This window comes from Nicotiana sylvestris, chromosome 5 (genome assembly GCF_000393655.2).
Source record: "Nicotiana sylvestris chromosome 5, ASM39365v2, whole genome shotgun sequence".
NCBI classification, from domain to species: domain Eukaryota; kingdom Viridiplantae; phylum Streptophyta; class Magnoliopsida; order Solanales; family Solanaceae; genus Nicotiana; species Nicotiana sylvestris.
This window is the reverse complement of record NC_091061.1, coordinates 133,213,081-133,285,169: the sequence shown is the minus strand read 5'-3', so window position 1 is coordinate 133,285,169 and position 72,089 is coordinate 133,213,081.

Here is a 72,089-nt window from a genome sequence, read left to right as displayed (position 1 = left end):
AAGCCAATACAACTGAAAAATCATGGTACAACTTTTGGGCTCGGATACCAATACACTTGGCAAGAGTACAGGGAGTGGTCGCCTCCATGGCGTGGACCATATTACCCTCTTGAGCAGTCAGTGCCCCGTTTGGAACAAGCTTTCCACCAGGCTGACACAATATAGGGGACTGCGGAAGAAGAAGCACTAGCTGGGTTGAAGAATTTATTCTTGGAAGATGAGGACATGGATTGCGATGCCAAAATTGAGGAGGGAGAGGAAGAAGGCCTCACTATTCAGACTGTGGCGAATGGAGCTGTTCTCAGAAACTGGACCGCCACACCATCCGGTGCCCGCCGAGTCCCTGGGTAGCTTGGCAGGATTTACCTCTATAGTTGTTTTAGGCATTTAAAATTTCCTATAGTTTGATTTTAATCTTTACTTGTTTCAAAATAAATGCTCGATGAATCGAGTCGTGCTTTGTCTGAACAATTACTCAAGTTTTAATCAAAGATATTTGCTCTTTATTATTCACTACTATCTTTAGATTTTTCTTTCCACAACGCTATTATTACTTATCCTGATAAACCAGTGACTGTGACATGTAATGAGGCAACACAACATGAGAATAGTGATTTAGAGGAAGAAGACGATATACTTGAGGAAATTGTTAGGGAGGTTGAAAATTTTGAGAATAAGCCTAAGTCCAACCTAGACGAAACAGAAGCATTAGATTTGGGAGACGCCGAGACCGTCAAAGAGACCCGCATCAGCATTCACTTGTCGCCAATACAAAAAGAAGAGTACATTCGTTTCCTAAAAAATATGAGGACATCTTCCCATGGTCATATAATGACATGACTGGTTTGAGCACTTCCATAGTAGCTTATAAGTTGCCTACTAATCCCATGTGTCCGCTAGTCAAGCAGAAACTCAGAAAATTCAAACCAGACATGAGTCAGAAAATCAAGGAGGAAGTTACCAAACAGATCAAAGCCAAGGTTCTCAGGGTGGTTGAATATCCAACCTGGTTAGCTAACATCGTGCCAGTTCCAAAGAAAGACGGGAAGCTCAGGGTATGTGTTGACTATCGGGATTTAAATATAGCAAGTCCCAAGGACGACTTCCCACTGCCAAATATACATATTTTAATTGACAACTGCGCCAAGCATGAACTCCAATCCTTTGTGGATTGCTTCACGGGCTATCACCAGATTTGGATGGATGAAGAAGATGCAGAGAAGATAGATTTTATTATACCTTGGGGTGTATACTGTTACAAGATGATGTCATTCGGTTTGAAGAATGCTGGGGCCACTTACATGAGAGCTATGACAACTATCTTCCATGACATGATCCATAAAGAAATAGAGGTGTATGTGGACGACGTCATTATCAAATCCAAAAGGGCCGCAAATCACATAGCGGACCCGAGAAAGTTCTTTTACAGGCTAAGAAGGTATAATTTGAAATTGAAACCCGCAAAGTGCGCATTCGGGGTTACCACAGGAAAGTTATCGGGATTCACGTTAGTCGTCAAGGGATCGAGCTGGATCCATCTAAAGTCAAGGATATTCAGGAGTTACCACCATCTAAGAGAAAAAAGGACGTGATGAGCTTCCTAGGACGTCTCAACTACATCACTCGCTTCATAGCACAATACACAGTCATATGTGAACACATCTTCAAGATGATGAGGAAAGATGTTGAAAGAAGCTAGACAGAGGATTGTCAGAAAGCTTTTGACAAGATCAAGGAATATATGTCCACACCACCAGTTCTGGTCCCGCCAGAACGAGGACGACCTTTGCTACTATATCTATCTGTGTTTGATAGAGCCTTCGGATGTGTTCTGGGACAACATGATGAGACATGAAGAAAGGAGAAAGCCATATATTACTTGAGTAAGAAGTTTACACCTTATGAAGCACGGTACTCTCTGCTTGAACGCACTTGTTGTGCTTTGACCTGGACAACCCAGAAATTGAGGCATTACTTCGGTGCCTACACTACATACCTCATATCCAGGATGGATCCTCTGAAGTACATATTTCAAAAACCCATGCCTACTGGGAAGTTGCCTCAGTGGCAAATACTGCTAAGTGAGTTCGATATCATCTATGTAACTCAAAAGGCGGTCAAAGGACAAGCATTGGCAGATCACCTCGCTAAAAATTCGGTGGGAGGAGAATAGGAACCCTTGAAAACGTATTTTCCTGATGAAGAAATATCATTTGTAGGAGAAGACATTACCGAAACATATGATGGTTGGAGGATGTTCTTTGACGGGGCCGTAAATTTCAAAGAAATAGGTATTGGAGCAGTTTTGGTATCAGAAATGGGTCATTATTATCCGGTATCTGCTAAACTCAGATTTCCCTGCACCAACAATATGGCAGAATATGAAGTCTGCATACTAGGGCTCAACATGGCAGTCGACATGAACATTCAGGAGTTGTTGGTAGTCGGTGATTCAGATTTTCTTGTGCACCAGGTACAAGGAGAGTGGGCCACCAAGAATTCCAAGATATTGCCATATCTGTACCACATGCAGGAATTGAGAAAGAGGTTTGCAAAGGTAGAATTCTGACATGTGCCCAGAGTCAGAATGAGTTTGTCGACGCATTGGCCACTTTGTCATCGATGATAAAACATCCAGACAAGAACTACACTGATCCCATTCTGGTAAGGATCCATAATCAGTCGGCATATTGTGCCCATGTCGAGGAAGAAGCTGATGGAAAGCCTTGGTTCCATGACATCAAGTAGTACTTATCAAAAGGAGAATACCCAGAGCATGCAAATCATGCTCAGAAACGCACACTTCGGAGATTGTCCAATCACTTCTTCTACAGTGGAGAAAACCTGTATAGAAGAACCCCCGATCTGGGATTGCTAAGATGTGTCAACTCGAAAGAAGCTTCTAAGCTACTTGAGGATGTGCATGCTGGGACCTGTGGTCCACACATGAATGGTTTCGTCTTGGCCAAGAACTCAGGGCAGGTTACTTTTTAATGACCATGAAGACGGATTGCATTTAGTATGTCCGCAAATGCTTTCAATGTCAAGTACATGCCGATATGATAAAAGTGTCGCCAAACGAGCTCAATACAGCAAGCTCACCTTGGCCATTCGCTTCTTAGAGTATGGATGTTATTGGTCCGATTGAGCCCACTGCCTCAAACGGACATAGGTTCATTCTGGTAGCCATTGATTACTTCACAAAATGGTAAAGGCTACATCTTACAAAATTGTAACCAGGAAAGTCGTCGCTGATTTTGTCAAGGATCGTATTATTTACCGATTTGGAGTTTCCGAGTCCATTATTGTTGATAATTCCGCCAATCTCAACAGTGATATGATGAAAGCTATGTGTGAAACTTTCAAAATCAAGCACAAGAATTCTACAACTTACACACCTCAGATGAATGGAGCTGTAGAAGCCTCCAACAAAAACATTAAAAAGATATTAAGGAAAATGGTAGAAAACCACAAGTAATGGCATGAGAAGTTACCCTTTGCTCTGTTAGGATACCGCACTACGGTTCGTACATAAACCGGGGCAACTCCCTATATGTTGGTCTATTGTACTGAGGCTGTCATCCCAAACGAGGTGGAAATTCCTTCTTTAAGAGTCATACAGAAAGCTGAACTCAGTGATGTGGAGTGGAAAAGGAGTCACTATGAACAATTGGCCCTTATCGATGGAAAGAGAATGAACACAATGTGTCACGACCAACTTTATCAGAACAGAATGTCCAGAGCTTTCAACAAAAGGGTCAAACCAAGATAGTTCGCACCAGGGCAGCTGGTATTGAAGAAAATCTTTTCACATCAAGATGAAGCCAAAGGGAAATTCTCTCCCAACTGGCAAGGTCTGTACATGGTTCACAAAGTACTAACAGGAGGAGCACTCACACTTGCAAACATGGACGGAGAAATCTGGCCAAAACCGATCAATTCAGACGCAGTCAAGATATATTGTGCTTAGATACTTTACATTTCCTCATTTGATGTAATTGAACTACGCTTGACCTGATTCCCGTTTAAGAGGGGATACGTAGGTAGCCTTATGGGTTCGGTCATATTATAATAAAATTTTCATTTCCCCCAAAATCAGAAACTGGGGAAAAATTCTGAGAAGGGTCCTCAAAATTCCGGAGCATGTCCAGCCAGCACCATCGCATGCCAGGAAGTCAGTAATCAGTTAAAAACTGGGGCAAAATTTTGAGAAAGATTCTCAAAATTCTGAAGAATGTTCAGCAGGGTCCATCATCCGCAAACATTCAAAGATCATCTACCAAACTAGGGCAGAATTTGAGGAGAACCCTCAAAATTCCATAAGAGAGTTGCAATGTCTTTGAGATGTGTCACAGTCGCTAGTTCATCAAAATTACTTGATATATCAATACGTTTCTAAAACAACTCTATTTTTCAAATATTGCATATTTTCGAAAACTCTATTTCCATAATAGTCAGGTGTCACCCAGGGGAACTCGAAAGGCTTTCAGAACGAAGCACAACAAGGCCGGTAGATGAAGCAAGAACCAACATCCCCTCACAAAACTCACAATTTTTCTTTGAACATCAGCACATTTGACATAACGATAGCACTCGCAAAACGTGTACACAAAGATAATTCACTATCTATCAGGCCATCAGATATCGAATACATCTCCAGCTAAGAAATACACTACTCTTACCTACTATTCGCTCTTTGCGTGGGACTAATCCCTGTCCCCCATATTTGCATGAGGCTAATCCCTGACTCCCTACTTGCATGAGTCTAATCCTTGACTCCATGACTGCATGAGGCTAATCCTTGCCTCCCTATTTGCATGTGGCTAATTTGTGCATCCCTATTTGCATGAGGCTAATCCCTGCCTCCCTACTTTCATGAGGCTAATCCTTTCCTCCCTATTTGCATGAGTCTAATCCCTGACTCCATATTTGCATAAGGATAATCCTTGCCTCCCTACATGCATGAGGCTAATCCCTGCCTCCCAACTTGCATGAGTCTAATCCTTGACTCCATGACTGCATGAGGCTAATCCTTGCCTCCCTATTTGCATGAGCCTAATCTCTGACTCCACATTTGCATGAGGCAAATCCTTTCTCCCTACTTGCATGAGTCTAGTCCTTGACTCCCCACTTGCATGAGGCTAACCTTTGCCTCCCTATTTGCATGAGTCTAATCCTTGATGTTGATACCCAATTTTCCCTGTATATTTTTATATACAAAGTACTTTCAAAATAGCATAAATATGCATGTATAAGTATGTCCAAATGTTTTATAATTTTTTCCTTTTTTTTAAAGATTTTAAAACCAATTTATTCCCCTATTTTACTCATAAAAACCAATAATAATTCCCAAAATTATCATTTTTGGTGATTCATTTATTGGATCCTCATATTTTTACTAAAATATAGCAAACATAATTTTTTTATATTTTTACAAATTTATTTAGTATTTTCAAAACTAAATTACATGTAATTGCAATGTTAGCCTCTTTTAGATTTAATTACGTTTATATCTATTAAATATTAAGTCCAGTATTTTTAATTTGATAATTATGTAATATAAACCATTTTAGTACCTTTAATTTATTTATATAATTATTTTACTTTTTTTTATAAATCAAATAGGAAAAATAAGCTATTTAAATGTTAGCCCCATTTTATTTCAATTATAACCCGATTTTGAACCCTAATTGAATCTAATTTGAAGCCCAATTACCCTAACCCAATTCCCATTCAAACCGACCCACAACCCATTTAAATGACCCACCCGGACCCCCATCTAATCCCAGCCGTTGATTGTTTAGATCAACGGCTCCCGTTAATCCATTCCTAATTAAACCCAAAGACCACCCAAACCCTTTTCATTCTTCATAATCTGCCGCCTCTGAAGCACCTCCTCTCCCAAATCCTCTCTACAACCACATCAAACCCTAGCCGCCACCACCCTAATCCACTATAATCCATGGCCTTCCAAGGTCATCGGAGACCTGTATCAACCTCCCATGGCCCCCTACGTGTTCGTTCCTGTGGTCTCATGACTAGATCCTAATAGGGTTTTGTCCAGTCTTTGCTCGATGATTGTTCTCCGGTTGTCTCTGACCTTTCTCCGGCCAGCCATGGCTATTCGAGTCAGACTTTTGACTCTCCTGCTTAAATCAATGGTTTTCAAAGCCTTTCTCATCACTTGGGGTTCTTCTGAAACACTAACCTCTAAGGTTATTTTGATTTCTCTTAGATCTGCTTCAGATCTATGTTTGCTTTGGACTTCTAAGCATTTTCTCGAAGTTTCTTTTTAAAACTCTGCTTTCAAAACCCCTTATCTTTTCCGATTAGGGTTCTTGTTAAGTTATTTCAAAACTTTTCTCTGATTTTTGACATGTTTTGCTATGTTTGCTCATATCGTTCTTTTACCTGAGTTTACATGTTAAAAGCCCTAATTTCTTTTGACTGTTATTAGACGAATGCTTGTTTGCTTGAGTTTTATCCGATTTGTTTGTTTATCCTCTTTTAAAACTCTATTGTTGTTGAAAATCCTATGGCTTTGAGTCTGAGACTGTTCGTTTAAGTGCATGACTCGATTTGAAGTTCTTTATTTCAAAACCTTTTATTCCTTTGTGTGATTCTTCTGACTCTGGTTTTCTAGCATCTCTAAAACTCGATTATGCTCGAAACCCTAATTTTTAAAAAGGGGTTTTCCTCACCAGCTACTGTGAGATCTTCGCACGCCTTTGATATTCTATATTTTCTTCACTACTGATTCAATGTGACATGATCTACTAGACTATTATGCTTCGAATGTTGTTATCTACTGAATTTTGTGCTACTATTGTATGCTATTTCCTTTTGCCAACAGGCTTGGCCTCGCATGTATAGTGTTTATGCACTTTATTTATATGCTGAGATTCTTTCTTTGACTGATCTTCAAACTTGTGACTGATTTCAAACTTTTCCTTTGTGAAATTCTGATTTCACTCACCTGTTAAGGTTAACAGATTTCTTTTCCTGTTTTGCCTTACTAAATCCTTTCCAAAATTAGAGTATTTCTGTACCTAGACTCGATTGCTTACATAATGTTTTACTATTTCTTTTATGGAAACTGTCAGCCTGCTGACAAATTGATTTCCTTCCTTATTTTGAACCTGTCACTGCCTGTTAAGCAAGTGATCCCTTAATTAAAGGAAATCATTGTATAATTGATTTTGAATCATGATTGTTTCCATGTTTGTAGCTTACTACCTTTCTCTTATTCGTTTTCAAAAACTGTAAATACCTTGTACTTCTTTTCTTTCAAGGACACGAACACAAGGCATAAAACACTTAAGTTCAAACACATACTCCACTAAATCTCTCTCTTTTTTCTGTTACTACTATATTATTGTCTTACCTAGCCAGCTGAAAGCCAAGGCTAGGCTGTGGGAAACTTGCTTATTTTTCTCTGCATTTGCATTTCTTATTGGTATGTTCTAATTAAGCTTCTGCACCAACAACAACATGCTTATTTACTATTTCTTGCATCCTTGCTTGTCTACTGTTTGTATTTAACCCAGTACTATTATTAAAGCATGCTGTAACTTCCCCTTTTCCTATTCTGAATTAATGTATCATGACTTGTGAATCCTAAATCCCTACCCCAATGTGCTTAATACTTGTGGTTGGTTTGGGGCATGACAGCATTGGACATTGCTTTGCATGATCCAAACCGGATTCCCTTGGGATCATAACCTTCATGTTTATCTCATATGTTGTTATTGGGTTATGGGCATGTTAGCACTTCCCATTGATATGCATGCCCAATGATAACCCATACCTAAGTGTATAGGTTTATTGCAATGGACTCCCAATCTTCTGACCCCTTTGTATGAAATTGTTAACTTTGTAAAATGCTAACGGTTGTCTCCCTATCATCCTTTCCCCTCCTCTATTCCCTCAGTTCTTGAAACTCTGTTTTTGAACTTTAACCATCTTCTTAGACTTAAGTTCTACCCCCCTTATGTGAGCCCTGCCTTGGGACCCATGAGCTCCCTCTGAACTTGGACATATAAGGGCTGGCATTTCCACACTGCACTCATCTCTATTCTGGTTATGTAACTTGGGTGCGAGCATTGCCCGGGGTCCTATTGAGACCCTTAGGGAACTCTGACACACTCAAGTCCAAGAAAGGCTTTGGATCAATGGCATTTTTTTTGAGGTGGTTTATTCCATAACTCAGAGAGGAAGTCAAGAATCAGGCTTCCTCTGGTTGTAACTTTTCTTTGTACTTTTCATATGTAATTCATTATTTTTGATTTGTAATAATTTGTAATAAATATTTGGGCTGGCTAGTAAAAAGGGTAACTATGTATGCTCAAGGGTAGAAAGTATGCCTATAGGACTATTTTAAATCCTGCGTGTTCAATTCTGCATTTTTTTAGACACCATGTCTGTAGGGCTTATCTCAATTTCTTCATGGTCAATGTCACACCTATATAACCTGCCTATAGGACTTATTAACATACTGCATGCCACTTAGACATCATGTTTTAGGTTCTAAACGGCTATAAATAAGTGTCATGTTCATAATATCTAAATCAGTAATATATAGAAATCATGCCTATAGGGATTCCCAAGTAAATCTGGTTCGTTTCCATTCACATTCAATATTAGATATCATGTCCATAGGTTTTAAAATCAGCAATAGTAGATACCATCGCCTGCAGAATTTGAAACTAGTTCAATTTATGATCACTCTACTCTGAATCTATTTTAAATAATCTAATTCCCTTCTTTAAGGAGGTTTAGCAAGCATGCCTATTGGATTTCAAACAATCATTTTGAGTTATTACTTTTTCGCCACATTCTGAATCAATTAGATATCATGCTATAGGATCCCATCGAAATACTTAGGTAAGCCTTAGAGTAATAACCATAAAAAACTAAATCCGACTTTGTTAATTGCTACAACTAGCAGGCAGGCCTGATTCAGACTTCTTATCTGAGTTATGTAATAAACAGATCTGCTTCAATAATAAAACTCCTCTCGTCTTTAGTATTTTTATCAGACCTAAAAAGTATGTGCAAGTCATGCTAGTTATGTGCTTTTGTTTAAGGTGGTGTATATGGGCCTTTATCTATTTATATGCTTTCCACCACATGCATATGTGTTTTGTATATCGCCTTAGATTTTACCCTTTGAAACCAATCAGCCTAATATCCCTCCCTTTTAGGAATAGTAGTCCTAAGCTTCTCCGGGACAGATAGGAATGGGACGGGTAATAGCATGCAATAGTAATTGAGACCAATCCGCACTTTAATACCTTAATAGGGTAGGAAGGGTAGATATGGATATGATGACCGGTGCGCTAATACCACGTGTATCCCCTCTTTTGAGTAGTGTCATACCGGGTATCGCATTGATATGATCCATATTAAATATAAACCTAGGACCCCCTTTCCCTTTATTTGCAAACTCCTTTTCAAAACTCTTCTTTTAATTGTTCTTTATTTTTATGCATTTAAATCCCCTAATATTGGAGCCCATACTTGTCTATTTGCTAAATTCACAATAAACTGTCTGGCCGGGAACCACTCTAGTGGATCCCGAGGGGTGCCTGACACCTTCCCCTTGGGATAATTTCAAGCCCTTACCCTATCTCTGGTTATTCAAACGAAACTTAGAATTGAACCTCATTGGTGTCCTAATGCACCTTAAATCATTAGGCGGCGACTCTTCAAAATTGCAAAACTCAGCTCCCAAAAGGAACGAGTTGTCCCATACCAAATGTCATAAACCCAATTTCGCGAGAAAAAGGGGGTGCGACAGTATGGCGACTCTGCTGGGGACTTTAGGCTTTTACCATTTCAAACTGTTATTGTGAATTTATACCTCTTTATGTGCCAGTTACTTGTTTAATTTCTTTAAGCATTCAATTCCCTTTTCAATTGCAAAAGCGATGTGTCTTCTTTGTTTCTTTCCTTTACTACTGCTTTAAATTATGAAACTACTGTATTTACTGTTTTCTTAACATGCAAATACGTGCCAACATGCTTTTAATTATTGCATAATCATGCTCAACATCATACTCCACTCGTGCCCAAACAAATACCATAGCAACGCTTATAATGAGTGGTTGCGCTCTTCCTATATTATTACTCCTAAATCTGAAAAAGACATATTTGGGGTAAAACCAGTCGATCAACGGTGTAGTCGACGGTTATGTGCCTCTCCCCCTTGAGTTGTCCGCTCAAGGGTACCAGTCTAAAACCCCATAGAAACCTCACTCTGTTTAAACTGTGCATGTATCATGGTCAAACCTAGCCGAGTCAGTTATATTGTCCGCATAATGACTCTGTAAGATAGCCTTGTCCAAAGTCCACTGGGTTCCCTAAACCCAAACGGACATCCCCACGTTATGTGCATTTATTTGGAGAACTAAATGCTTCATGCTAATTGCTAGTATTAAATAGTCAAGTCTGGTGGGTGTAAGGTCCTAACCTTATTTGTCTTGCAGAAATGAGGCACGAAGTCTCTAGATTCGACATGGTCACCAACATCCACCCAAGATTGCTAAGCTGGTGGAATGATCTTCACTCTATTGATCAAACTCTTGTTCGAAAATATTTGGGAAATCTGCCTTCTCTCCTAGAGATCCAACCCAACAACAAGATCATAGAAGCTGCTACTTTGTTCTGGGATTGCGAAAGGGCTGTATTCCGCTTTGAGGACATTGATATTACACCCTTGCTAGAAGAGATAGGAGGATTGGCCAGTATAGCATGGGAAACTCCGGGTTTGTTAATGCCTGAGAACCGCAAGGGCAGGGGCTTCCTCAAAATGATGGGTTTGAAGAAGAACCCAGAACTAGCATGTTTGAAAGAATCCTACATCCCTTTTGACTATTTGTATGAGAGGTACGGGCACAACAAATCCTACCGTACCTATCCTGACGAGTTCGTCATCACATCATTAGGTCACATTCACCGAAGAGTCTTTGTATTCATGTTTTGTTTTCTGGGGTTGATCGTGTTTCCAATGAAGAAAGCAAGAATCCACACTAGGCTGACTATGGTAACTAAGACTCTAATGGAAGGAATTGGTGGGAAACCCTTCAACATTGTGCCCATGATCATTGTGGAAATATACTGAGCCTTGGAGAAGTGTAAACGAGGAGTCAAACACTTCGAAGCCTGCAATTTGCTACTTCAACTCTGACTCATGGAGCATCTCCAAAGGGGTGAATACCGACAAGAGATTCGGCGAAGGGACTGGGATGATCATATCGCTTTCCATCATCCGAGGCGAATGAATTACATGCCCAATATGTTCGCTCAGCCAGAAGATGCCAAAGGATGGGTAGAGCTATTTGACAATCTAACTGAGGACCAAGTATAATGGATGCTCGAGTGGTTTCCTACTGAGGGATTCATCTCCCGATCCAGAGATGCACCTTTCCTAATATTGATCGGCCTGAGAGGAACATACCCTTACGTCCCTCTCCGGGTTATGAGGCAAACTGGTAGGAAGCAGGTTATACCTAGGGTCAACAAGATGAGTCATTTCCGAGCTGACTTCCAGAATGAGGATAGTCCTTATAAGTGCCAAGCTCAACATATATGGCACTACAAGATTGTCATGGGAAGAGATACCATCGAGCCAAACAGATACCATGCTGGCTGCACTCCCTACTATTCAGGCTGGTTGGAAGATAATTACGATGGTCTGGGCCAGCCAGGGTTTGCTAGGGGCCACATGATCATAGATGAAAGGGCCGAGGCATAGGTCAAATACAACCAACTGGGCAAGAGGATCTAGGAGTGCGAAAGCGAGCACCGTGAGATACAAGACCAGAAACTGATTGAGGAATGGAAGGATCTGGTTGTCAGTGCCAACAAGCGACTGGTATACCTAGAGCGAGGCATAGTGGAATTAGAAAGAAAGTTTCTCAAGAGGGTCGAAGACTGCCAAAATGCTGAAGGAAATGAAGGCGGATATCTAGCCAGAGCTTACCTATTGCTGGGACTTCGTGAGTTGGGAAAGCTGTTCGATGGAGCCAAGGATGCCAAATCTAGGGAAGGTCCTTCAGGGACCAAGTAGATAGGAGTTTATCTTTTCGCCTTATAAAATGTAATAAGGCCAATGGCCATTAGTGATTTTTATTTCCTGTTTGTTTAGTGTCAATTTGGGATTCGTCTTATTTTCTATCAATAAAATGAGGCATTTAGCATTCTAAGTTCTCCAAATTAATTTGTCGCTAGACCTACCTCGGGCACAAAGAGGTCCCCAAATTAGGACACGATTTACATTCTCGCACTATATGTTTAAATATTACAATGCTTTTTATAAACCTCACTAACTTGTTACCTTTTTGTTTTTACTTTTTGTTTTATTATTCCCCTTCCCCAAAGGTTAGTTCATTCACTCTGGCAATATCATCCTATTCTACGAGATCTAGGGGCCCTCCACCCACTCCTCATCTTAGTCCTATCAAAAACAAGAACAAAGGGAAGATGGAAGATTTGAATAACGTTAGAAAAGAGAACTCAACTAAACGGGTAAAGGTCACTCATGGTCACGGTACTCAGGTTCCTAAGGAAAATGCATCCCAACTCGAACAAAGGCTGTTGAAATTCCAAGAAGAGCTTGATCAGGTTCAGAACTTGGCAAATCTATCATTTTCCCTCAACACTCCAGATATCAATTTTCCAAACGCTCAGAACCCCACACCTACATAGAATATCCGAAAGCAACAAAACCATCCCGTGCCTCACCATCACTACAACACCTATCATACCTCAAACAACACCCCATTACTCATCCCAGAACTCCAAAACCCCACAAATGACCACTTTCACACCCACCATAACACCCCTATCTACGTGGAGACTATGCCACACTCCACCCAATCCATCTTAAGCACACCCAAGTCTGATGATAAGGACTTGCTCATCAGGAACCTGGCTGAAGAACTTAGGAAATTAACTAGCCGGATTCAAGGCGTTGAAGGAAGCAAGGGAATTGAGGGGTTGAGCTATGAAGATCTTTGCATACAGCTCGATGTCGAGCTGCCCGAGGGGTACAAACCTCCTAAATTCGAGATGTTTGATGATACAAGGGATCCAAGGGCCCATTTGAGAATGTACTGTGACAAGCTGGTTGGAGTAGGGAAAGACGAGAGAATCCGCATGAAGCTTTTCATGAGGCGCTTGAAAGGAGATGCTTTGTCTTGGTACATCAGCCAGGATCCAAAGAAATGGTCAAGCTGGGTAAGCATGGCATCCGACTTTATGGACAGGTTCAGGTTTAACACAGAAAATGCGCTGGATATGTTCTATATTCAGAATCTAAAGAAGAAGCCTACAGAAACATTTTGCGAGTATGTTACTCGCTGGAGGTCCGAAGCTGCTAAGGTCAGACCCGCATTAGAGGAGGAACAGATGAACAAATTCTTTATCCGGGCTCAGGACCCGCAGTATTATGAACGACTAATGATGATCAAGAGCCACAAATTTTCTAACATTATCAAGCTGGGAGAAAGGATTGAAGAGGGCATCAAAAGCGGTATGGTTACGAACTTCGAGGCCTTGCAAGCTACAAATAAGGCTTTACAGTCAGGTGGAGTGTCCAAGAAAAGGGACGTAGGAGCCGTAATAGTTGCATAGAGAACCAAATCTCCCATAAAATAACAAAACTACCCAATGCCTCCACTCACATATCGGCCTAGTCCGAACTACCAAGCACCCTCACCCTCTTACAAAGCTCCACCGCCACCTTATCAATCACCTCCACCTCCCACATATAAGCCTACTTCGCCCAGATACTCCTAAACCGCACATGTCTACCAAACCTACAATGCTCAACCATCCCACTATCAATCACCTCCTGCACGCCAAAATTTCCCTAAACCTCGACCAAATTTTGATCGCAAACCCCTAAAATAATATACAGCCATTGCTAAACCTATTGACCAGTTGTACGAGAGACTCAAAACTGCTGGTTATGTTATGCCTATCCCTGCTGCAACTCTTCAGAACCCTTCTCAGTGGGTTAACCCAAACAAATCCTGTACATACCATTCCAATATGAAGGGACACACCATCGACGAATGTCATTCTCTGAAAGACAAGATCCAGACTTTAATTAATAACAAGATTATTGTGGCAAAGGAAACTACTCCAAATATCTGCAACAACCCTCTGCCAGACCATAAGGGTGGAGGTATCCACATGATTGAAATAGAGGATGATTGTGATCCCGAGGGATCAATCGTGTTAATCGCAGAAGGTGATGACCCAAAGAAGCCAATAGTTACTCTCAATCTGATCGTAGACAAGATTCAACCCTCTGGGGACGCTGAGGTAAACATATCTGTGCCATTTGAGTTTGAAGCAATGTCATCTGCAAAAACACCAACGCCAATTGAGGTCGAATTCATGTCTCCAGCAAATGCACCTACACTGTTTGAAGTGGCAGTCTTACCACCCAAGGCACATGCTCTGCTCGGAGTAAAGATAGCCACGCCAATCCCAGTGGCGATGTCGACTATGACGCCATTCCATACGAAGGCTATACCATGGGACTATACAACCGAGGCAAGGAGGAAAGTCAAGGTTAGGTTCGAGGAAATTATTGCGGCACAGGGTATGACGAGAACTGGTAGGGTTTATACCCCGGAACATCTAGCTAAGTCAAGCAAGCAGGCCTCCAACTGGCCACCCATTATTGAGATAGGTCTAGATGATCTTTGGAGAAAGATACAAGCCAAAGAGTACTCGGTCATCGACCAGTTGAACAAAACATCGGCGCAAATCTCCATTATTGCTTTGCTACAAAATTCTAAGGCGCACAAGAACACTCTATTGAAGGTGTTGAGTAAAGCATACATACCAAGCAACATCACTGGCGGAGAAATGGCTAACATGGTAGGACAGGTATTGGAAAGTCATAAGATCACATTTCATGAGGACGGAGCTATCAATGTGAAAGTTTTTGATGGCTCCCAAAGGTCCACCATTGGGGAGATTAGTTTGTGTTTGCAAATGGGGACAACTTGGTTCGATGTTGATTTCCAAGTGATAGACCTTCCATCATCTTACAATCTGTTGTTGGGACGGCCATGGATTCATGCTGTTGGGGCCGTAGCATCAACATTGCATCAGGCGGTAAAGTTGAATGGAATCACCAGGAGGTGATCATTCACGGCGACGATAGCAACCCTATATACAGTCGCCAGACCATTCCATCAATCGAAGGAAGAAAAAAGCTAGGTGGAGAGACTTACCATAACATCAAACGGGTAAATGCTGTTAACAAAGACAAATAGTGGGATAACAAGATCGAGAGTATACTGAATTGGAGTGGGTACGAACCTGCTAAAGGGCTCTAGAAGAACCTCCAAGGAATCACTAATCCCATAAAATGCAAGAAGCATGGCACCACTTTCGGTCTGGGATATGAGTACACTTGGGAAGAATTCAACAATTGGTCGCCACCATGGCGCAGTCCTTGCTATCCACTGGAGCAGCCGATACCACATCTGGAGCAGACTTTCCAATCGGCTGATATTATTTATGGGACATATGAAGAAGAAGTACTAGCAGCGATGAAGAACTTGTTCTTAGAAGACAATGACATAGACTGTTGTGTTGTTCTCAATGAGGAGGGGGAGGAAGGCCCTTCCATACATGCTGTAAGCAGAGGAGCACGCCTCAATAACTAGACTATCAGGACAACCAGAGCCCGACGAGCCTCGGGGTAGCAAGGCTAAAACAAGCATCATGCACTGTTTTATTTACTAAATGATTTTCTGTTGCATTTTAATTCCCGCAATAAGAGCTCCAATGTTCCAAAACAATTATGCAATTTGTCCAAGCATTTTAAATTTTTTTATAATTCGATGCTTATTATGATTTTTCTATCATTACTTTACTTATACAGCGTTACTATTACTTACCTTGATGAGGCAATGCTGTGACATGCAATGAGATGATGCAACAAACGGACATAGATTCAGAGGAAGATGACATACCGGAAGAGATTGTTAAGGAAGTTGAGAATTTTGAGAACAGACCTAAGTCTAACCTGGACGAGACAGAAGTTGTTAACCTGGGAGATGTAGAAAATGTCAAAGAAACATGAATCAACATTCACTTATCGCCGTCAGAAAAAAGGAATACATAGAATTTCTAAGAGAATATGATGACATATTTGCCAGGTCGTATGATGAAATGACTGGTCTTTGTACATCTATTGTGGCTCACAAACTGCCAATTGATCCAACATGTCCACTGGTAAAGCAAAAACTCATAAAGTTCAAGCCTGATATGAGTCTAAAAATCAAGGAAGAAGTCACTAAGCAGGTCAAAGCTAAGGTTTTCAGGGTAGTAGAATACTCGACATGGTTAGCCAACATCGTACCAATACCGAAGAAGGACGGGAAGGTCAGAGTCTGTGTAGACTATCAGTATCTCAACCGAGCCAGTCCGAAAGACGACTTCCCTTTTCCAAACATACACATCCTAATCGATAATTACGCCAAGCATGAGTTGCAATCGTTTGTAGATTGTTTCGCTGGTTATCATCAGATCTGGATGGATGAAGAAGAAGCTGAGAAAACGGCTTTCATTACACCGTGGGGAATGTGTTGTTACAAGATGATGTCGTTTGGGTTAAAGAATGCAGGGGCCACCTACATGAGGGCCATGACCACCATTTTACAGAATATGATATACAAAGAGATTGAGGTATATGTAGATGATGTCATCATTAAGTCCAAGAAAGCCACCGATCACATGGAAGATTTGAGGAAGTTCTTCAATAGACTGTGAAGGTACAACCTAAAACTGAATCCCGCAAAGTGTGCATTTGGGGTTCCTGCTGGAAAATTGCTTGGGTTTATTGTGAGTCGCCGAGGAATAGAACTGGATCCATCAAAGGTCAAAGCTACTCAAGAATTGCCACCACCAAAGACATGAGTTTCTTGGGAAGGCTTAACTACATCAGCCAGTTCATAGCGCAATCTACAGTTATCTATGAGCCAATCTTTAAGATGTTGAAGAAGGATGCCGCTACTAAATGGACTGATGACTGCCAGAAAGCTTTCGACAGAATCAAGAAATACCTGTCAACACCACCGGTCTTAGTCCCGCCCAAGCCAGGTAGACCTCTATTACTCTACCTTGCAGTATTGGATAGAACGTTCGATTGTGTTCTAGGGCAGCATGATGAAATGGGGAGGAAAGAGCAGGTCATCTATTACCTCAATAAGAAGTTCACCCCGTACGAGGCCTGGTACTCTCTGTTAGAGCGCACCTGTTATGCTTTGACTTGTGTAGCTCAGATGCTGAGGCACTATTTCTGTGCCTATACCACATATCTCATATCAAGGATGGATCATTTAAAGTACATCTTTCAGAATCCTATGCCCACTGGCAAGCTAGCCAAGTGGCAAATCCTGTTGAGTGAGTTCGACATTGTTTATGTAACTCAGAAAGCGGTCAAGGGACAAGCACTGACAGACCACCTTACTGAGAATCCTGTGGATGGAGAATACAAACCCCTAAAAATGTATTTTCCTGACGAAGAGGTATCATTCATAGGAGAAGATAATGCAGAATCCTATGACGGTTGGAGAATGTTTTCGATAGAGCAGCGAATTTCAAAGGAGTTGGCATAGGAGCAGTCCTAGTATCAGAAACCGTTCAGCATTATCCGGTGTCTGCTAAACTCAGGTTCCCGTGCACCAACAACATGGCTGAGTATGAAGCTTGCATCCTAGGGCTCAAAATGGCCATTGACATGAACATTCAAGAATTGCTAGTGATTGGAGATTCGAACCTACTTGTACATCAGGTGCGTGAATAATGGGAAACCAAGAACTCCAAGATACTCCCATACCTGCATCATGTATAGGAATTGAGGAAAAGGTTCACAAAGACGGAATTCTAGCATGTTCCCAGAATCTAGAATGAGTTCGCCGATGCATTGGCTACCCTATCATCCATGATACAACATCCAGACAAAAACTTCATTGATCCCATTCCAATAAAGATCCATGATCAGCCAGCTTACTGTGCCCACGTCGAAGAAGAAGCAGATGGAAAGCCTTGGTTTCATGATATCAAGGAATATTTGGCAAAAGGCGAGTACCCAGAATTTGCAAACCCCACTCAGAAACGCACACTTTGGAGATTGTCCAACAATTTCTTTCATAGCAGAGGAATCCTTTATAGGAGGACTCCTAATTTAGGACTGTTAAGGTGTGTCGACTCAAAGGAAGCATCCAAGATACTAGAGGAAATTCATGTCGGGACCTGCAGTCCACATATGAACGGTTTTATCTTAGCCAAGAAGATACTCCGGGCTGGTTACTTTTGGATAACTATGGAAATGGACTGCATCCAGTATGTCTGAAAATGCCACCGCTGTTAGATACATGCAAACATGATAAAGGTACCTCCAAATGAGCTTAATGTAACAAGTTCACCTTGACCATTCGCCACTTGGGGAATGGATGTGATTGGACCAATCGAGCCCACCGCTTCCAATGGATACAGATTTATCCTGGTAGCAATCGACTATTTCACCAAATGGGTCGAAGCAGCATCTTACAGAGCAGTAACCAAGAAAGTCGTGGCAGACTTTGTTCGTGACCTCATTGTTTGTCGATTCGGGATTCCAGAGTCGATCATTACGGATAATGGCTCCAACCTGAACAGCGACTTGATGAAAGCTATGTGTGAAACCTTCAGGATCAAACACAAGAATTCCACAACCTACAGACCTCAGATGAACAGGGTCATAGAAGCCGCCAACAAGAATATCAAGAAGATATTAAGGAAAATGATAGAGAAGCATAAACAGTGGCACGAGAAGTTATCATTTGCTTTACTGGGGTATCGCACCTCAGTCCGCACATCAACTGGGGCAACCCCTATATGCTGGTTTACAGTACAGAGGCAGTCATCCCCGTTGAGGTAGAAACTCCCTCCTTAAGGATCATGCAGGAAGCTGAGATCGACGACACAGAGTGGGTAAAAAGTCGTTACGAGCAACTAGCCCTTATAGACGGAAAAAGAATGAATGCAATTTTCCATGGTCAACTTTATCAGAACAGAATGTCTAGAGCCTTCAACAAAAGACTCAAGCGAGACAGTTCACACCGGGATAACTGGTGCTAAAGAAAGTTTTTCCACATCAGGATGAAGCCAAAGGGAAGTTCTCTCCCAACTAGCAGGGTCCATACATGGTTCACCGGGTTTTGATAGGAGGAGCCCTCATACTCGCAGAAATGGATGGAGAAGTCTGGCCAAAGCCGATCAATTCAGATGTAGTCAAGCATTACTATGTGTGATCTTTATGCTTTCCTTATATGATGTAATTTGAACTACGCCTGACCTGATCCCCATTTAAGAGGGGATGCATAGGCAGCCCTATGAGTTCTGTCACAATTTAATAAAATTTTCATTTCCCCCGCAATTGGAAACTAGGGCAGAATTTTGAGGAGGACCCTCAAAATTTTGAAGAAATTTCAGCCAATCGTCGCAGGCAACAATCAAAAGCATCAACCCACTAAATTGGGGTAGAATTTTGAGTAGGACCCTCAAAATTCCGTATTAAGAGAGGTTGCAATGTTCCAAACCACGTCACAGTCATCGGTTTATCTAAAAATTATTATTATTATGTCATATTTTTACGAAATCATGCATGTTTACTACTGAAATTGCTTTGTTTAGCAACGCTACCCCAATGATACATACAATATCACCAGATCAAAGTCGAGCAGGTCAAGCAGAGCCAGCGGGGATACGAACTAACCTCCCCCCTTTACAAAACTCACGATTTTTCTTTGGATGCAGGCACTTGGATTGCTCAATCATCAAACATATCATACACTCACGAAACAAACACTTTTTGGAATACAACTCTCAAAACCATTCCACTTACCCACATTTTCTATCCATACACATCAATGACATTCTGTGTGTTACAATGTCCCCAGCAGTAACAATATCACAACCTGATATCAGCTAAGAAAGCTCTATTACCACTTGCCATTTTATTTCTTGCATAAGGCTACCATTCTGCCTTCCAAGACTAAACTCTGTCTCCATTTGCATTTTCTGCATTGCATAAGGCTACCATTCTGCCTTCCGACACTAAACGTTGTCTCCATCTGCATTTTTTGCATTGCATAAGGATACTATTCTGCCTTCCAAGACTAAACGTTGTCTCCATCAGCATTGCATAAGGCTACCATTCTGCCTTCCGAGGTTAAGCTCTACCTCCATCTGCATCTGCATGGCTGAAAGATCGCCACCTACTACAATTGCATGGCTTAAAGATCGCCACATCATCTACATTTGCATGGCTGAAAGATCGTCATATCATCTACATTTTCATGGTTGAAAGATCGCCACCTCATCTATATTTGCATGGCTAAAGATCGCCACCTACTACGTTGTATGGATGAAAGATCGCCACCTCATCTACATTTGCATGGCTGAAAGATCGCCACCTACTACGTTGCATAGCCAAAAGATCACCACCTACTGCATCCGCATAGCCAAAAGATCACCACCTACTGCATCCGCATGGATGAAAGATCGCCTCATTCTGCATCCGCATGGCTGAAAGATCGCCTCATACTGCATATCATGGGCTGAAAGATCGCCACATACTGCATATCATGGGCTGAAAGATCGCATGGCTGAAAGATCTCCACCTACTACGTTGCATAGCCAAAAGATCACCACCTACTGCATCCGCATGGCTGAAAGATCACCTCATACTGCATCCGCATGGCTGAAAGATCGCCTCATACTGCATCTCATGGGCTGAAAGATCGCCACATACTGCATATCATGGGCTGAAAGATCGCCAAATTATCTAAAGGCATCATCATTCGGAGGCACCATTTTCATAGCCTGAGAACACCATGTCATGGCCTGAGGATCCCTTTTAATTTTCTCGCGTATCATTATTCAATGGCATCATGGCTCGGAGGCACCATCCTCATAGCCGAGAGCATCATTTCATGGCATGTGAATCTTTTATTACATGTTTTATGGCCCAGGACATCATGGTCTAAGGACATCATTCTCATCATCCGAAGACGACATTCATGGTCCGACGGGAATTTGCCTTATATTTAAATCTATGCACGATATATGCTTGTATTGCTTATTTGCAGGTAAACCAGTGAGCAAAGGCCATCTCGGTAGGAGAGATCCCGTTCCAGTTCCTGCAACCCTATTAGATCTTCGCCATTCACCCCGTCCTGGATATTGCGTCCGTTCTCTAAAGTCTCTGCAGCCTAAACCTCTTCAAACCGTTTTTCTCGGTCAAAATTGGCCATCATATCTTTACCTGACAACTCTTCCATCATTCCCGGGTAAAGAGGGGTAGTTGTTGATACCCAATTTTTTCCTGTATATTTTTATATACAAAGTACTTTCAAAATAGCATAAATATGCATGTATAAGTATGTCCAAATGTTTTATCATTTTTTCCTATATTTTAAAGATTTTTAAACCAATTTATTCCACTATTTTACTCATAAGAAACCAATAATAATTCCCAAAATTATCGTTTTTGGTGATTCATTTGTTGGATCCTCATATTTTTACTAAAATATAGCTAAGATAATTTTTGTATATTTTTATAAATTTATTTAGTATTTTCAAAACTAAATTACATTTAATTGCAATGTTAGCCTCTTTTAGATTTAATTACGTTTATATCTATAAAAAGTTAAGTCCAGTATTTTTAGTTTGATAATTATGTACTATAAATCATTTTAGTACCTTTCATTTATTTACAGAAATTATTTTACTATTTTTTATAAATCAAATAGGAAAAATTGGCTATTTAAATGTTAGCCCCATTTTATTTCAATTATAGCCCAATTTTGAGCCCCAATTGAACCCAATTTGAAGCCCAATTACCCTAACCCAATTCCCATTCAAATGACCCACAACCCGTTTAAATGACCCACCCGGACTACCATTTAATCCCAGTTGTTGATCGTTTAGATCAACGGCTCCAATTAATCATTTCTTAATTAAACCTAAAGACCCCCCAAACCCTTTTCATTCTTCATAATCCACTCTAATCCATGGCCTTCCAAGGTCTTCGGAGACCTGTATCAACCTCCCATGCCCCCCTACGTGTTTGTTCTTGTGGTCTCATGACTAGATCCTAAAAGGGTTTTGTTCAGTCTTTGCTCGATGACTGTTATCCAGTCGTTTCTGACCTTTCTCCGGATAGCCATGGCTATTCGAGTTAGACTTTTGACTCTCCTGCTTAGATCGATGGTTTTCAAAGCCTTTATCACTTGGGGTTCTTCTAAAACCCTAACCTCTAAGGTTCTTTCGATTTCTTTTAGATCTGCTTCAGATCTATGTTTTCTTTGGACTTCTAATCTTTTTTCTTGAAGTTTCTTTTTAAACTCTAATTTCAAAACCCCTTATCTTTTCTGATTAGGGTTCTTCTTAAGTTATTTCAAAAAATTTCTCTGATTTTGACATGTTTTGCTATGTTTGCTCATATCGTTCTTCTACCTAAGTTTGCATGTGAAAAGCCCTAATTTCTTTTGACTATTATTAGACGAATGCTTGTTTGCTTGAGTTTTGTCCGATTTGTTTGTTTATCCTATTTTAAAACTCTACTGTTGTTGAAAATCCTATGGCTTTTGAGTCTGAGACTGTTCGTTTAAGTGCATGACTCAATTTGAAGTTCTTTATTTCAAAACCTTTTATTCCTTTGCGTGATTCTTCTGACTCTGGTTTTCTATCATCTCTAAAACTCGATTATGCTCAAAACCCTAATTTTTAAAAGGGGGTTTTCCTCACCTGCTACTGTGAGATCTTCGCATGCCTTTGATATTCTATGTTTTCTTCACTACTGATTCAATGTGACTTGACCTACTAGACTATCATGCTTTGAACTTTGCTATCTACAGCATTTTGTGCTACTATTGTATGCTATTTCTTATTGCCAACAGGCTTGGCCTCACATGTATAGTGTTTATGCACCTTATTTATATGCTGAGTTTCTTTCTTTGACTAATCTTCAAACGTGTGACTGATTTCAAACTTTTCCTTTGTGAAATTCTGATTTCACTCGCCTGTTAAGGTTAACTGATTTCTTTTCCTATTTTGCCTTACTGAATCCCTTCCAAAATTAGAGTATTTCTGTACCTAGACTCGATTGCTTACTTAATATTTTACTACTTCTTTTATGGCAACTGTCAGCCTACTGACAAATTAATTTCCTTCCTTATTTTGAACATGTCACTGCCCATTAAGCAAGTGATCCCTTAATTAAAGGCAATCATTTGTATAAATGATTCTGAATTATGATTGTTTCCATGTTTGTAGCTTATTACCTCTCTCTTACTCGTTTTCAAAAACTATAAATACCATGTACTTCTTTTCTTTCAAGGACACGAACACAAGGCATAAAACACTTGAGTTCAAACATACACTCCACTAAATCTCTCTTTTTTTTCTGTTACTACTATATTGCTACCTTACCTAGCTAGCTGAAAGCCAAGGCTAGGCTGTGGGAAACTTGCTTATTTTTCTCTGCATTTTCATTTCTTACTGGTATGTTCTAATTAAGCTTCTGCACCAACAACAATATGCTTATTTACTGTTTCTTGCATCCTTGCTTGTCTACTATTTGTATTTGACCCAGTACCATTATTAAGTCATGCTGTAACTTGCCCTTTTCCTATTCTGAATTAATGTATCATGACTTGTGAATCCTAAATTCATACCCCAATGTGTTTAATACTTGTGGTTGATTTGGGGCATGACAGCATTGGACATTGTTGTGCATGACCCAAACCTGATTCCCCTGGGAGCATAACCTCCATGTTTATCTCATATTTTGTGATTGGGTTACAGGTATGTCAGCACTTCCCATTGTTGTGCATGCCAATCCTAACCCACGCCTAAGTGTATAGGCTCATTGCAATGGACTCCCAATCCTCTGACCCCCTTTGTATGAAATTGTTCACTTTGTAAAATGCTAATGGCTGTCTTCATATCATCCTTTCCCCTCCTCTATTCCCTCAGTTCTTGAAACTTTGTTTCTGCACTTTCACCATCTTCTTAGACTTAAGTTCTGCCCCCCTTATGTGAGCCCCACCTTGGGATCCATGAGTTCCCTCTGAACTTGGACACATAAGGGCTGACATTTTCACACTACACTCATCCCTATTCTGGTTATGTAACTTGGGTGTGAGAATTGCCCGTGGTCCTATTGAGACCCTTAGGAAACTCTGACACATTCAAGTCCGAGAAAGGCTTTGGATCAATGACATTTTTTTGAGGTGGTTTATTCCATAACTCATAGAGGAAGTCAAGAATCAGGCTTCCTCTGGTTGTAACTTTTCTTTGTAATTTTCTGATGTAATTCATTATTCCTGGTTTGTAATAAATTGTAATAAACATTTGGGGGATGGCTAGTGAAAAGGGTAACTATGTATGCTCAAGGGTAGAAAGCATGCCTATAGGACTGTTTTAAATCCTGCATTTTTTTAGACACCATGTCTGTAGGGTTTATCTCAATTTCTTCATGGTCAATGTCACACCTAGATAACCTACCTATAGGACTTATTTACATACTGCATGCTACTTAGACATCATGTTTTAGGTTCTAAACAGCTATAAATAAGTGTCATGTTCATAATATTGAAATCAGTAATATATAGAAATCATGCCTATAGGAATTCCCAAATAAATCTGGTTCATTTCTATTCACATTCAATATTAGATATCATGTCCATAGGGTTTAAGATCAGCAATAGTAGATACCATCGCCTGCAAAATCTGAAACTAGTTCAATTTAAGATCAGTCTATTCTGAATCAGTTTTAAATAATCTAATTCCCTTCTTTAACGAGGTTTAGCAAGCATGCCTATAGGATTTCAAACAATTCATTTTGAGTTATTACTTTTTCGCCACATTCTGTTTGTATTAGATATCATGCCTATAGGATCCCATTGAAACACTTAGGCAAGCCTTAGAGTAATAACCATAAAAAACTGAATCTGCCTTTGTTAATTGCTACAACCAGAAGGCATGCCTGATTTGGACTTCTTATCTGAGTTATGTAATAAACAGATCTGCTTCAATAATCAAACTCCTCTCGTCTTTAGTATTTTAATCAGACCTAAGAAGTATGTGAAAGTCATGCTAGTTATGTGCTTTTGTTTAAGGAGGTGTATATGGGCCTTTATCTGTTTATATGCTTTCCACAACATGCAATATGTGTTTTGTATGTCGCCTTAGATTTTACCCTTTGAAACCAATCAGCCTAATATCCCTCCCCTTTAGGAATAGTAGTCCTAAGCTCCTCCGGGACTGATAGGAATGAGATGGGTAATAGCATGCAATAGTAATCGAAACCAATCCGCGCTTTAATACCTTAACGGGGTAGGAAGGGTAGATATGGATATGATGACCTGTGCGCTAATACCACGTGTATCCCCTCTTTTGAGGGTTGTCATATCGGGTATCGCGTTGATGTGATCCATATTAAATATAAACCTAGGACCCTCTTTCCCTTTATTTGCAAACTCCTTTTCAAAACACTTCTTTTAACTGTTCTTTCTTTTTATGCATTTAAATCCCCTAATATTTGAGCTCATACTTGTCTATTTGCTAAATTCACAATAAACTGTCTGGCTGGGAACCACAGTAGTAGATCCCGAGGGGTGCCTAACACCTTCCCATTCGGATAATTTCAAGCCCTTACCCTATCTCTGGTTATTCAAACGAAACTTAGAATTGAACCCCATTGGTGTCCTAATGCACCTTAAATTATTAGGTGACGACTCTTCAAAATTGCAAGACCCAGCTCCCAAAAGGAACGAGCTGTCCTATACCAAATGTCATAAACCAGATTTCGCGAGGAAAAGGGGGTGCGACACCTGACTCCATATTTGCATGAGGCTAATCCTTGCCTCCACACTTGCATGAGGCTAATCCCAGCCTCCCTACTTGCATGAGTCTAATCCTTGACTCCCTATCTACATGAGACTAATCCTTGCCTCCATACTTACATGAGGCTAATACTTGCCTCCCTTACCTGCATGAGGCTAATCCTTGCCTTCACATTCGCATGGTACTAAGCATTGTCCCTTTTGCAATAATATTGCTCTATTTTACTATCTATTTGCTTTCCAGTCGAGCTAAGCTCTACCCTCCATTTCACAAGACTAATCATTGTCTTGATAATGTCATGACTATTGCACATCATGGGCTGAAATATCACCAATGTATCCGAAGGCGTCATAGTCTAAAGGCATCATCCTCATAGCCGAAAGACACCATGCCATGGCCTGAGGATCTCTCAAATTTGCACATCATTATTCAAAGGCGTCATGGTTTAGAGGCACCATTTTCATGGTCCGAGAACAACATTTCATGGCCTGCGAATCCCTCATTAAACAATTCATGGCCCGGACCTCATGGTCCAAGGAGGTCATCTTTAACCATCCAAAGGCAACCTTCATGGTCCAAAGGGAATTTGCATCATGTTTAGTTTTTTGCAAATACATGTTTGTAGCATTTTTTGTTTGCAAGTAACCAATAAGGAAATGCTGTCCTAGCAGGAGCAATCTCACTCCAGTTCCCTCCAACCATCCTGAGCTTTAACCCCTCACTATAGCCGCTTCCGCATTGCGGGTCCGTTCTTGCAGTAATTTCATCGGCATACTCCACGGATGAATCCAGAACTACACACGGCCTGATTCCTATAAAACCAGGGATATGCTCAAAGATAGGAGTTTGGCCTCTATCTTTCAAAGCATCCCATCCGGTCAAAATTGGTCATCATTTCTTTACCCGAAAACTCTTTCTCCCAGGTAAAGAGGGGCAGCTGTTGATACCTAATTTTTTTCTATATTTTTTATATATGCATAAATACCTTCAAAATAGCATATATATGCATATATAAGCATGCACAAAGTTTTTATAATTTTTTTCATAATTTTAAGGATTTAAACTAATTTATTTCCTTCCCTTTTATTCATAAAATCACTAATAATTATCCCCCAAATTATTTTTGTGAAAATTTAATTATTTAATTTCTATATTTATGTCAAAATATGGTTAAAATATTTTATGCATTTTTATAAATGCATTTGGTATTTTTAAAACTAAATTGCATATAATTGCAATATTAGCCCATTTAATGTACAATTATATTTATATGCGTAAAATTGAACTTATACATTTTTAAAATGTTAAATACCTATTTTAAACTAATTTGGTACATTAAATTATTTTTTAGAAATTATTTATTATTTATTATAAATTATATGGCGAAAATTGGCTATTTAAAACATAGCCAGATTTACATTTCAATTATAGCCTAAATTAAACCCAACCCAGCCCAATTTCCAACCAAACTATCCGACCCAGACCCTAAACCCGCCTACCCGACCCAGGACCTGTCAAATCCTGGTCATTGATCTAAAAGATCAACGGCCCCTATCTGTTCCTTCCTTTTTTATCCCAAACGACCTCTAACCCTAGCCCATAACTTAGAGATCGCCGCCTCTGTATTCTCTCATCTCCTCTCTTCTCTTAACCACCCAACCTAACCCTAGCTCCTTTCAACTGCCTACCTTCTTCGCTGGTCTTCTCCGGTGATCTCCCATTAACTCATAAGCCTCTAATGGCTCCTTTATTGCCATGCTCCTCTTCTCTGAGGCCTTCACCTGGGCCACGCCGACTTATATCAAGGGTTTGCTGTTTGGCTGTTCTTCGCTACTCTGGTGTGATTTCATGCAAAATAACACTATATTTGTTACGATCTTTGGGTTTCTAAGTAGGTTCTTTCATCTCTACTTGGGTTTCTTTTGAAACCCTAATTTTTGCTTACATCTCCTATATCTGTACGATTTTAAAAGAATTTGAGTCTGTTCCTTTGATGTTTTACACTGTTCTTGAATCTCTTTTACAAGAATCATCAATTTCAAGTTGTTTGCACCTTCTTCTAAAATTAGGATTTTCGGAACTTCTTCTAAAACCTTGTTTAAACTGATTCTTTATGTTTAAACTTCTATTTCTTGCATATTTTGACTGATTCTATGATTTTACTGCTTTTTCAACTCGCCTATGTTAAAAGCCATAATTTTTCCAGATTTTCTTTGTTTGATTCTATGTGTTAGCATGACTACTCGATTCTTGTTTAAGTTTCTGTGGTTGCCTTTCCTTGAATATGTTCTTACTGATCTCTTAGCCTAAATGATACCACCTCTATGCGATTATGTTCATCTTGATTATTCAAGACTTGCCTCTTTCTATTGATACTATTTAACCTGCATGTTTGGTTGCTCTTACTCTATTTATATGCTGAGTACTGAATCATGACTTCCTCTTGATTGATTCTGGATTCCTTATTTTATGGTTTGATTGAAAGATCTTCCTTTAAACCCTAAATTTCTACCTCGTCTGTTCAAATTAACTAATTCACCTACCTTGTTTGCTATGGTACTTTGTTCTTACTGAACTATTTCCTTAATGGGAGTTTTCTAAACTTAGCCCTAATTGTCTACCCTATACTTACTAAATTTGATTCTTTCTTTATTAGTCATACACTGATTTCTTTCCTTATTTATCACTTGTTCTTACAGTTTGAGTTAATTCCTTTAATTAAAGGGAGTACTTACCTTGATTTCATGACTAATTGATTCTGAGTTCCGCAATTACTGATGAACTTTGATTTTTAGCTTATTTGATACCTTCTTTCAAACTATATATACTCACACTCTTTTATTAACATGACACGAACACTCTTGGTTCAAAACTCTCTCTCACACACAGTTAAAACTTTTTGCTCCCTTTTTGTGCTACTTGCTACTACTTTAAGTTAGCCAGCTGCAAGCCAAGACTAACTATTGTGTTCTCCTACTCTTTCACTTTGCTTACTTTATTCTTTACTGGTATGTTGTAGTTTCAATTCAAAGTTCCAACAATAATATGATTCTTTTATTGCTTCAGTTCATTCTGTTTCTTGTTTGCTTCTATCTATAGTTTTGCTGTGAAACTTGTAGTTGATAAGTTATTATCATGTTATATACATCCCTTCTTTAGGATCCGTGTATTACCCCTCTGTGTTGTTTCTGAGCATGTCTATACCAATTATCTCTACCTGTTATGTGCTTACCATCATATGCTCTATGAATCCCCAAATCCCTATCACCCCGTCATGTAAGTTTGTTCTTCATGTCTGGTTCTGTGACTATGTTTGGTCAGCTATTTCTGAGCATGTTTGTACCAATTCCCAAGACTTTTGCTTGTTATACAATCAAGTATTCTATTATCCCCAAATCTTTTGACCCCTATTTGTGACTACTAAACTTGTTTTAGTTCTGTGACTCCTAGCTGTGTATGAACCTGTCTTAAAGGTGTTGTACTATTGTTCACTACTCCAATCTCTTTTCAAACTGTCTCTGTTGTTTTTACTATTGTTCACTACTCTAATCTCTTTTCAAACTGTCTCTGTTGTTTTTTACTAAATGTTTTTCAAACAAACTTCCTTTTAATACTGTTTTTCCACTAAAACTTTTCAACTTGTGTCAAGCACTTTCACTCTACTCCTAAGTCAATAAGTTCTGCCCCCTCCAGTATGTGTACTGCCTTGGGATCCTCTTGAGAACCCTATGAAATCTGGCATACTGAGGCTGGTCTTTCCACACTGCACTTATTCAATTTTGGTTACCAAGTCTAGGTGTAAGCACTGCACGGGATCCTTGAGATCCTTAGGGAACCTTGATGCACCTAGACTATGATTTTGTATATGGAATTGAGGCATTTGAGGATATTGGAGGCTTTGGAAACCTGGGCCTAATTGAAGGCTCCCTATAGAATAACTTCTTCTTTTCTTATTTACTTATGTAATTTATTCATATGGCCTGTAATAACTTGTAAACAAATATTGGGGTAATTAGTGAAAGAGATGGGTAGCTACATGTCTATGGGGTAATACGGGTAGAAATCATGCTTAAAGGACTTTACATCTTGTCATGTTTATCTCACCATGTTAGAAATCATGCCTATAGGTTTCAAATATTTCGTAATAGAAATCATGTCTGCAGGTCTTAAAATCATCCTAACAAATAGATACCATGCCTATAGGATTTAACCCGGATTCTGTTATAACAAGTGTTTATGTATGTTTCTATCCCTGCATGTATTTAAAATCAGTATTAAACTTAGATATCATGCATATAGGGAACGACAACAAATCTTGTCTATGGATATCGCCTAAGTTTAGTTTAAATAACTCAATCCGGTTCACGTTTAGTTCACTTCTGAATTGGTTTAATTAAGTGGTATATTTACTGAAATAAGTTCTTTCAAAACTGCCTCATTTTATGATTAGACAGCATGCCTATAGGTATTAAAAGTCTATCTTAAAACCCGCCTTATTTCACTATAAGACGTAGTTATCGGTGTTCCGCGTAGGCAAGCCTATAGGGCGTTTTTTCAAAACTTGCAATTTTGAAGCTGTTTCTGTGATTTAGTGTCTTTCTGATCTTAATAGGCTTTAAAAACCAATAGGCAACTGTTAGGGTCCTTACTTCTGAGTCTAAAAATCAGTTGTTTGTTTTCTGCATATTCACCTAAATATCCTGCCTTAGGATACTGTTTAATAAAAAGCCCTTAATTGTGCTTGAGTCGTGCTGTTTATATGCATTGTTTGAGGAGGAAACTTTGAGCCTCTATTTGCTCCTTTTTATCTTATGTGTTAAAGTCCTAGTTGTTTTTCCTGGCACCTTAGAATTTTTACCTTTTGTCTAGAACCACCTATAGGTAGAGGTCCTAAATCCCTCCAGGTCCATTAAGAAGGGACGGGTAACAACACACAATAGAGATTGCTGACCAATCACTCGTTTTGCATGACCACTAAGGCGATGGGAAGGGTAGATATGGGATATGATGACTACGCGCTAATGTCATGTATAGACCCTCATCGAGGAGTGTTTACCGGATATTTTATGGGGTGATCCTATAGGCTAACCAACCTAGGACTCCTCCCTTTTCCAAAATTCCTTTTTTAAACCTTTGTTTTATACAACTTGTTCAAAAGAATCTTTATCTTATTACTCGAGTTATCCAATATGCTTTACTTGCAACCTATTTGATTCTATTATTTATTTGTAATGGATTAATTTGTAAATATAAGTTCGGCCGGGACCCACAGTTGTGGACCAAGAGGGGTGCCTAACACCTTCCCCTCGAGGTTATTTCGAGCCCTTACCCTAAATCTCTGGTAATGCAAACCAATCCATGAGTTAATTACTCTAGGTGCCCTAACGCACCATAACTCGTTAGGTGGCGACTCTTAAAATACCCAATTCCCAAAAGGAAATGAGTTATACACCCCATGGAATGTCAAAACCCAAACCTCTCTCTGCGGAGGGAAAAAAGGGGGCGCGACAACCATTCCTGCTATGTTATCTTCTAACTACGATGGGTAGAAGTACACATGACCTGCGTGATATCAATCTGGCTCGATGGTATCCTTTTCCACAATAATCTTCAAATGCCACATGTGATGTGCCTCACATTTGTATGGAATGGCGTCATCCTGAAAACCTGCTCTGTAATGACTTATTTTGGAGACTCGTGGTATGACTTGTTTTCTACCATATGGATGTATTCCCCTTAACCTAATCAACACTGAATGTAGAACATCCCGAGATCTGATGATGAATTTATTAGTAGGGAACCACTTGAACATCCATTTAACCTAGTCCTCGGTCAAATTGCTGAAACACTGTGCCCATTCTGTAGCATTCTCTGGTTGTGCAAATCTGTCTGGGACAAAGGTCATTCTTTTAGGGTGGTGGAAAGCTATGTGATCGTTCCATGGTCTCCGTGGAAACTCTTGCCGGTATTGGCCCCTCTGAAGATGTTCTAACAACCAAATCTGCAGTAGCAAGTTACAACCCTTAAAATGTTTGAACCATTTCTTGCAACGATCCAGAGCTCGGTATATGTCTTCTACAATCATCGGAACAATATTATAGGTTTGTCCCTCAATTCCCTCCATTAAAGATTTCGTTACCATGGCCAACATGGTGTGAATTCTATCCCCTTGGCTTGGTGAAACTATCATACCCAAAAAGCAAACAATGAATACAAAAACCCTACGATTAGTCCAACCCAGGGAAGTCATGGAGAATTCAACATGAAAGATACGGTAAGATTTGTTATGTCCATATCGTTCATAGACGAAGTTGAAGGGTATGTAGGACTTCTTCAGGCACTCCAAGTCATCATTCTTTCTCAGGCCAATCATTTTCAGAAATACCCTAGTAGTGCGGTTTTTCGGTACTAATAAACCGGGACTATCCCATGGAAATCCAGCAAATCCTCCTATTTCCTCCAAAAGAGGAGTCATTTCTGTATCGCCAAAATGGAATACAGCTCTTTCTCCATCCCAAAACATAGTAGCTTCCTCGATCAGCATGTTGTTTGGTTGGATGTCCAATAAGGACGGTAAATTTCTAAGAACCCTTTTTCACGTGATTTTTGTCGCTTGGCGAAAGGTTTTCCCACCAATCTAACAATAACGGAGGTATACTATGGACCAAACCGAACCTGGGGACTTTGTGCCTCTTTTTTTGCAAAAATAAACAGAATTAGACCCTTTTCCCCTCAAGATTCGACTACTTACACATTAACGATTAGCATGTCGGCATTTATGTCTCCAAATGATGCACATATCGTGGATGCGCTTGTTGGGATTATGGAAATCCCGGTGGACTTTGGACAAGGATTTCTTAGAGAGTTATTATGAGGACAACATATTAACCCAGGTTAGGTTTGATCATGATGCATGTACAGTTATTATCAGAGTAAGGTTTCTATAGAAGTCTAGACTGGTACCCTCAAGCGGACCACTTGAGAGGGAAAGGCACGAAACCGTTGACTGCACCACTGATCGTCTAGTTTTACCACAAATAAGCTTTTCCAAATTTAAAGGGTGATTTTAGGAAGACCACAGACACTCATCAAGCGCCGCTATAGTATTAGTACGCACGAGTGAAATATGATGTTCAGCATGCAGTTATGCAAAATAAAATAACATGTTGTCAAGTATTTGCACGATGAATAATGATAAAATGCGGTATTTAACAATTGTAAAGACATTTAAGAAAGAAAAAACAAGGAGACAAGTCAGTTTGCATGGTAAAAAGTGATAAAACAGGGAAGAGAAATTATAAATGAATGAAGATAGGCAAATAAATTCACATAGAGTGGGAAGGGGAAGGGGTGTGCAAGTATTAACGGAATAATAAAGACATGCTTAAAGACTAATTCACAAACAAGTTCATTATGGTAAGAGCCTAAAGATATCCCCAGCAGAGTCGGCATGCTATCGCGCCCCTTTTTTCGCAAAATCAGGTTTTGACATTTTTGGGACAACTCCTTTTTGAGAAGGTAGGGAATTGGAATTGAAAGAGTCGTCACCTAACGGATTAAGGTGTGTTAGGGCACCTAGAACAGATAACTCATGTTGTACCGGTTTAGATCACCTGAGATCAGGTAAGGGCTCGAAATTACCTTCAGGAGAAGGTATTAGGCACCCCTCGAGGCCCACAACGGTGTGTCCCGGCCGAACTTACCTTATGAATTAGTCTAATAAAGAAGCGAGAGGAATATTTAATAGGGATGGGGGGTCCTAAATTTTTTAGCCTAAAGATAACCCCATGCAATATAAATAATACTTCGTAACTCCTTCGAGTTGGGGTGTTACTCATATTATTTAGCGGGTATAGACTATCATCTCCTGCTACTCGATTAATATCTTTAAGTTGTTACTTAAAGCACTCTAATTGATTCTAGTTCGATCCCTATGTGTGCACTACCCGTCCCTTACCTATGGACCTGGAGGTATTAGGATCTCTATTTTAGATAGTTCTAGACTAAAGCTAGGTTTCTCAAAAATGTAAAAGACTAAGTGACAACAAAACATGTTAGGACTTGCAAGTATGAAACAAATAAGGGCTCACGAACCTCCGCACATAAACAGCAAATGCACGCAATTAATTAACAATCTTTATCGATCTTAAAAACTCCTATAGGCAGGATATCTATGCGAGAAGACAGATGTACAGAAACAATTTCATTAAGGCGAGTGTCTAAACCTGTTGTTTGACTACTGATTTTATTCAGCATGGTCTGGGCAGTTCAGGCAGTAATACATTACAATTATAAATCCAGAATTATTAAATCCTACAAGTGTATTGCCTAAGTGATTGCCAATGGCGATTGTATTCAGAATTAATTGATAGAATCCTATAGGTAGGGGTGTTCAAACCGAACTGAAAAACCTCACCAAACCGAAAAACCAAACTAAACCGATTAAAAAACCCGACTAGGTTTGGTTTGACTTGGTTTGGTATTGAGTAAAATAATCTGAACCAAATCGACATATAAATATATAAATTTTATTTATATTTTTAAGACTTTATAGTGAATTTTCTTTAGAAAATGTAGAAATATTTGGGTATCCTCTCATATATTAACCTTAACAGCGTAAATTAGCGAAAAATTATTGTTAGATGACTAAGAAAATAACTATCATGTGTTACTAAAACAATTCTCCCATTAGAATATTTTAAATAATAAATCATATGTTTGTCAATTTTTTCCATATTCACTAAACATATATTCACTTATCAAAGCTTTATCTATAATTTTAACAAAGTAAGATTGAAATAATATTCATGTAACAAAAAACCCCGAAAACCCGAAAACCCCGACAAAACCGAACCAATCCAAACCGATATAGTTGGTTTGGTTTGGTTTTGATAAAAATTGAACCGACCCGGTCTGTGTATACCCCTACCTATAGGCATGATTTCTACGAGTTTGATGATTACAGAACTATAGATGTGATTTCTAGGTGTAACACTGACTTTAACTGACAGAGATTGGTTATATTCCCTTTTAATCCTATAAACATGATCTCTAACTACAGTACTTACTTAAGTCCTATAGGCATGATTTCTAGGTTTGAAACTATTTTTAGTCTTATAGGCATGGTATCTACCACTGAATTGATTTACATCTTCTAGGCATTATTTCTAGACTGATTTTTTCATCCTATAGGCATGATTTCTACGAGCTGTGTATGGGCAAAAATTATACAGATTGCTAGAAAATCGATCAAATCAAACATCGAGGTCCTATAGGCATGATCACTAATATATGCTTGTTGGACAGATTAATACAACATATAGGCAGGATTTCTAATGCAATTAATTACCTACCGGCATGATCTCTAATTCAATTTAATTTCGTATAGGCAGGATTTTTAATATGCAAACACAGGATTAACACCATCAATGAAAATCCTATAGGCAGGATTTCTAAGCACGGTATGGAACTCATACAGTTTTTACTAAATGACCAGAATAGACAGCATAATTAAATCCTATAGGCAGGATTTCTACCCAGTTTAGAAAAAGGAAATAAGAAACCCCCTAGCTTTACTAAATATCCACAAATCTATTATTACAAAGTTATTACATACCAAAATAGCAAATGAATTACATAATAGTAATGAAACACTATAGGGAGCCTTCATTAGGCCCAAATAAACATGGGAACCAGGCCTTCCAACCATAACACCTTTAAGTCATAGCATAGTAATTCATCCATAGCACATTAGAACCAAATTTCTAGTGTGTCAAAGTTCCTAAGGGCCTCAGGGACCCAGGTCAATGCTCACACTAGAATTATACATTCAGAAGATAGCTCATAAGAGATTGGAAAACAAGTCTCCAATGTGTCAGAGTTCACATGAGTCATGTGGACCCTCAGCAGTGCTTACACTGGAGTGGTTGAGAAGCTAAGAGACTAAGAGTGGGGGTTTTAAAATCAGTACATAAAAGAGGTAGTGGCAGGTTTTAAAACAGTTTGGATTTCAAAAGAAACAAGGTTTATAACACAGAGTTGCAGGCAGAACTGTACCAAACAAGGTTATGCTCAAACACATAGTTCAAGTAAGTTAAAAGTTCTGTTAAGCTAAATATTCATGCTAGGACAATCATTGTTTAATCACATAAGCAATCAAGCAAAATATTTAAGTTGGCCAAACACATACAAAAATCTGTAGAGTTAGGATTAATGAACCAATTCCATGCTAAAAGTATTATAGGGATACTAAGTTCAGAACAAGTGTAGGATTAACAAATAGTGCATGAAACAGATTTAGACATTAGACAAACTTATAAGAGGATTCATATTATTCAGACTAGTTGATCTTAAACTAACAATGTCATTCATAGGATTAGATGAGATCATAGAATCACATAAAATGACAGAATCATACTTGGAATTGAAACATGCTAGTTGAGCAAAATATAGAGAATGAAATTACAAAGGATTAGGGCATACCAGTTAAGTAAGAAAGCAAGTAAATATGCCACAACAATTATGTTCCAGAATAACTTATCCTTGGCTTTCAGTCGGCCAAAACCAGAGACAATTAGCACAGAATCAAACTAAGAGAGCTTAAGTTTTAGTAAGAGTATGAGAGTTTGAGTCTGTCCTAAACGGAAGAGGGGATAGGGTTTAAATAGTGTTCAATTAGGCAGACAAATAAGGGAATAAATCAAATGTACATAAATAAGGAATGAAAATAATTCTAGAATCAATTTGAAGTTGAGTTCAATCAATTAGCAGGACATAATAGTGTGTAATCAGGCAAGTACCACTTAGACTAAGGTTGGTATTATACAGAATCAATCAACAGTCAAATGTTGGATCAACTAAGGTAAGGAAATAATGAGAACAGGGTAAATCGAGAAAAATAAGGAAACATCGGTACCATACAAGAAAGGAAAGATTAAAATCTCAGTAGAAGATTTCAAAACCCTAATTTTTGGGTAAACCATAAAATCAGCGGAATAAAATAAGGTAGACAAGAGAATATTCAAAGGCAAAGCACAATATCACATAATAAACCTAGACAGGAGTTTAAAAAGATATTAGAATCAACTTTGATTTGAAAACCCTAATTTAAAGTAAACACAAATTGATAGAGCAATAAAGGCAAAGGATCGTTTGTTTTAATAAAAGAACATAGATAGAGAGTTATTAAAGAAAACACAAGATTTGAACCAAATCTGGTTCGATTAAAGAAAGTTAAAACCCTAGTTTAGGCAAGTAAAGATTTGACGGAAAATAGGCAGATTTATGAGTAACAAAGTGAATATAGACGAAAATAACATTAAAACAAACTAAAGTTGACCCAAATCTGGGACGAATCAAATATTCGAAAACCCTAACTTTAGGTTAGGTATAAATTAGCGAAAAATATGAAAATATTCGTACTCACATAGGAAAGTTGATGAACATAGATGGAAACAACATTAAGTTGGAGATTTAAACCAGCCTTGGTTTGATTTCCACAAAATCAACTTGCCATTTGAGGCAGGCAAGTTAAGTAACACCAAAAATGAGTAGCCGATAAAGAAAGGGGGCCAAATAAGTTAGGGAATCACCAAATGATTCCATTTCTGGGCTAAGGTAGGAGTGCGGTGCTAGGGTTTCAGAAGAGAAAGGGGAAGGAGATGAGAGCAGATACGGGAGCATTTGAGGGCGGCGGGTAGGTGAAAATGGGTTAGGGTTAGAGGGATTGGTATAATTAAAAGGGGTTAGGGTGTTGAGAGTCATTGATCTTCTGAGATCAACGGCGGAGATTTTAAAGAAGAATTGGGTCGGGTTTCTAAATTGATATGGGTCTGGGTTAATGGTTATTGGGCTGATATATTGGGTTGGGGTAATGGGTAGTGTATAGGTCCAAAATTAATTAAGAAAAGGGCTAGATTTTAAATACCCAATTAAAATCAGTAAATAATTTATAAAAAATAATTAATAAATAAAAAAATATCACTTATGTATGAAAATAATTTAAAATAATTACTTAACATTATAAAAATATAAAAAGTTATTTTTATGCAAATAATGTAATTATGCATATATATGGGCTATTATTGCAAAATATGCAATTTTAGCCGAATGATGCAAAAAATAAATATATATAAAAATATTTAAAGCTTAATATGGATATAGATGATGAAAATTAGATAATAAATTATTATAAAATTATTTATGATGCAATTAATAATTATTTATATAAAATATGCTAGAATAAATTGATTAGAAGCCTTTAAAAATTATAGAAAATTATGAAAAAATACTTGGTGATGCTCATGCACTATTTTGAAGGTATATATGAATATTTGAAATATGTGAGGGAAAAATTGATTATCAATAATGACGTCATCATCAAATCCAAGAAAGTCACAGATCACATAGCAGACTTGAGGAAGTTCTTTGACCGGCTACAGAAGTACAATTTAAAATTGAACCCCGCGAAATGTGCACTCGGGGTTCCTACTGGAAAATTACTGGGATTCATCATCAACCATCGAGGAATCGAGTTGGACCCGTCAAACGTTAAAGCTATCCAAGGAGTTACCACCACTGAAGAACAAGAAGGAGATGATGAGTTTCTTGGGATGCCTCAATTACATCAGCCACTTCTAGCATAGTCCACGATAATATGTGAACCCATATTCAAAATGTTAAAGAAGGATGCTGAAACCAGTTGGTCTGAAGATTGTCAAAAGGCTTTTGACAAAATTAAGGAATACCTGTCCATGCCACCAGTCCTAGTCCCGCCGGAACCTGGAGACCTTTGCTACTCTTTTTGTCCGTAAAGATGGGGTTTTTGGCTGTGTTTTGGGACAAAATGACGAGACAGGAAGAAAGGAGCAAGCCATATATTACTTGAGTAAGAAGTTCACACCTTATGAAGCACGTTACTCTCTGCTAGAACACACGTGATGTGCTTTGACATGGACAGCTCAGAAATTGAGGCATTACTTCTGTGCCTATACTACGTACCTCAAATCAAGGATGGATCCTCTAAAGTACATCTTCTAGAATCCGATGCCTACCAGGAAGTTGGCCAAGCCTATGTAACTTAGAAAACAGTCAAAGGACAAGCGTTGCAGACCATCTTGCTGAAAATCCTGTAAGAGGAAAATACGAACCACTAAAAACGTATTTTCCTGACAAAGAAGTGTCATTCGTAGGAGAGGGCATTGCTGAAGCCTACGACGGTTGGAGCAATCTTGGTGTCAGAGACAGATCAACATTATCCGGTATCCGCAAAGTTTAGGTTTCCATGCACCAACAACATGGCCGAATATGAGGCTTGCATCATGGGCTCAATTTGGCCATCGACATGAATATACAAGAGTTGCTGGTAATTGGTAATTCAGATCTTCTAGTACATCATGTTCAAGGAGAATGGGCTACGAAAAACACCAAGATACTATCATACCTGTACCATGTGCAAGAACTGATAAAGAGGTTCACAAAAATAGAATTCAAACATGTTCCAAGAATCCAAAATGAGTTCGGAGATGCACTGGCTGCTTTGTCTTCCATGATATATCATTTGGATAAGAATTTCATCGATCCCATTCCAGTAAGAATCCATAGTCAGCCAATATATTGTGCTCATGTTGAAGAAGAAGCGGACAGAAATCCATGGTTCCACGACATCAAGGAATATTTGGCTAAAGAAGACTACCCAGAGCAAGCAAACCATATTTCAGAAATGCACACTACGTAAGCTATCCAATCATTTCTTCCAAAGCGGAGGAATTTTGTATATGAGAACACCTGATCTAGGACTATTAAGGTATGTTGACGCCAAAGAAGCTTCCAAATTGCTCAAGGAAATACATGTCGGGATATGCAATCCACATATGAATGGTTTTGTTCTAGCCAAGAAAATACTCAGAGCTCGATATTTTTGGATGACTAAGGAAACATATTGCATCCGGTATGTCCAGAAATGCCACCAATGCCAAATATATGCAGATATGATATGAGTGCCGCCGAACGAACTCAATGCAGCAAGTGCACCTTGGCCTTTTGCTGCTTGGGTAATGGATGTCATTGGTCTGATCGAACCCACTGCGTCAAACGGGCACAGGTTCATTTTAGTGGCCATCGATTACTTCACAAAATGGGTAGAGGCTGCATCTTACAAAGTTGTAACGAAGAAAGTCATCGCAGGTTTTGTCAGGGATCGTATTGTTTGTCGATTCGGGGTTCCCGAGTCCATCATCACTGATAATTCTTCCAATCTCAACAGTGATCTGATGAAAGTCATGTGTGAAACTTTCAAAATCAAGTACAAAAACTCCAGAACATACATGCCTTAAATGAACGGAGTCGTGGAAGCTGCCAACAAGAACATCAAGAAGATACTAGGGAAAATGGTAGAAAATCACAAGTAATGGAATGAGAAGTTACCGTTCGCCTTATTGGGATACCGTAACACAGTCCGCATATCAACTGGGGCAACTCCCTATTTGCTGGTTTATGGTACCGAAGCTGTCATTCTCGCCGAGGTAGAAATTCCTTCTGTAAGGATCATATAAGAAGCTGAACTCAGTGATGCAGAATGGATAAGGAGACGCTATGAGCAGTTAGCCCTCATAGATGGAAAAAAGATGAATGGAGTGTGTCATGGTCAGCTTTATTAGAACAAAATGTCCAAAGCTTTCAATAAAAGGGTCAAACCAAGACAATTCACACCGGGGCAGCTGGTGCTGAAGCGAATCTTCTCACACCAATATGAAGCCAAAGGAAAACTTTCACCCAATTGACAAGGGTCATACATAGTTCATCGAGTACTAACAGGAGGATCACTCATACTTGTAGAAATGGACGGAGAAATTTGGCCAAAACATATCAATTCAGACGCAGTCAAAATATACTATGTTTAGATTGTTTACATTTTTTCATATGATGTAACTGAATTAAGCTTGACCCGATTCATGTTAAGAAGGGATACATAGGCAGCCCTGTGGGTTCGGTCACATCTTAATAAAATATTCATTTTCCCAGAACTAGAAACTGGGGCAGAATTTTGAGGAGCACCCTCAAAATTCCGGAGCAAGTCCAGCCGACGTCATCATATGCAAGACAATCAGAGAATCGGTTAAGTAACTGGGGAAAATTTTTGAGAAGGATTCTCCAAATTCTGGATCAAGTCCAACAAACTTCGTTACATGCAGAACGGCCGAAGGATCACTTACTAAACTGGGGTAGAATTTTGAGGAGAACCCTCAAAATTCTAATGCAAAGAAGCCGCAATGTCTCTAAAAGTGTCACAGTCATTATTTCATCTAATTTACTTGATATTATATACCACTATATTTTCTAAAGTAACTCTATTTCATCAAATAAGTGCACATTTTTTGAAAACTTTATTTCTGTGGCAGCCATATGTTACCCAGGGTAACTAAAACAGGATTTCCAGAGGAAAGCAAAGAAAAACAAGTAGACAAAGGCACGAACCAACCTTCCCAGCAAAACTCACGATTTTTCTTTGGATGTAGGAATAATGAATGACCACAAGTACGTACGCCTTAAAATCATTACCTTCATAACAACTGGACTACCAAGCGCAAATATATCTCCAACTAAGAAATATTCTGCTTTTATTTGCTATTTGTCCATTGCATGAGACTAAGATTTGTCTCCTCCTTTTGCATGAGGCTAAGCCCTGCCTCCCTATTTGCATAAGGCTAAGTATTGCCTTCTCTTTGCATGAGACTAAGCCCTGTCCCAAATCTTGCATGAGGCTAAGCTCTGGCTCCTATATGCATAAGGCTAAGCATTGCCTTCTCTTTGCATGAGACTAAGCCCTATCTCAAATCTTGCCTGTGGCTAAGTCATGCCTCCCTATTTGCATAAGGCTAAGCATTGCCTTCTCTTTGCATGAGACTAAGCCCTGTCTCAAATCTTGCATGAGGCTAAGCATTGCCTCCCCATCTGCATAAGGCTAAGCTCTGCTTTTCCTTGTCTAATGACTAAACGTTATCCCATCTAAAACCTAGCACTATTTTGCCTTTTCCGGGGCTAAGCTTATCCCGATCCTGTACAAGACTAAGATCTGTCTTGTTTTACTCATATGCATCACCATGTCTCTGTCTGAAGGCGTCATAGTCCGAAGGCATCATAGCTTGAGGTTCTCTCAATATTTCATATCATTATTCAATGGCATCATGGTTTGGAGGAACCATTATCATGGCCTGAGAGGCACCCAAATCATTTCATGGCCCGCGAATCCCTTATCTCATGATTCATGGCCCGGGACGTCATCCCCACTGTCCAAAGACAACCTTCATGGTCCAAAGGGAATTTGCATCTTGTTTAAATTCTCGCAATAATCCGTATATATTTGCATGCATCGTGTCTTAAGTTTTGAAGGTAATTCAGAAGTGAACCATTCTTTAAACAGGAGAAACCTACGCTCCGGTTTCCGCTCATACCATTCACACCCTGCCGCTATTTCAAACCTTACCGACTCCCATCAATTACTCGCCTTTACTCAATGACTGTTCAGACATCTACCCACTGATACATCCGTTACGCTTCATATTCACATTCATAACTCCGCATAAATCCATCTGATACTATCCTTCCCAAAAGAACCCTTTCCAAAACATACGACTATTCCTATAACAATTCCATCGGTTTCATTCACCGTTGGGTCCAGAACTACACACGGCCTGATTCCTATAAAACCAGGGTTATGTAGGCAGCTCAGAGACCAGGGTGAGGCCTATATTTTTTTAAACACCCCATTCGGTCAAAATCAGTTATTATTTCTTTACCCGACAACTCTTTTGTCCTTCCCGGGTAAAGAGGGGCAGTTGTTGATACCCAATTTTTCTCTCATATTTCTCAAATACACATATATACCTTCAAATAGTGAATGAGCATCACCAAGTATTTTTCCATAATTTTCTATAATTTTAAAAGCTTTTAATCAATTTATTCCTGCATTTTTATACAAACAATTATTAATTCCATCACAAATAATTTTATAATGATTTATCATTTAATTTATTTTCATTTTATATCCATATTAAGCTTCAAATATTTTATATATATTTATTACAATTGTATTTCACATCCTTAGGCTAAAATTGCATATTTTTGCAATAATAGCCCATATATAGGCATAATTACATTATTTATAAAAAATGACTTTTTATATTTTTATAATGTTAAGTAATTATTCTAAATCATTTTTCATGCACAAACGATATTTTTGATATTTATTAATTATTTTTATAAATTATTTATTTATTAAATGTTAGGTATTTAAAAATTAGCCCTAAATTACTCCTATTTTCGGACCTAAAACTACCCAATACACAAGCCCAACACCTTTACACCATCCTAATAGTGCCTGAGCCCAAACCAAACAACCCCTTACTAAAACTCGATCGGTGCCCATTTTTTACGAGCCGCCCCGTTTACCTTTAATCCCATCCGTTGATCTCTCAAGATCAACGACTCCCAATTATCCCACCTCTTTAAACATAACGAGACCCCTAACCCTAATCACTTTACACCCCTCACCGTCCCAGAACACTCTCGTCTCTCACCTTTCAAAACCCTAGCGCTGTCACTCAAATCTCTCCGTTTCCAACACCAAAAATGGAATCAATCTATGATTCCCTTACCATATTAGTCCCACCTCCCTACTGGCTACCCGTTTTTGGTATTACATAATGGTTTGCCTAGAATGGCAAGCAAATATGACAAAAATCGAACCAAAGCTTGTTCAAATCTTAAACTATTGTTTATTCCGTTTATGTTCATCACTTCTAATTTTTGAAAGTACGAATCTTTTCGTATCTCTCACTAATTCGACTTAACCCTAAGGTTAGGGTTTTAGATCTTCTTTAATTTAACAAAATCTGGTTCGATTTTATGTTTCTTCTGAATAACCTCCTTCTTATGTTCGTTCTGTTAAGATATATGATTCTTTGCCTTTATTTTTTATCGATTTTGTGGTTTATCTAAAATAAGGGTTTCAAATATTTGATTGAACCAAATCTGGTTCGATTCTGGTTTTCTTTTTGAATAATCTGTTGTCTATGTTCATTGTACACAGTATGTGATTATTTTGCCCTTGTTTCTCTGCTGATTTTAAGGTTTACCTAAAACTAGGGTTTGAGACTTTTACTATTTCCTTTCTCGTAATGTACTAATACTTTCCTTATTTCCATCAATCTACCATGCTTCTATTATTTCTTACCTTATTTGCTTTGAGGCTGACTGTTAATTGATGCTTCCCTTATTTTAAATGTTACTCGCCTGATTACACGCTATTATGCTCTGTTAACTTACTGAACTCTATACAATTGATCCTGGGTTTAATTTCTTTCCTTATTTGTGTATGTTTGATTTAATCCCTTATTTGTTTGCCTAATTGAATACTATTTAAACCCTTTGCCTCCCCCCTTTAGACAAGACTCGAACTCTATAGACTCTCACTAACATTTAAAGTTTCTGGTTCTATACTCTCTCTGTTCTCTCACTTACTACTGGTCTTGGCCGGCTGAAAGCCAAGGCCAAACATTCTGGACTCTCAACTTTATGGTATTATTCTAGTTTTGCTCGCTTAACTAATGAATGGCTATCCTTTGTCATACCATTTTTATGTATTCCTGATCTGTGTTTATAATTCAGCATGTCTAAAATCCCTCTCTAAGCATGATTCTGCCTGTCTACATGCTTTTTTTTAATCCTATGGTTAGCACTGTTAATCTAGATTAGTTGTTTTGAATAATATGAATCCTTTTAAGAAAATATGCCTTCTGTGTGTTCTGAACCTATTTTGAATTTGAGTACCTTTAGGAAAATGTTAGAAGGTTAAGTAATCAATCAGTCTTAAGCCTTTGAACTTGTATGGTTACCAAGCTTTTTGTTCTGTTGTTTAAATTATTTTAATAATTTGTTTTCTAATATGTCTGAAATTCATGTTAGTGTTATTATTGTTTGGCTGTCCTAAATGCTAACATTGAATACCTAGCTTAACTAGATTGTTAACTAGACATCAACTCATTTGAACTGTGTGTTTGAGCATGAACCTTGCTTGTTTTCTTGGTTCAAATTCTGTCTACAAGTTACATGTCTTAAACTTTTTTTTCTTCTGAAATCAAAACTGTTTAAATCTGTCTCTCTTTATATGTTGTTACTCTTTTAAAAACTTCCACTCTTAGTCCCTTAGGTTCTATCCTCAACCACCCCAGTGTGAGCACTGCTCAAGGTCCATGTGAGACTCTTGTGAACTCTAATGCACTAGGAACTGGTTCCTAATCTATTTTAAAATATTTCTGAGTGTGTGGTTATGGTGTGAGCATTGCCCTGGGTCCCTGAGGCCCTTGGGAACTTTGACACATTGAAAACCTGGTTCTACATGTGTTATGGGTGAGACATTCGTATTTGGCTATGGTGTACCTATGAATTGAGCCTTGAAGTTGATTGGTTTGAAGGATTGGTTCCCAGGTTTATTTGGGCCTAATGAAGGCTCCCTATAGTGTATCCTATTACTATTATGTAATTCATTTTCTATTCTGGTCTGTAATAACCTTGTAATAAATAGATTCTATGGTATTTAGTAAAATCGGGGGGGGATTTCATATTTCCTTTTGTTAAACTGGGTAGAAATCCTACCTATAGGGATTTATCTATGCTATTAATTCTGCTCATTCGTCAAAACTGTTAAGTTATGCAATGTGTTTTAGAAATCCTGCCTATAGGGATTCATCTATGCTATTAATTCCGCTTATTCGTCAAAACTATTAAGTTCTGCAATGTGTTTTAAAAATCCTGCCTATAGGACTTTCGTTGGTGATGTTGATTCTGATTTCTATATTTTCATATTAGCAAGCCTACGTATAGGATTATATTTGCATATTAGAAATCCTGCCTATAGGTTGCATTATTGTGTCCAATAAAAATGTGTTACCAATCATGCCTGCATGACCTCAATGTTTGATTTAATTGTTTTTTTGGTAATATGTACAACTTCTTCCCGTATTACTGCTCAATAGATATCATGCATGTAGGACTAAAAACTAAAATCAATTTCAAACTTAGAGATCATGCCTATAGGATTTAAATCAATCCAATAATAGATATCATGCCTATAGGATTAAAATCAGTTTCAAACCTAGAGATCATGCCCATAGGATTAAAATCAGTTTCGAACCTAGAGATCATGCCTATAGAATTTAAGTTAGTTCAACATTAAAAATCATGCCTATAGGATTCTATTAATTGGTTCTGAATATAATCACCATTGTCATTACTTAGACAATATGCCTATAGGACTTAATAACAATTATGGATCTATAAATGTGATTCATTACGGTTTGAAGTGCCTAGATGATATTCATTAAAACCAGTAGGCAAACAGTAGGTCCTAACACTCGCCTTAATGAAATTATTTTTGTACATCTATTTTCTCACATAGATATCCTGCATGTAGGATTTTAAGATCGATAAAGATTGTCAATTAATTGTGTGCATTTGTTGTTTATGTGCGGAGGTTAACATGAGCCCATATTTTCTTTGTATTTGCAAGTCCTAACATGTTTTGTTTGTCGCCTAGTATTTTACATTTTTGAGCAACCTATGATCAGTCTAGATCTATCCCAAATAGAGGTCCTAATACCTCCAGGGCCATAGGTAAGGGACGGGTAGTGCACACACAGAAATCGAACTAGAATCAATTAGAGAGCTTTAGGTAACAACTTAAAGATAGTAATCGGGTAGCTGGAGATGATAGTCTGTGCCCACTGAATAATATGAGTAACACCCCGACTCGAGGGAGTTACAAAGTATTATTTATGTTGCACGGGGTAATCCTTTAAGCTAAAAAGTTTAGGACCCCCCATTCCTATTAAATATTCCTCTCGCTTATTTATTAGATTAATTCATAAGTTAAGTTCAGCACGGGACCCACCATTGTGGACCTAGAGGGGTGCCTAACATCTTCTCCTCAAGGTAATTTCGAGCCCTTACCCAATCTCTGGTGATGCAAACTAGTATGATATGAGTTATCTGCTCTAGGTGCCGTAACACATCTTAATCTGTTAGGTGACGACTCTAACCAATTCTTTTTTCCCTACTCTCTCAAAAGGAGTCATCAAATGTCGAAACCCAATTTCGCGAGAAAAAGGGGGCGCAACAGCATGGTCACTCTGCTAGGGATATCCTTAGGATCTTACCATTTGAACTTGATCTACATGAATTAGTCTTTCCCAACAAGCATATGTTTGTTATTTTTCTCTTATTTGCCACATGCACATCCCTTTCCCTATTTCCCCTTTATATGAACTCACATGCAATTCTTCGTGTGTTTCCCCTTATTTCCTAATCATGTTCCCGACTTTCAATTTTGTTGTATCATGTCTCTCCCCAATCCTTACCCCATTTATTTGCTTTATTACACTTCCTTCATTTCACAAACTAACTTCTTCCCTGTTTTTTCTTTCCTTGATGTTGATATGTTTATTCAATACTGTATTTATTTTCAAAACATGATAATGTGTTATTTTTCTTTTTTACATAATGCATGCTCAACATCATATTCCACTCGTGCGTACTAATACTATAGAGGCACTTGATGAGTGTCTGCGCTCTTCCTAAAATCACCCTTTAAATTTGGAAAGGCTTATTTGCGGTAAAACTAGTCGATCAACGGTGCAGTCGACGGTTCCATGCCTTTCCCTCTCAAGTTGTCTGCTTGAGGGTACCAGTCTAGACTTCTATAGAAACCTTACTCTGATAATGACTGTACATGCATCATGATCAAACCTAGCTAGGGTTTAATATGTTGTTCGCATAATAACCCTCTAAGAAAAACCTTGTCCAAAGTCCACCAGGATTTTCATAATCCCAACGGGCGCAACCATGATATGTGCATTATTTGGAGAGATAAAATGCCGACATGATAATCATTAATGTGTAAGTAGTCGAATTCGGAGGGGCCAAGGGTCTAACTCTGTTTATTTTGTAGAAAATGAGGCACAAAGTCCCCAGGTTCGGCCTGGTCCGAAGTATACCACCGCTATTGTTGGATTCATGGGAAAACCTTTTGCCAAGCGACAAAAATCACGTGAAAAGGGTTTTTGGAAACTTACCTTCCTTATTGGACATCTAGCCAAACAGCATGTTGATCGAGGCTGCTACTATGTTCTGGGATAAATAAAGGGTTGTATTTTATTTTGGCAATATAGAAATGACTCATATTTTGGAGGAAATAGGAGGATTCGCTAGATTACCATGGGACAGTCCTAGTTTACTAGTATCGGAAAACCGCACTACCAGGTGGTTTCTGAAGATGATGGGTCTGAGAAAGAATGATAACTTGGAGTTCCTGAAGAAGTCCTACATACCCTTCGACTTCCAAATGGATATTTCACAAAATAAGTGATATATGCTCAAGTCGGGTCTTACTATCTTTAGATTTGACCCTTTAATTGGTGCTATCAATTTCTTTAGTTCACCCCAATTTCTTGTTAGCCAGGTTTTCCTAAACTTAGTCTCTCTTTCTCAAGTAGAGACTAAGTCAATTAGGTATGAATCAATATTTGCAACCATCATCTCTCAAATTCAAGCAAGAACTAGGCTAAATATCATATACCCAATCATAAATAAGCCCTAAATTAGTCACCCATTAAGTATCCATACTAGGTTTGGGTCACAAGCCTAGCTATGGGCTTAGCTACTCATGAAAAATGCAGAAATTAAAGAAGAAACTAAGATAGAATTCATAATACTTGATCAAGGTAAGAAAATCTAATGTTTAAAAGGTAATCTAGTAAAATGTTACCCAATATAGTAAATAAAAACGGCCCAGGTTCTCCCAACTTACAATACTTCACCGAAAAATAACAAAAAGTTCTATTTATACTAAGCTAAAAATATCTGACAAAATCGCCCCTACGGAGATTGTGCGGTCCGCAAGTTGAGATTGACTAGTAAATTGAGCTTTCTGCGGTCGCATAAAACCGGATTGCGGTCGCACTTATTTAACTGTGAGGACCGCACATTGCTGAGTGCGGCCGCACACTTGAACTTGGACTTAAGCTGGTCTTCATTATACGGACTGCACATTTATGAGTGCGGCTGCATTTCTTCAATCTTTCAAAAACATGGCTCTCTAATTATCCTCTTATGTGGACCTCACAATTATGAAGGCGGCCGCACTTGACATCCTACGACTGCACAATAATGGTGTGGTCCTCACTTCTTCATGGCCCAAAAATACAACTCTCTAAACTTCATCTTCTGTGGCCGCACTAGAATTCTGCGGTCCGCATTTTGCATGAGAATTCTGTTAGAGGCTTCCTTATGTTCTGCAGCCATACTCAATATTGTGCGGTACGCATTGTTCCCTTTTAGCCTTGTTTTGGTCCTTGTCCAAAATTATTCCTTCTTGAGTTGATTTTCATTTCTTTAGCTCATATTCTAGCACTCCTGCAAGAAAGCACATTTCATTAGTTTTCGAGAATACCTTTAAGCAATTTTGAGCTAAAACGAAAGTAAAAGAGTGCAAATAAGTAGTCAAAATCCCTATTTATCAAGGGTCGCACCTGCGACACCATACCTGCGGCCCCACACCTGTAACGACCCGGCCGATCGTTTTAAGAATTAACGCCCCGATCCCCTGTTATCTGCTTTCCCCGTGTTTGTTTCTGCTATTGTGAGTTGACGGGAGGATTTATTTGGAGTTTCATAGAGTTTTGGGACACTTAGTCCCTAAATGAGAGTTTAAGTTTTAGAATTTGGACCGTAGTCAGAGCAGTGTGAAGACGGCCTCAGAATGGAATTCTGTTGGTTCCGTTAGCTCCGTTGGGTGATTTTGGGCTTAGGGGCGTGTTTGGATTGTGTTTTGGAGGTCCGTACTTATTAAGGCTTGAAATGCCGAAAGTTGAATTTTTGAAGTTTTCGGCTCAATAGTAAGATTTTGATCTAAGGGTCGAAATGGAATTCAGGAAGTTAGAGTGACTCCGTAGTGTTGAATGTGACGTGAGTGCAAAATTTCAGGTCATTCGGATGAGGTTTGATAAACTTTTTGATCGAAAGCGCAATTTGAGAATTTTTGGAGTTCTTAAGCTTGAATCTGTGGTTAATTCGATATTTTGATGTTGTTTTAGGTGTTTTGAGGATTGGTATAAGTTTGGATAGTGGTATAGGACTTGTTCGTATTTTTTAGTTGAGGTCTTGGGGGGCCTCGGGGTGATATCGGAAGGTTGTCGGAAGAATTGGGAGTGGTTGAAGTAGTTGAAGCTGCTGATCTCTGTCATAACCGCACCTGCAGTTGGGTCCCGCAAGTGCGGAGCTGCAGAAGCAGCGCTAGCATCACAGAAGCGGGAAAGAAGAGAGTCAGCAGGGACTGCAGAAGAGGGCGCTTCATCGCAAAAGCGACACCGCTTCTGTGTAAAAATGGTTGCAGGTGCGGAAGCTGGGTTTTAATAAAATGTCGTAGATGCGACTTTAGTTCTGCAGAAGCGGGACCGCAGGTGCGGTCCCATGTCCACAGAAGCGGATTTGCTGGGCAGAATACATAAATAGATGCCTTCGCGAATTTGAGTTATTTTTCATCTCTTTTCAAACGGGAAGAAGCTTTGGGAGCATTTTCAAGGGAGGTTTTCAGAGGAATTCATCGGTAAGGTCTTTGGTCCTTAAGCTCGTTATTATGAAGATTTTTATCATTTTAAGCATGAAATTTGAAGGAAAATCAGTAGAAAAATTGGGGGTTAGAGCTTGGTTAATTGGAGAGTTTTGAGTGGTGATTTGAGGGACCAATTGAGGTCCGATTTTGGTACTTTTGGTATGACTGAACTCATGAGAGTGTGAGGATTTCGAATTTGTAAATTTTACCCGATTCCGAGCCGTAGTCCTGGGGGTGTTTTGGTCATTTTACCTAATTTCGTGTATCATCTTAGAATTAATTAGTGAAATTAGTTACTTGAAGTTATATTTACATTATGCAATTGATTTGAATAGATTTGGGTCATTTGGAGTCAAGTACTCGCGGTAAGAGCGTGGTTTCGGGTTGATTTTGAGCCGGTTCGAGGTAAGTGGCTTGCCTAATCTTTTGTGGGGAAACTCCCATTAGGATTTGGTATTGTTGATATTTGAAATGACTTGTACGTGAGGTGACGAGTGTGTACTTGTGCTAATTGTTGAAAATCCTGTTTTCATTAATTAACTATAATTGTGCTTCTTTTCCTGTCTATACTACTTGCAATTTCAGCTTACTGTTAGCTTAGGGAAGCATGTCTAATTGACTTAATTGTTTTATTTGCTCAAACTGCCTTATTTGGATTCTGTGCAGCATGCTGGGTTATAAATACTTGCTTTTACTTTGGTATGAAATTTGAATTGAATTGAGTGTTCTTCGTGTTGCTATTGTGTGTTTATTTTGGGGCAACGGGATGGTATCCCGGTGTTGATACCCAATTTTTTTCTATATTTTTTATATGTATAAATACCTTAAAAATAGTATATACATGCATATATAAGCATGCACAAGATTTTTATAATTTTTCCCATACTTTTAAGGATTTAAATTGATTTATTTCATTCCCTTTTATTCATAAAATCCCCAATAATTATCCCTCAAATTATTTTTATGGTAATTTAGTCATTTAATTTCTATATTTATTATAAAATATGGTTAAAATATTTTTATACATTTTTATAATTGCATTTCGTATTTTTAAAGCTAAATTGCATATAATTGCAATATTAGCCCCTATTAATGTATAATTACATTTATATGCATGAAATTGATCTCCTATATTTTTAAAATGTTACATATCTATTTTAAACCATTTTAGTACCTGAAATTATTTTTTTAGAAATTGTTTATCATTTATCATAAATTATAGAGTGAAAATTGGCTATTTAAAATATAGCCAGATTTACGTTTCAATTATAGCCCAATTTAAACCGAACCCCAGCCCAATTTCAGATTAAAAACACCTGACCCAAACCCTGAACCTGCCTACCCGACCCAAGACCCGTCAAATCCTGACCGTTGATCTAAAAGATAAACGGCCCTTATCCGTTCTTACCATTTTAAATTCCAACGACCCCCCAACCCTATCTCATTTCCCAAATCCGCCGCCTTTGTATTCTCTCATCTCCTCTCCTCTCCTCTCTCAACCCCTCAACCTAACCCTAGCTCCTTCAACCGCTGACTCCCTTCTCCTGTAATCTCACTTCAACTCCTAAGCCTCCAATGGCTCATCTATTGCCATGCTCGCCTTATCTGAGGCCTTCAAGGGCCTTGGGCCACGTTGACTTGCATCTAGGGTTTTCCATCAGGTCTATTCTTGGCTACTTCAGTATGATTTCAAGCGAAATCATGTTGTACTTGTTACGATAGTTGAGACTTTAGACAGGTTCTTTCATCTCTCCTTGGGTTTCTTCTGAAACCCTAATTTTTGCTTACATCTCCTAGATCTGTACAATTTTTAAACGATTTGAGTCTGTTTCTTTGATGTTTTACACTATCCTTGTAACTCTTTACAAGAATCATCGATTTTAAAGTGTAACCTTCTTCTAAAATTAGGGTTTTCGAAACTTTTTCTAAAACATTGTTTAAACCGATTCTTTATGTTTAAACTTCTATCACTTGCATATTTCGACTGATTCTATGAATTTACTACCTCTTCAACTTGCCTATGTTGAAAAACCTAATTTCTTAATTCAAATCTTAGGTTTCTGAGTTTTGTTTTGATAACGTGTTCAGTTAATCTATATGTTTCGGTGATTCTGTGATTTTACCCTATGATTGCTTGTTAAGGTTCCTAATTATGGTTATCCCTGCCTATTGTGTGATTTTACCCTATTTTGTTCCCCAATGTTTCTGATTCTTCACTTCTCCTACCTTTATCATGCTTATTCTACTAATTCAGACTATGCTCTACATGAACCCCTAATTTATATATGATTTTTGTCCTACTCGGCCTCTTAGAGTTCTAGTTTTTTCTTACTATGTGCTAAATCAATGTTATTTTCTACTTTTGAATCCTTGAGTCTTTGTGATTGATCTTTCACTGATTTCGCGTGATATCTCTACTGATTTTTAACCTTGTAAAATATTTTCTGACCTTATTCTACGGTCAGTTATGCTATTAATTGATTTCTTAAGTCTTTTTCTTGATTGAAATATGCTGAACCTAGCCTCTATTACAGATTGTGTACTTGTACTAAGCAGAAAATATTTCCTTATTTGTTATGCTCAGCCTTATACGATTTCCTTCCTTATTTGCCACATGTTTATTATCATTTGAAGTCGATTCCTCAATTAAAGGGAGTACTTACCTTGATTTCGTGACTGATTGATCCTAAGTCCCCATAATTACTGATGAACTTTGATTTTTACCTTATTTGCTACCTGCTTTCAAACTATATATACACACTCTCTTATTAGCACAAACACACGAACACTTTGGTTCAAAAGCTCTCTCTCTCTCACTTAAACTTTCTGCTCTCTCTCTTTTGTGCTACTTGCTACTATTCTGAGTTAGTCGGCTGCAAGCCAAGGCTAACTATTATGTTCTCCTGCTCCTTCACTTTTGTTTACTGTCTTCTCTACTAGTATGTTCTAGTTTCAATTCAAGTTCCAACAACAATATGGTTCTTTTATTGCTTAAATTCATCTTGTTTCTAGTTTGCTTTTATCTTTGGTTTTGCTGTGAAACCTGCAGCTAATATGCTTACATTATTAGCATGTTATAAACTCCCCTTCTTTAGAATTAGTATAAACATGTTACCCCCTCTATGTTTGATCAATTGTTTCTGAGCATTTCTGTACCAATTACCTCTGCATGTTATTTGCTTACCATTATATGCTCCATGTATCCCCAAATCCCTATCACCCCTGTATGTAAGTTTGTTCTTTATGTCTGGTTCTGTGACTATGTCTGGTCACTTGTGTCTGAGCATATCTGTACCAATTCCTAAGATCTTTGCTTGTTATGTGTTTACAATCATGTGTTCTATGTTTCCCCAAATCCCTTGACCCCCTATTTGTGACTACTGAACTTGATTTGGTTCTGTGACCCCTAGTTGTGTATGAACATGTCTTAAGGGTGTTGTGTTTGGACTATTGTTTTCAAACTATCTTTGTTGTTTTACTAAATTATTTCAAACAAAACAACCTTTTGATACTGTTTTCCCTACTGAAGCCTTTCAAACTATGTCAAGCACTCCCACTATACTCCTAAGTCAATAGGTTCTGCCCCCTCCAGTATGTGTACTGCCTTGGGATCCTCTTAGAACCCTCTAAACTCTAGCATATTGAGGCTGTCCCTTCCACACTGCACTTATTCAATTTTGGTTATCAAGTCTAGGTGTAAGCACTGCCCGGGATCCTTGAGATCCTTAGGGAACTTTGATGCACGTAGACTATGACATTGTCTATGGAATTGAGGAATTTGAGGCTATTGGAGGCTTTGGAATTCTGGGCCTATCCGTAGGCTCCCTATAGAATAACTTCTTATTTTCTTATTTACTTATGTAATTCATTCATATGGTCTATAATAACTTGTAAACGAATATTGGGGTAATTAGTGAAAAGGGTGGGTAGCTACATGTTTGTGTTGTAATAAGGGTAGAAACCATGCCTATAGGACTTTACAATTTGTTGTGTTTGCCTTTATAAATAGAAATCATGCATATAGGACTTTTGTATCTTGTAACAGCACGCAATAGAGATCGCTGACCAAACACTCGCTTTAAATGACCACTAAGGGTATGGGAAGGGTAGAAATGGGATATGATGACTACACGCTAATGTCACGTGTAGCCCCTCATTGAGGAGTGTTTACCAGACATTGTATGGGGTGATCCAATAGGCTAACCAACCTAAGACTCCTCCTTTCCACAATTCCTTTTTTGTTTAAAATTTTGTTTTATACAACTTGTTCAAAAAATCTTTATCTTATCCAACATGCTTTACTTGCAACCTATTTGATTCAACTGTTTAATTATAATGGACTAATTTGTGAATATAAGTTCGGCCGGGACCCACAGTTGTGGACCAAGAGGGGTGATTAACACCTTCCCCCTCGAGGTTATTTCGAGCCCTTACCCTAAACCTCTGGTAATGCAAACCAATCCAAGAGTTAATCACTCTAGGTGCCCTAACGCACCGTAATACATTAGGTGGCGACGCTTCAAATACACAATTCCCAAAAGGAAATGAGTTATCACACCCCATGGAATGTCAAAACCCGGACCTCTCTCCGCAGAGGAGAAAAAAAGGGGGCATGACAGCATGACGACTCTGCTGGGGATACCTATAGTCTATTACCATAACGAACTCATCTTTTACTAATTAGTCCAAGCATGCTTTATCCCATACCCTTCTCTCTTATTTGAATTTAAATGTTCATTTATTAAGCAGTTATGGTTTTTTATCTCTGAAACTGACTTGTCTCTTTGCTTTCTTTTTCCTGTAACTGTCTTTCAATTATTTAAATGTTGTATTTATTTTTCCTACATGAAAATACTTGACTACATGTTATTAATTGCTACATAAATTATGCTCCGCATCATATTTCACTCGTGCATATCAAATCCTATAGCAACGTTTTAATGAGTGGTTGCGCACTTCCTATTTACTACCCTTAAATTCGGAAAGGCTTATTTGCGGTAAAACCAGACGATCAGCGGACAATTTGTGCATTAATTTGGAGAACTAAATGTCGATATGTTGATCATAAATGTATAAATAGTCGAGTCCAATGGGGGTAAGGTCTAACCCTTTTGTTTTGCGGAAAATGAGGCACGAGGTCCCCATATTCAGTATGGTTAGCAATATCCCACCATTGTTGTTAGATTGCTGGGAGGACCTTTCCTCAAGTGACAAGAAACATGTGAAAAAGTACCTAGGTAACCTGCCTTCCTTGCTAGATATTGAGCCAAATAACAAATTGATCGAGGCTGCCACTTTATTCTGGGATAGTGAAAGAGCTGTGTTTCGTTTTGGTGATATAGAGATGACACCACTTCTAGAGGAAATAGGAGGGCTTGCAGGATTGACTTGGGACAGTGTCGGGCTATTGGTACTAGAAAACCGTACGGGCAGGGGATTTTTGAAGATGATGGGGCTGAAGAAGAATGTCGACCTAGTGTGCTTGAAGGACTCCTACATACCTTTCGAATACCTGTACGAGAGGTATGGCCATAGCAAGTCTTTCTGCACTTACCATGATGAGATCTCTCTCACTTCTATGGGTCATATCCACCACAGAGTGTATTCATTGTATGCTTTCTAGGCCTGATAGTGTACCCAATGAAAAAGGGAAGAATCCACACTAGGTTGGCCGTGGTCGCTAAGACTCTGATGGAAGGGATTAATGGACAGACATATACCATAGCCCCCATGATCATAGTCGACATCTACAGGACTCTGGAACGCTGTCAAAGAGGGGCCAAGCATTTCGAGGGTTGTAATTTGTTGCTACAGTTGTGGTAGCTGGAGCATTTCCAAAAGGGTCGCTATCATCAAGAATTTCACAAAGGGTTTGGAACGACCATATTGCCTTCCATCACCCTAAGCAGATGACCTACATTCCAGACAGATTTGCCCAACCGGAAAGCGCCAAGGAATGGGTAGAGTTCTTCCACACTCTGACCAAGGAACAGGTGCAAGGGATGTTTGAATGGTTACCAACAGACGAGTTTATTATCAGGTCCAGGGATGCTCCGCACTTGGTGCTGATCGGGTTGAGAGGGATACACCCATATGTCCCTATGCGAGTTATGAGGCAAGTAGGTAGAAAGCAGGTTGTACCAAGGGTTGTCAAAATGAGTCATTTCAGGGCAGACTCCCAAGATGATGATGTCCCTTACAAATGCCAAGCTCAGCATATGTGGCACTACAAAATCATTATGGAGAAAAGCACCGTTGAGCCAGACAGGTATCATGCAGGGTGCGAGCCTCTTTACTTGGCATGGTTGGAGGACAATCTGAAAGGAATGGTAACACCAAGGTCCGATCGAGGGAACAGAATCATAGATGAGGAAGCTAAAGCTCAAGTCAAATACAACAGGCTGCGCAAGAGGGTCCACGACTTTAAGAATGAGCACCGGAAAATACATAAGAGGAATGTGAGGTTGATCGAGGAGTGGAAAGAAATGGAAGTCACTTCCAACTGTAAACTAGAATACCTGGAGTGAGGAATAGTGGAGCTAGAAGGCATAGTCATAAAGAGGATTGAAAATTGCCAGAACGCTAAAGGAGCTGAAGGAGGACATCTGGCTAGAGCCTACTTGCTGTTGGGACTACGCGAGCTGGGGGATCTATATGATGGAGTCCGGAAGATTGAATCTGGGGAAGGTCCTTCTGGGACCAAATAGGCTAGATTTACTTGCTTTTCCTAAAATGTAATAAGGTCAAGTGCCAGTAGTGACTTATTTTATTATTATCTTAGTGTCATTTTGGGATTCGTCTATTTTTATAATATGAAATAAAGTATTTATTGGCATTCAAAGTTCTCCAAATCTATTTGTCGCTAGGCCTACCTCTGGCACAACGAGGTTCCCAAAGTTGGACACGAATTTACATTCCCGCAATATGTGTCTAAATACTGCAAATGTTTCAGGATCCTCACTGACTTGTTAGCTTTTTTGTTTTTTTGCTTATTTTTTTATTGTTATTCCCATCCCCTTAGGTTGGTTCAGTCATACTGGCCTCATCAGCATATCATACCAGATCCAGAGGCCCTCCACCTCCTCCTCCTCCAAACAACACAAAGGGCAAAGGAAAGACAAAGATGGACGACTTGAGCGGAATCCGAAAGGAAAATGTTGAGAACATAGAAAATTTAGATGGTCGTAGTACTCCGGCCCCGAATGACCTGGTTTTGAGACTCGAATAAAAGATACTAGAACTGCAAGGAGAGCTTGAGCAAGTCAGCAACTTGGCAAACCTGTCACTTACCCTCAATGTCCCTGATATCTACTAACAAAATACAAAGAACCCAACACCTCCTCAGAGCTCACAAAACCAACAGCCACAAAATCCTACCGTACCAAATCAATATGCAACTCCACCCCAAAATATCAATCTGCTACCAATACCAACTCCACCACAACATCATCATCAACCAATTTAGTACCCACCAACCACCACTTACCATACTCCCCAAAACATACAACCCATTCCCAATCCACAAAACTCCACCAATGACCATCACTACACCCAAGTTCCTGGCACCCATCAAAGCAATCCCATATATGTGGAAACTATACCTCACTCTACCCAACCAATCTCATGTGCTCCTGAATCCTCCGAGAAGGACCTGCTCATTAAGAATATGGCTGAATAACTCAAGAAGTTGACAAGCCGAGTTCAAGGTGTTGAAGGCGACAGAGGAATAGAGGGTTTGAACTATGATGATTTTTGCATACAGCCAAATGTTGAACTGCCAGAAGGGTACAAACCTCCCAAGTTTGAAATGTTTGATGGTACAGGTAATCCCAGGGTTCATCTAAGGACCTATTGTGACAAGCTTGTCGGGGTCAGGAAAGATGAAAAGATCCGGATGAAGCTCTTTATGAGGAGTCTTACTGGGGATGCTTTGTCTTGGTATATCAGTCAAAATCCCAAGAAATGGTCCAATTGGGTAAGCATGGCATCATATTTCATGGACTGGTTCAGGTTCAACACAGAGAATACACCGGATGTCTTCTACATTCAGAATCTTAAGAACAAACCTACTGAGACTTTCCGTGAGTACGCTACTCGTTGGAGGTCAGAAGAAGCCAAGGTCAAGCCCGCTTTGGACGAAGAACAGATGAATAAATTCTTCATCAGGGCACAGGATCCACAATATTATGAGAGGTTGATGGTTATTGAAAACCACAAGTTCTCTGACATCTTCAAACTCAGAGAAAGGATCAAGGAAGGAATCAAAAGTGGGATGGTAACAAATTTTGAGGCCTTGCAAGCCACGAATAAGGCACTACAATCAGGTGGTATATCGAAAAAGAGAGATGTTGGGGCAGTAATGGTAGCCCAGGGCCCAAAATCTCCACTTACCTATTAAACACTTCCACCCATATATCAAACACCTCCACCCATATATCAAACACCTCCACCCACATACCAAGCATCACCGCCTACATATCAACCTTCATCTCCCAGATGCCACATGTTTATTGTCGTTTGAAGTCGACTCCTCAATTAAAGGGAGTACTTACCTTGATTTCGCGACTGATTGATCCTAAGTCCCCATAATTACTGATGAACTTTGATTTTTACCTTATTTGCTACCTGCTTTCAAACTATATATACACACTCTCTTATTAGCACAAACACACAAACACTTTGGTTCAAAAGCTCGCTCTCTCTCACTTAAACTTTCTGCTCTCTCTCTTTTGTGCTACTTGATGCTATTCTGAGTTAGTCGGCTGCAAGCCAAGGCTAACTATTGTGTTCTCCTGCTCCTTCACTTTTGTTTACTGTCTTCTCTACTGGTATGTTCTAGTTTCAATTCAAGTTCCAACAACAATATGGTTCTTTTATTGCTTCAATTCATCTTGTTTCTAGTTTGCTTTTATCTTTGGTTTTGCTGTGAAACATGCAGTTAATATGCTTACATTATTAGCATGTTATGAACTCCCCTTCTTTAGAATTAGTATAAACATGTTACCCCCTCTATGTTTGATCAATTGTTTCTGAGCATTTCTGTACCAATTACCTCTGCCTGTTATTTGCTTACCATTATATTCTCCATGTATCCCCAAATCCCTATCACCCCTGTATGTAAGTTTGTTCTTTATGTCTGGTTCTGTGACTATGTTTGGTCACTTGTGTCTAAGCATGTCTTTACCAATTCCTAAGATCTTTGCTTGTTATGTGTTTACAATCATGTGTTCTATGTATCCCCAAATCCCTTGACCCCCTATTTGTGACTACTGAACTTGCTTTGGTTCTGTGACCCCTAGTTGTGTATGAACATGTCTTAAGGGTGTTGTGTTTGGACTGTTGTTTTCAAACTATCTTTGTTGTTTTACTAAATTATTTCAAACAAAACAACCTTTTGATATTGTTTTCCCTACTGAAGCCTTTCAAACTATGTCAAGCACTCCCACTATACTCCTAAGTCAATAGGTTCTGCCCCCTCCAGTATGTGTACTACCTTGGGATCCTCTTAGAACCCTCTGAACTCTAGCATATTGAGGCTGGACCTTCCACACTGCACTTATTCAATTTTGGTTATCAAGTCTAGGTGTCAGCACTGCCCGGGATCCTTGAGATCCTTAGGGAACTTTGATGCACCTAGACTATGGCATTGTCTATGGAATTGATGCATTTGAGGCTATTGGAGGCTTTGGAATTCTGGGCCTATCCGTAGGCTCCCTATAGAATAACTTCTTATTTTCTTATTTACTTATGTAATTAATTCATATGGTCTGTAATAACTTGTAAACGAATATTGGGGTAATTAGTGAAAAGGGTGGGTAGCTACATGTTTGTGGGGTAATAAGGGTAGAAACCATGCCTATAGGAATTTACAATTTGTTGTGTTTGCCTTTTTAAATAGAAATCATGCATATAGGACTTTTGTATCTTGTAACAGCACGCAATAGAGGTCGCTGACCAAACACTCGCTTTAAATGACCACTAAGGGGATGGGAATGGTAGAAATGGGATATGATGACTACGCGCTAATGTCACGTGTAGCCCCTCATTGAGGAGTGTTTACCGGACATTGTGTTGGGTGATCCTATAGGATAACCAACCTAGGACTCCTCCTTTCCAAAATTCCTTTTCTGTTTAAAATTTTGTTTTATACAACTTGTTCAAAAAATCTTTATCTTATCCAACATGCTTTACTTGCAACCTATTTGATTCAACTGTTTAATTATAATGGACTAATTTGTGAATATAAGTTCAGCCGGGACCCACAGTTGTGGACCAAGAGGGGTGCTTAACACCTTCCCCTCAAGGTTATTTCGAGCCCTTACCCTAAACCTCTGGTAATGCAAACCAATCCAAGAGTTAATCACTCTAGGTGCCCTAACGCACCGAAATACGTTAGGTGGCGACGCTTCAAATACCCAATTCTTAAAAGGAAATGAGTTATCACACCCCTTGGAATGCCAAAACCCGGACCTCTCTCCGCGGAGGAAAAACAAAGGGGGGCACGACAGCATGGCGACTCTGCTGGGGATACCTATAGTCTATTACCATAACGAACTCATCTTTTACTAATTAGTCCAAGCATGCTTTATCCCATACCCTTCTCCCTTATCTGAATTTAAATGTCCATTTATTAAGCAGTTATGGTTTTTTATCTCTGAAACTGACTTGTCTCTTTTCTTTCTTTTTCCTGTAACTGTCTTTCAATTATTTAAATGTTGTATTTATTTTTCCTACATGAAAATACTTGACTACATGTTATTAATTGCTGCATAAATTATGCTCCGAATCATATTCCACTCGTGCGTATCAAATCCTATAGCAACGTTTTAATGAGTGGTTGTGCACTTCATATTTACTACCCTTAAATTCGGAAAGTCTTATTTGCGGTAAAATCAGACGATCAGCGGACGTTTTGTGCATTAATTTGGTGAACTAAATACCGATATGTTGATCATAAATGTATAAATAGTCGAGTCTGGTGGGGGTAAGGTCTAACCCTTTTGTTTTACGGAAAATGAGGCACGAGGTCCCCATATTCGGTATGGTTAGCAATATCCCACCATTGTTGTTAGATTGGTGGGAGGACCTTTCTTCAAGTGACAAGAAACATGTGAAAAAGTACCTAGGTAACCTACCTTCCTTGCTAGATATTGAGCCAAATAACAAATTGATCGAGGCTGCCACTTTATTCTGGGATAGTGAAAGAGCTGTGTTTTGTTTTGGTGACTAGAGATGACACCGCTTATAGAGGAAATAGGAGGGCTTGCAGGATTGACTTGGGACAGTGCCGGGCTATTGGTACTAGAAAACCATACGAGCAGGGGATTTTTTAAGATGATAGGGCTGAAGAAGAATGTCGGCCTAGTATGCTTGAAGGACTCCTACATACCTTTTGAATACTTGTACGAGAGGTATGGCCATAGCAAGTATTTCTGCACTTACCATGATGAGATCTCTCTCACTTCTCTGGGTCATATCTACCACAAAGTGTATTCATTGTATGCTTTCTAGGCCTGATAGTGTACCCAATGAAAAAGGGAAGAATCCACACTAGGTTGGCCATGGTCGCTAAGACTCTGATGGAAGGGATTAATGGACAGACATATGCCATAGTCCCCATGATCATAGTCGACATCTACAGGGCTCTGGAACGCTGTCAAAGAGGGGCCAAGCATTTCGAGGGTTGTAATTTGTTGCTACAGTTGTGGTTGCTGGAGCATTTCCAAAAGGGTCGCTATCGTCAAGAATTTCACAAAGGGTTTGGAACGACCATATTGCCTTCCATCACCCTAAGCAGATGACCTACATTCCAGACAGATTTGCTCAACCGGAAAACACCAAGGAATGGGTAGAGTTCTTCCACAATCTGACCAAGGAACAGGTGCAGTGGATGTTTGAATGGTTCCCAACAGACGAGTTTATTATCAGGTCCAGGGATGCTCCGCACTTGGTGTTGATCGGGTTGAGAGGGATATACCCATATGTCCCTATGCGAGTTATGAGGCAAGTAGGTAGAAAGCAGGTTGTACCAAGGGTTGTCAAAATGAGTCATTTCAGGGCAGACTCCCAAGATGACGATGTCCCTTAGAAATGCCAAGCTCAGCATATGTGGCACTACAAAATCATTATGGAGAAAAGCACTGTTGAGCCAAACAAGTATCATGCAGGGTGCGAGCCTCTTTACCTGGCATGGTTGAAGGACAATCTGAAAGGAATGGTAACACCAAGGTCCGGTCGAGGGAACAAAATCATAGATGAGGAAGCTAAAGCTCAAGTCAAATACAATAGGTTGCGCAAGAGGGTCCACGACTTTAAGAATGAGCACCGGAAAATACATAAGAGGAATGTGAGGTTGATCGAGGAGTGGAAAGAAATGGTAGTCACTTCCAACTGAAAACTAGAATACCTGGAGTGAGGAATAGTGGAGCTAGAAGGCAAAGTCATAAGGAGGATTGAAAATTCCCAGAACACTGAAGGAGCTGAAGGAGGACATCTGGCCAGAGCCTACTTGCTGTTGGGACTACGCGAGCTGGGGGATCTATATGATGGAGTCCGGAAGATCGAATCTGGGGAAGGTCCTTCTAGGACCAAATAGGCTAGATTTACTTGCTTTTCCTAAAATGTAATAAGGTCAAGTGCCAGTAGTGACTTATTTTATTATTATCTTAGTGTCATTTTGGGATTCGTCTATTTTTATATTATGAAATAAAGCATTTATTCGCATTCAAAGTTCTCCAAATCTATTTGTCGCTAGGCCTACCTCTGGCACAACGAGGTTCCCAAAGTTGGACACGAATTTACATTCCCGCAATATGTGTTTAAATACCGCAAATGTTTCAGGATCCTCACTGACTTGTTAGTTTTTTTTGTTTTTTTGCTTATTTTTGTATTGTTATTCCCATCCCCTTAGGTTGGTTCACTCATACTGGCCTCATCAGCATATCATACCAGATCCAGAGGCCCTCCACCTCCTCCTCCTCCAAGCAACACAAAGGGCAAAGGAAAGACAAATATGGACGACTTGAGCGGAATCCGAAAGGAAAATGTTGAGAACATAGAAACTTCAGATAGTCGTAGTACTCTGGCCCCGAATGACCTGGTTTTGGGACTCGAACAAAAGATACTAGAACTGCAAGGAGAGCTTGAGCAAGTCAGCAACTTGGCAAACTTGTCACTTACCATCAATGTCCCTGATATCCACTAACAAAATACAAAGAACCCAACACCTCCTCAGAGCGCAAAAAACCAACAGCCATAAAATCCTACCGCACCAAATCAATACGCAACTCCACCCCAAAATATCAATCTGCTACCAATACCAACTCCACCACAACATCATCATCGACCAATTCAGTACCCACCAACCACCACTTACCATACTCCCCAAAACACACAACCCATTCCCGATCCACAAAACTCCACCAATGACTATCACTACACCCAAGTTCCTGGCACCCTTCAAAGCAATCCCATATATGTGGAAACTATACCTCATTCTACCCAACCAATCTCATGTGCTCCAGAATCCTCCGAGAAGGACCTGCTGATTAAGAATATGGCTGAAGAACTCAACAAGTTGACAAGCCAAGTTCAAGGTGTTGAAGGCGACAGAGGAATAAAGGGTTTGAACTATGAAGATTTGTGCATACAGCCAGATGTTGAACTGCCAGAAGGGTACAAACCTCCCAAGTTCAAAATGTTCGATGATACAGGTGATCCCAGGGTTCATCTAAGTACCTATTGTGACAAGCTTGTCGGGGTTGGGAAAGATGAAAAGATCCGGATGAAGCTCTTTATGATGAGTCTTACTGGGGACGCTTTGTCTTTGTATATCAGTCAAACTCCCAAGAAATGGTCCAATTGGGTAAGCATGGCATCATATTTCATGGACTGGTTCAGGTTCAACACAGAGAATACACCGGATGTCTTCTACATTCAGAATCTTAAGAAGAAACCTACTAAGACTTTCCGTGAGTACGCTACTCGTTGGAGGTCGGAAGCAGCCAAGGTCAAGCCCGCTTTGGACGAAGAACAGATGAATAAATTCTTCGTTAGGGCACATGATCCACAATATTATAAGAGGTTGATGGTTATTGAAAACCACAAGTTCTCTGACATCATCAAACTCGGAGAAAGGATCGAGGAAGGAATCAAAAGTGGGATAGTAACAAACTTTGAGGCCTTGCAAGCCACGAATAAGGCACTACAATCAGGTGGCATATCAAAGAAGAGAGATGTTGGGGCAGTAATGGTAGCCCAGGGCCCAAAATCTCCACTTACCTATAAAACACCTCCACTCAGATATCAAACACCTCCACCCATATATCAAACACCTCCACCCACATACCAAGCATCACCGCCTATATATCAACCTTCATCTCCCAGATATTCCACACCAGCCACTGTCCATCACACCTATAATTCCCAACCATACCACATACAATCACCACCGGCTTGCCAAAATTATCCAAGACCAAGACCCAATTTCGACCGCAAGCCACCTAGACAGTACACCACCATTGTTGAGCCCATCGACCAACTGTATCAAAGGTTAAAATTGTAGGTTACGTCACTCCTGTTCCCGATGTGGCATTAGAAAATCCATCCCAATGGGTCAATCCGAACAAAGCCTGTGCATACCATTCTGGTATAAAAGGGCACACCATTGATGAGTGCCAAACATTGAAGGATAATATCCAGACGCTAATTGACAACAAGGTCATACAAGTAAAGGAAGCCGCACCTAATGTCCGCAACAATCCCCTCTCTGATCACAAAGGTAATGGTGTACATATGATAGAGACAAATAAAGAATGGGACCCTGAGGGATCGATCGGGCTAATTCGAAAAGGCGATGCCATTAAGGTTGCAGTCACACTTACTCCTATTGTGGTCCAGACTCAGGTGTCAATTGATGTTGAGGTAACTGCATCAATTCCATTCGAGGTGAAAGTGGCTCCGTCCGCAGCCACCTCCGCTCCATTTGAAGTCGAAGTGGTCACACCTTTTACTGTGATCGTATCAACTACACCCACAATCAACTCAAAAGCAATACCCTGGGATTATGTTGTCGAGGCTGGCAGAAAGGGAAAGCCAAGGTAGAGGAATCTAACACTGCACAAGGGATGACTAGAACTGGAAGAGTCTATACACTTTAACACCTAGGGGGTTCGAGTAAGGAGGCCACTACTGGGCATCCTATCATTGAGACCGGGCCAGATGGCCTGTGGAGGAAAGTACAGGCAAAGGAGTATTCTGTTGTTGACCACCTAAACACCCTGCTCAGATATTTATCCTGTCACTCTTGCAAAATTCAGAGGACAAAAATGCTTTGATGAAAGTACTGAGCAAGGCTTATGTACCCAATAACATCACTGGTGGAGAAATGGCCAACATGGTCGGTCAAGTGCTGGAGAGCCATAAGATTATCTTCCACGAAGATGAGCTACTGCCCGAAGGTTTGAATCACAATTGAGCACTTTATATCACGGTACAATTTGAAGACAAGTTCATTGCCAGGGTTTTGGTTGATGGAGGTTTAAGCCTAAATATTTATCCATTGGACACCTTAAAAAGGTTGGACAAAGGTTTCCACGAGTTATGGGCAGGAAGCATGAATGTGAAGGCTTTTGATGGGTCCTAGAGGGCCACGATCGGAGAAATCAATCTTTGTTTGCGGATGGGGCCAACTTGGTTCGACGTTGAATTCCAAGTGCTTGGCATACCAGCCTCATATAATCTTCTGTTGGGTCGACCATGGATCCATGCTGCTGGAGCTGTGCCTTCCACACTACATCAAACTGTGAAGTTTGAATAGAACTGCCAGGAAGTAATCATTCACGGAGATGGAAGTAACCCCATCTACACTAGTCAAACCATCCCAGCCATTGGACATAGAAGAAGGCTAGGAGGGGAAACCTATCAACACATCGAACGGATCAATGTCGTTGAGAAAGATAAGTGGTGGAGTAACAAGATAGAAAGCATACTAGCATGTTCCGGATATGAACCCGACAAAGGGTTGGGAAAGAACCGCCAAGGTATCACCAAGCTGATACAGCTGAAAAATCATGGTACCACTTTTGGGCTTGGATACCAGTACACATGGCAAGAGTACAGGAAATGGTCACCTCTCTGGTATGGACTATATTACCCTCTTAAGCAGCCAGTGCCACGTTTGGAACAGGCTTTACACCAGGACGACATAATATGGGGAACTAAAGAGGAAGAAGCACTTGATGGGTTGAAGAATTTGTTCTTGGAGGATGAGGACATGGACTGCGGTGCCATAATTGAGGAGGAGAAGCAAGAAGGCCTCACTATTCAGACTGTGGCAAAGGGAGTTGTTCTCAGAAACTGGACCGCCACACCATCCCTAGCCCACTGAGTCCCTAGGTAGCTTGGCAAAATTTACCTCTATAGTCGTTCTAGGCATTTAAGATTTCCTGTAGTTTCGTTTTAAGCTTTACTTGTTTCAAAATAAATGCTCGATTCATCGAGCCGTGCTTTGTCTAAACAATTTCTCAAGTTTTAATCAAATTCATTTGCTCTTTATTATTCACTTCTATCTTTATACTTTTTCTTTCCACAATACTATTATTACTTTTCCTGATGAACTAGTGGTTGTGACATGTAATGAGGCAACACAACACGAGAATAGTGACTCAGAGGAAGAAGATGAGATACCCGAGGAAATCATCAGGGAGGTTGAAATTTTGAAAATAATCCTAAGTCCAATCTGGACGAGACAGAAGCAATAAATTTGGGAGACGCCGAGACCGTCAAATAAACCCGCATCAGCATTCACTTGTCGCCAACAGAAAAGGAAGAGTACATTCGTTTCCTAAAGGAATATAAGGATATCTTTGCATGGTCGTATGATGACATGACCGGTTTGAGCACTTTCATAGTAGCTCACAAGTTGCCTACTAATCCTATGTGTCTGCCAGTCAAGCAAAAACTCAGGAAATTCAAAACAGACATGAGTCTGAAAATCAATGCGGAAGTTACCAAGCAGATCAAAGCCAAGGTTCTTAGGGTGGTTGAATATCCAACCTGGTTAGCTAACACTGTGCCAGTTCCAAAAAAAGACGGGAAGGTCAGAGTATGTGTTGACTATCGAGATTTAAATGGAGCAAGTACCAAGGACGACTTCCCACTACCGAATATACATATTATGATCGATAATTGCGCCAAACATGAGCTCCAATCCTTTGTAGATTGCTTCGCGGGTTATCACCAGATCTGGATGGATGAAGAAGACACAAAGAAGACAACTTTTATTACACCATGGGGTATATATTGTTACAAGATGATTCCATTCAGTTTGAAAAATGCTGGGGCCACTTACATGAGAGCCATAACAACCATCTTCCATGATATGATACACAAAAAAATAGAGGTGTATGTGGATGATGTCATTATCAAATCCAAGAAGGCCGCAAATCACATAGCGGACTTGAGAAAGTTCTTTGACAGGCTCAGGAGGTACAATTTGAAATTGAACCCCGCAAAAGTGCATTCAGGGTTCCTGCAGGAAATTTATTGGGAATCATCGTCAGTCATCGAGGAATCGAACTAGATCCGACTAAAGTCAAAGCTATTCAGGAGTCACCACCACCTAAGAGCAAAAAGGATATGATGAGCTTCCTAGGACGTCTCAACTATATCAGTCGATTCATAGCAGAATCCACATTCATATGTGAACCCATCTTCAAGATGTTGAGGAAAGATGCCGAAACAAGCTGGACAGAGGATTGTCAGAAGGCTTTTGACAAAATCAAGGAATACCTGTCCATACCACCAGTTGTGGTCCTACTAGAACCAGGACGACCTTGCTACTCTACCTATCTATATTAGATGGAGCCTTCGGATGTGTTTTGGGACAACATGACGAGATAGGAAGAAAGGAGCAGTCCATATATTTCTTGAGCAAGAAGTTCGCACCTTATGAAGCACGGTATTCGCTGCTTGAACGCACTTGCTATGCTTTGACCTGGACAGCCCAGAAATTGAGGCATTACTTCTGTGCCTACACTACCTACCTCATATCTAGGATGGATCCCCTAAAGTATAACATATATATTCCAGAAACCCATGTCTACTGGGAAGTTGGCTAAGTGAAAGATACTACTAAGTGAGTTTAATATCGTCTATGTAACTCAAAATACGATCAAACAATAAGCATTGGAAGATTACCTTGCTAAAAATCCGGTGGGAGGAGAATACAAACCCTTGAAAACGTATTTTCCTGATGAAGAAGTATCATTTCTAGGAGAAGACATTACCGAAGCATATGATGGTTAGAGGATGTTCCTTGACGGAGCTGCAAATTTCAAAGGAGTGGGCATTGGAGCAGCTTTGGTATCAGAAACGGGTCAGCATTATCCAGTATCTTGCTAAACTCAGATTTCCCTGCACCAACAACATGGAAAAATACGAAGCTTGCATATTAGGGCTCAACATGGCGGTCGACATGAATGTTCAAGAGTTGCTGGTAATCGGTGATTCAGATTTGTTTGTGCACCAGGTGCAAGGAGAGTGGGCCACCAAGAATTCCAAGAAATTGTCATATCTGCACCATGTGCAGGAATTGAGAAAGAGGTTCACAAAGATAGAATTCCGACATGTGCCTAGAATTCAGAACGAGTTTGCTGACGCATTGGCCACTTTGTCATCCATGATACAACATCCAAATAAGAACTATATTGATCCTATTCCGGTAAGGATCCATAATCAGCCGGCATATTGTGCTCATGTCGAGGAAGAAGCATATGGAAAGCCTTGTTTCCATGACATCAAAGAATACTTATCAATAGGATAATAGCCTGCGCATGCAAATCACACTCAGAAATGCATGCTCCAGAGATTGTCAAATGACTTCTTCCACAGCGGAGGGAACTTGTACAGAAGAATTCCTGATTTGGGTTTGTTAAGATCTGTTGACGCAAAGGAAGCTTCTAAGCTACTTGAGGATGTGCATGCTGGGAACTATGGTCCACACATGAATGATTTCGTCTTGGCTAAGATGATACTCAGAGCCGATTATTTTTGGATGACCATGGAGACGGATTGCATTTAGTATGTTCGCAAATGCTTTCAATGTCAAGTTCATGCCGATATGATAAAAGTACCGCCAAATGAGCTCAATGCAACAAGCTGACCTTGGCCATTCGTCGCATGGGGAATGGATGTTATTGGTCCGATTGAGCCCACTGCTTCAGACGGACACAGGTTTATTCTGGTAGCCATTGATTACTTCACAAAATGGGTAGAAGCTGCATCTTACAAAGTTGTAACCAAGAAAGTCGTCGCAGATTTTGTCAAGGATCATATTGTTTGCCGATTCGGAGTTCCTAAGTCCATTATTACTGACAACGCCGCCAATCTCAATAGTGATCTAATGAAAGCTATATGTGAAGCTTTCAAAATCAAGCACAAGAATTCCACAGCCTACAGACCTCAGATGAATGGAGCCATAGAAGCCGCCAACAAAAACATTAAGAAGATACTAAGGAAAATGGTAGAAAACCACAAGCAATGGCATGAAAAGTTACCATTTGCTTTGTTAGGGTACCACACTACGGTTCGCACATCAACCGAGGAAACTCCCTACATGTTGGTTTATGGTACCGAGGCTGTCATCCCAGTTGAGGTGGAGATTCCTTCTTTAACAATCATACAGGAGGCTGAACTTAGCGATGTAGAATGGATAAAGAGTCGCTATGAACAATTGGCCCATATCGATGGAAAGAGGATGAACGCAGTGTGTCACGGCCAACTTTATCAGAACAGAATGTCTAGAATATTCAACAAAAGAGTCAAACCAAGGCAGTTCGCACCAGGGCAGCCGGTATTGAAGAAAATCTTCCCACATCAAGATGTGGCCAAAGGGAAATTCTCTCCTAACTAGCAAGGTCCATACATGATTCACAAAGTACTGATGGGAGGAGCACTCATACTTGCAGAAATGGACGGAGAAGTCTGGCCAAAACTGATCAATTCAGACGCAGTCAAGAGATATTATGCTTAGATACTTTACATTTCCCCATTTGACTTAATTGAACTATGCTTGACCTGATTCCCATTTAAGAGGGGATACGTAGGCAACCTTATGGGTTCGGTCATATCATAATAAAAATTTCATTTCCCCCAAGAGCAGAAACTGGGGCAGAATTTTAAGAAGGACCCTGAAAATTCCGGAGCAAGTCCATCCAATGCCATCACATGCTGGGAAGTCAATAATCAGTTAAGAACTGGGGCAGAATTTTGAGAAGGATTCTCAAAATTCTGGAGAGGGTTCAGCAGGGTCCATCATCCGTAAACAGTCAAAGATCATCTCCCAAACTGGGGTAGAATTTTTAGGAGGACCCTTAAAATTCCATAAGAGAGCTGCAACATCTTTGAGATGTGTCACAATCACTAGTTCATCAAAATTACTTGATGTATCAATAAGTTTTTAAAACAACTCTATTTTTTCAAATATTGCATATTTTCAAAAACTCTACTTCCATAATAGTCAGGTGTCACCAGGGGAACTCGAAGGGCTTTCAGAACGGAGCATAGCAAGGCCAGCGGTCGAAGCCCGAACCAACCTCCCCCTCACAAAACTTATAAATTTTCTTTGAACGCGGGCACATTTGATGTAACGATAGCACTCGCAAAACATGTATACACAATGATAATTCACTATCAATCAGGCCATCAGACATCGAATACATCTTCAGCTAAGACACATGCTACTATTACTTACTACTTGCTCTTTGCATGAGGATAATCCTTGCCCCCACATTTGCATGAGGCTAATCCCTGCCTCCATATCTGCATGAGTCTAATACTTGACTCCACGAGGCTAATCCCTTCCTCCATACTTGCATGAGGCTAATCCCTGCCTCCCTATCTACATGAGGCTAATCCTTGTCTCCCTATTTGCATGAGTCTAATTCCTGACTCTATATTTTCATGAGGCTAATCCTTGTCTCCATACTTGCATGAGTCTAATCCTTGACTCCATGAGGCTAACTTGTGCCTCCATACTTGAATGAGTCTAATCCCTGCCTCCATATTTGCATGAGGCTAGTACCTGCCTCCATATTTGCATAAGGCTAATCCTTGCCTCCATACTTGTATGAGTCTAATACTTGACTCCCTATTTGTATGAGGCTAATCCTGCCTCCATATCTGCATGAGTCTAATCTTGACTCCATGAGGCAAATCCCTGCCTCCATACTTGCATGAGTCTAATCCCGGGCTCCCTATTTGCATGAGTCTAATCCTTGACTCCATGAGGCTAATCCCTGCCTCCACATTTGCAAGAGGATAATCCTTGCCTCCCTATTTGCATGAGTCTAATCCCTGACTCCACATTTGCACGAGGCTAATCCATACCTCCCTATTTTCATGAGGCTAATCCTTGCCTCCCTATTTGCATGAGGCTAATCCCTGCCTCCATATTTGCATGAGGCTAATCCCTACCTCCATATCTGCATGAGGCTAATCC